This window comes from Schistocerca americana, chromosome 2, assembly GCF_021461395.2.
Source record: "Schistocerca americana isolate TAMUIC-IGC-003095 chromosome 2, iqSchAmer2.1, whole genome shotgun sequence".
Classification (NCBI taxonomy): domain Eukaryota; kingdom Metazoa; phylum Arthropoda; class Insecta; order Orthoptera; family Acrididae; genus Schistocerca; species Schistocerca americana.
Genome location: NC_060120.1, coordinates 268112087 through 268184175, shown reverse-complemented (window position 1 = coordinate 268184175; position 72089 = coordinate 268112087). Strand labels below are relative to the sequence as shown.

Genomic DNA, 72089 nt, shown 5'->3' with positions numbered 1-72089 from the left:
CGGCTTTGTGTAGATCCATTGCCATTCATAGCTCACGCATTTAGGAAAAAAAATCCCTTTTCTTTTATTGAAAATAAAGGACTCCCGTACTCAATCTGTCAGCACCTGTACATCTCCTTCCCCTTCCGCAGGAGCGAGGTTTTATGGTGAAAATTAGTTGTTGCTCGTTGATAAAAGAAAACAATTTGCTCCCTTGGTCGGGTGTGCTAATATTTGCAAAAATGGGCGTGGGGTGAATATAAGTTTTACAGAAACATCTATTTATACTGGAGTGATTTTACAACAACATAAAAAGAAAGTCCATTTAAAAAAAAAAAAAAGATATTATACAGGAAGATTGTTGATCAAAATCATAAAACATTTAGAGACATTGACCTTATCACATATAATTCAATATGATAATTTCCCATCATCATTACTGTATCAGAATGCAGATCTTAGCACTAAAAGTTAAAAGTATGTCAAAAGTTTCACAACATTGGAATGAAGTATCTGTTACTCATATATACTTCCAACGCTAAACTCGGAGTAGCAGAAGTGTAAATGCTGGCCGAACTGAATCAGCACTGATCGTTTGAAGGTTACAGGCGCCTCTAGAAATGTGTAATTGTTTGTGTTGTTTGGCAAACGTGAAACTCGTTGCTACATAGTGGAATCAGTTTCAGAATATAAACTAAAATGTGAATGTAGTAATTGTAACAAATTAGTTAATTCTACCAAATAAAAGTATTCAACTGACAAACGTAGTTAACATAAATAGAATGTGAAGATAGTAAATAATGAGATAAAACATTTAAATTCTCAAACTGTGAGGTAGTTTCTATGGTCAATAGTTTCAAAATAATAATTAAAGACTTATTGAAACACTGACAATCTAAAAGATTGCATCATATACAGATAATAGAAAGTTAAAACATGTTCATAATGTTACATAAAAGACATTTGCTTCTGTGTAGGGACACTGATTGCAGTTGGTTAAACACAAAGTTCTAACTGTTGATGGTATATCTTCCACATATAATACATACAATCATTGAAAAATAAACAGAGTTAGAATCTTTGGTTCAGATGCGGTGCTGTGATAGGGTGGCCCATGTGCCACTGACGGAGAGCGGGGCAGCACAGGGCGCCGTGCAGCGTTGGATACACTGTCGTTCCCTCAGGTGGGGACAGCGGCAAGGAGGGACATGGTGGAAGCTGCTTATTGTGTAGGCTGGTACTGAAACACTCCCTCCAGGGATTGTATCAGTAAAGTTTGCAGGGGTGGGCTTCAGTAGCAAATAGACTAAGGTTTACTACATTCAGTGGTCATCTCTAGTACCTTTACCCATAGTTTACATGATTAGATACATTGATACACTCCTGGAAATGGAAAAAAGAACACATTGACACCGGTGTGTCAGACCCACCATACTTGCTCCGGACACTGCGAGAGGGCTGTACAAGCAATGATCACACGCATGGCACAGCGGACACACCAGGAACCGCGGTGTTGGCCGTCGAATGGCGCTAGCTGCGCAGCATTTGTGCACCGCGGCCGTCAGTGTCAGCCAGTTTGCCGTGGCATATGGAGCTCCATCGCAGTCTTTAACACTGGTAGCATGCCGCGACAGCGTGGACGTGAATCGTATGTTCAGTTGACAGACTTTGAGCGAGGCCGTATAGTGGGCATGCGGGAGGCCGGGTGGACGTACCGCCGAATTGCTCAACACGTGGGGCGTGAGGTCTCCACAGTACATCGATGTTGTCACCAGTGGTCGGCGGAAGGTGCACGTGCCCGTCGACCTGGGACCGGACCGCAGCGACGCACGGATGCACGCCAAGACCGTAGGATCCTACGCAGTGCCGTAGGGGACCGCACCGCCACTTCCCAGCAAATTAGGGACACTGTTGCTCCTGGGGTATCGGCGAGGACCATTCGCAACCGTCTCCATGAAGCTGGGCTACGGTCCCGCACACCGTTAGGCCGTCTTCCACTCACGCCCCAACATCGTGCAGCCCGCCTCCAGTGGTGTCGCGACAGGCGTGAATGGAGGGACGAATGGAGACGTGTCGTCTTCAGCGATGAGAGTCGCTTCTATCTTAGTGCCAATGATGGTCGTATGCGTGTTTGGCGCCGTGCAGGTGAGCGCCACAATCAGGACTGCATACGACCGAGGCACACAGGGCCAACACCCGGCATCATGGTGTGGGGAGCGATCTCCTACGCTGGCCGTACACCACTGGTGATCGTCGAGGGGACACTGAATAGTGCATGGTACATCCAAACCGTCATCGAACCCATCGTTCTACCATTCCTAGACCGGCAAGGGAACTTGCTGTTCCAACAGGACAATGCACGTCCGCATGTATCCCGTGCCACCCAACGTGCTCTAGAAGGTGTAAGTCAACTACCCTGGCCAGCAAGATCTCTGGATCTGTCCCCCATTGAGCATGTTTGGGACTGGATGAAGCGTCGTCTCACGCGGTCTGCACGTCCAGCACGAACGCTGGTCCAACTGAGGCGCCAGGTGGAAATGGCATGGCAAGCCGTTCCACAGGACTACATCCAGCATCACTACGATCGTCTCCATGGGAGAACAGCAGCCTGCATTGCTGCGAAAGGTGGATATACACTGTACTAGTGCCGACATTGTGCAAGCTGTGTTGCCTGTGTCTATGTGCCTGTGGTTCTGTCAGTGCGATCATGTGATGTATCTGACCCCAGGAATGTGTCAATAAAGTTTCCCCTTCCTGGGACAATGAATTCACGGTGTTCTTATTTCAATTTCCAGGAGTGTACATGATAAAAATAAGAGTAAGTGAACATTAGACAATACAAACTTTATTTCAGTTAAAGAGTGTATTTCACAATGGTAGACCATGCCTGACATTACTCTTGCCGAAATTCACCCTCGGGCTGTGCCTCGGGGACAGTCGTTTGTGTTGACTTAATGTGTTTACAATATCCTTTCTTATACAGGCATCAGAGAACGGCTCCTCCGACAATCAGGATTGGAACAGTCAGGGCACTAGGCAGAGTAACCGTATACAATTGTTTCTGTGTCCGGCAGGTAGCTATGTGTGCAACAGCTCGATCCAGGGCGACTTGGCCCTTTTCGTGAGCTAGTAATTCGTCAATTGACTGAAGTAATCGAGCATCGGACTCGTTGGGTAGCCTGGGTACATTACTGGGTGATGGTGGTACCACTGGTACCTCAGGTAAATAAAGTAAAAGGGGTCCGAGGCTCAAATTTTTCACTTGTGTTAGGTGTGCTGACAGTTTGACAGTAGGTGTTATTAAATCACAGGTGGACATATTGAACAGTAATACACCGTTATCTAGTGCGAAAAGATACGTCCGAGACAAGAAAACATGGTCATATGATGTTAAAGCAATTGTAGATGTCTGAGGTACAAAATATAATAAACTATCCCCTACTGGTTTAAACCAAGGCTCACGCAAAGTCGATAACATACGAGGACAGGGGGGGGGGGTTTGTTTCCTCTAAAAACAAGGCCACCTCACAGTCCTTAGTTCCAGTATGAATGGATAAGTTTGAACACATATAGTAATTAGTGTGATGGCACTGATGGAGGTCAATCAGCTGCATGACAGAATGTCTTTGGTGATCTTTGCTACTAGCTAAGATATCATTAGTTTGCACAAGTCACTTGCTTTCGTAGGGCAACCCAAGTAACCGGAAAGGTGTGCAATCGGTAGCATTGAAACTCGCAGTTGGCGCATGTGATGGGTAGAGAAATCTGTGCCCACAGTCCTTGAGAAGTTCGCACAAGATGTACTGTAGCCGCCGCATAATAATGAGGTAGCGAAGATTCCCATACAAGGTCCCGTTGCATAACATTCCTAAATGTTTCGTACCGGTGTACAAGGTCAGTTGCCACGACACGAATTTGCCTAGTAGCAGCTAATAAACTGTCTTCAATATGGGTGAAGCGTAATTGCTGGTGGACCAGTACGTCCCGATTTTGGTTAGTAGTAAAAGTTACTTGGCGTAGGGTTTGGTCCCAGCGGTTAGCGTCAGCATGGTCGGGGGTACCAAAGATAGTTTTGAGTATCGCACCTCCGGCATTGAACCAGGCTCTCTTAACCCGAGTTAGGGGCACAGTGTCGAAGATGCTTCGTAATTCTTCTTGAGTGTTTAGCAGTGCTTGTTTTAAATCCCACAGAGTGCGTAACGTGGAAGTCTGCCCTGCTTGTTCGAGTAAAGGTTCACAGGCCAATAGGCTATTCATAAGTTGTTGTAAAGCTAGCTCTTCTCCCTTAATGGAGCTTAGTTGTACATCGACACGTATTACCGCTTGATGGGGGGTATATAGCAAGTTGTCCAAACGTTCAAACATGATGCCTGACGATGACGGATGATTACTAAAGGGTGGGAGACTGACAGCTCCAGTAAAAAGAATCAATAAAGCACAGCATCTCATGGTGTGATGTCTGGTCGATATTCTCCTGGTAGTTATTCAACAACTCCAATAGATGAGTGACACCGCCGAAGTGACCGGTGAAAGGACAGAGTGCATTCAGAAGAGAGAGAAGGCGTGAGAATATCTCTATGCGGCTGTATGTAGTAATGACGACAAAATAAATCACAGCAGTGCGTAATAGTGTTTGGTTAATATTTACCGTGCAACGGAGTCGGGGAGTAGTACGTTCCGATGAGGCGGATGCAACTTCACTGTTAATACTGAATTGGCCAGTAAGTGAGCGGTCACGGGTCTTTATACAATAGCAAGTAGCCAAAAGAGGGTTGTCAGCATCGCTGACAAGTACCCACAGTCAGCGATCACGTGTAGAAGACTGACACGGCAACTTCACAATCTGACTGAGTGAATTAGTCAGCGGAATAAACCCGCGGCTATGTAAGAAGTGTGGCTGAAAGGGGATCAGCAGCGCCTACGTGTTATTTGTGTGTGTTTTTGTTTCATATATTGATATTTATGGATCTTCACCCAGGATATTGGTGCGATATCAGTGAGAGTCCATTTGTTGAGGTGGAATGTTTCTTAGCCACTAGATGCAGATAAACTGTCAAGAGTGTTCATGGAAGTACTTGACCATGCGATAAAATACATGACTGCTTGTTTCCTTTACAGAGAAGGTTACACACAGGTAGAGAATGGCGGTAATTACATTTTGTAAGTGACAACAATTTTCAGAAAATTCCGTAGGCCTTTTATCTACGGAGTTTTTATTCCCGGGGTCACTGTTCAGATCGCTACAGCTACCCTAGACAACACATTGCGCACTATGTTGAAAAGCGTGTTCTGCGCGAACTGTAACAGGTTTTCGCGGTGAGAAATATCTAACGAATAATTTTCTCCAAATAAAGTGAGTAGATGCAAAAGCGATAACCAGATAGAGGGTTTAGCCGCCAGAAATGCAAACAAAACAAGTGCAGCTGAACCCTTTTAATACGTCTCCTGTAGTAGAGTTTATACTCTCCCTTTCAGGGGGTGGTGACTATGACTGTGTATACGTATCATGTGGATGAGGTGTCCGTGAATGTGTAAGGAACGTTGTGCGGGTGTTCATGAAGCGATAACATGTAGTTCATACACTATGTCTGACAATATGTGGCTATTCTTCGCTATGGGTTGCCAAAGCGAGATGGGACTTCATCATCATATATGCACCAGAGGTAGTGAGAGGAAAAACCGATGAGAGCGGCCGTAAAAGAGATTCTGTTGTACAAGGTTAGCGATTGCCAGATGGGCTAAGTAGTAACTAACTTGAAGAAGGACTTGTTACTGCTGTTATTCAGTGGTCGAGATTCGTGGATTAAGCAAACCAGTGCATATTTACGAGGATAACAAAATGTTTCCTGGTATCAGGTAAAAGTAAGGCAGAGCATGGCAGAAAAGGATGAAATAGCAAGCATTTGCGGAGACATGGTTACGTGAGAATCATTGGCAACAACCAAGGACCACACTCGTTATGATATCAAGGCATTAAGCAATTAACAGCAAGACTGAAGTGGTGACTACGCCCCAATTGCTTCAGGCAAATTGGGAACAGCAACTTAACAAGACAGATACTTCAGCTCTTTACTTCTATGAAAACTCGAGATTCGCTGACGTGACTGTTAGAGAAATGTGCCAACATCTGGCATAATACTCGGGTTCTAAGAAGGCAGCGAAATAACGCAGTATGTAATGACTGTAGTACAAGAAAGGCGGATCAACATTTTATTACTGTATAGCATTTTAAAGCTCAGAGTGACTTACTGTCCATTCTGTGGATAAAGATTCTGAGAGGTGAAGCGTAGTTGTACAGTAAAGTTTACCGGTTACAATACGTACGCGCGTGGCTGCTGATCAGGCAGCTCGTGCCCGTACGCACACGTGTGTTGCGTGCTGCACTGCTTCACAGTAGTACGCTCGGGGAATAAAACGTCCCTCTTACACGACCGAGTATTGGCGTACTTAGTTTAACGAGTTACGCTGAGAGATAATTTATGTTGGCACTAAGAACTGTGTGGTGGCTCTTCCAAGTACGTATCGTATCGTTGCTACGACGCAAATTACGCGTCGCACTTTTGTTTAGTGTCACGAAAAGTCACGAGCAGCAAGGAAAAGTGAAAATGCGAACACGATGATTCTATTTATGTTCTTTAAGGGAGGGATAAAGCTCTCCTTAGGAACAACCAAGTAAGCCCATGGTTACGTCTTTAAAATTTCCAACGCAGGTTTTCGCCTACTGTTGAAGGACACTGATTCTTCGCTTGGCTAGATAGCAGAGACACGATTCTCACTTCACTATAGATCGTCGGAGAATAGCTCAAACATGGACACTGCAACAAGGGAGGAGCGATACCTCGATGAGAAAAATGGCTGGAAAGACGGATAGGACCGGTATTGTTGGAGTAATTTACAGTACCACTGCATACTCATTAACAAAAGAAGAAAGACAGGATGGATCCGAGGGCTCGGCAGTAGAGTAAGTAATAAAAGGGGAGGGCTCCAAAAATTAACTGCAATCACAGGCGACTGCAGGTATCCACTGATTCGGCAGCACGGATACCAGCATGTCGTGAGTTGTCAGTAGCGTGAAAAAACCGAGCCAACGAAATAGTTGTCCCTATTAATCGTTGTCCATTGTGAGTGCGAATCTCTCTCTCGCTGAACTAACCAGTTGGGATTCAGGCCAACTCAGCAGGCGTTCCTTTACCCTTGGCCAATTACTACGTAGCGCTTGGGCCCATTCCTGAGTAGTTCCCATAATTTACTGAGTCCAACCTATCAATATGACACGTCAGTGACTGTCAGATAGTCTTCCATCGCTGCGGTGGCAGCGAAACATTCCCACAGACAAACAGGTGTATTAGTCTTTATCGTGGAGCCGCTCCTTGTTATGCAAGGTAGCGGAGTGACCGGCATGGCTTGGATACTATTTGATTCATAAAGGAAAGATAATAGTAAGTAACTATCTCATAATACAGTGAGGGGAGGGGGAGGGTTGAGACATGGCCCCGTGTTCCCTGCGTATAAAAACTGAAGGTATACAACATAAAACGACAAAAAAATGCACTTATACAACATAATAAACTCACATGAGGCATAATGCAATTAGCAGCACAATAAAATAATACAAAACAATAAAATGAAATACACAGCATAAATTAGCTTATGACTTAGATCGGTGAGCAAGCATTGCAAAGCGACTGGAAGGCAGTATAATCGTCTCAGGACTAACAGATGTGCAATCTCCTACGAGTTGGCATTAAGACATTTAATTCCGGACGAATTACGTCACTTGAAAGGAGACTGTCATGGTCCATGGCTATTAATACTAAGGACATCCATTACTGGGTGTGTGAGAACATAACTTGTAATGCAAGGTGGTGTGATCGGTACAAAGTGCGTAAATGACGGTAATAGCAAATAGGAGCGAGTGGGACTGTGGTGATGTGAGTCAAATGTAATTCATTGAGGTGTTAAATTGTAATAAAATCGTGGCAGTGAAATGATGAGATTCTCTCTCTTGTTTTTACCACCCATAACCCCTGCCACACTCTCTAATAAATGGTTCTTTCTTTAAATCTACTTACTCTGTTATGGTAAAGTATGCATATTTTATCTATAGCTACGCTATTCCATGCTGAATAACGACGGCTGTGAGGATACGTGAGCGTCTCGTCTTTTAATTAGTGGCGCACTTGAATGGATTGACGAGATACTCGCTTCCTATCCACTATCTAGCGGGACCACTGCTAAAGGAACAGACTGGAAAACGTTAGTGAAGAAAGAATACCCTATTGAGCTTGACTCGAAGTATAGACTTGCATGAGTAATTACACAGACCAGCTGTTATTAATTCTGCCTCTATTATGGTCAGTAGGTGTGTGTCTTTCTATCACGTATCTGCCTAGTCCTGGAGACTTACCTGAGCACGTACTGTAGCACCACAGCGACATCTCGACGATCCATGACTTACCTGTGGCGTCTGTTCGGTGAGCCGCTGTTGCGATCAGTAAGACATAATTTTATGGGTATCGTATGTAAACAGTGAATAATTGTCTGAGTTAGCCTTCTATAATGATCAATTGTATGATAGCTAATGTGTACTCTTGTTCATTAGCTAAGAAAAATGATTATCTGCATTGTAGAAGACCGCAAATGTGTATATGTGAGACGTATTTACACTAGTAGTGCAGAATCCGTTTCATGGCGTATCACGGTAGTTGTGTATCCTGTAATTCTCATACGTTCTTGTTGAACGCCCTAGGTTGCATTTAAGACAGCATAAGAGTGTGAATTAGTTACAAGGCTGTAGATAAGGTAGGAATAATTTCGTTTACCAGTGTGTTTTATGTAAATTGCGTTTGATTAGGTATAAGATACTTCGTGTAGAAGTGTAATTCATCAACTAGGACGTGTGTGGTTCATTAGATAACGTAACAAATGACAAAATGTGGCACAGTGATTCATTCGACGTAGTGTGTACTGGTGTGTGGGTGTGCGTGCGGCTGCGTGTCCAACGGAATGCGCTGCTCTGGCGCCTCCAGCAAGGACGCTCTATCAGTCAGCTGTGCGCTTCTTCGTACGCTTAGTTAGGTTTTATTTTTGCCTACGATGGCGTGGCCTGTTGTTTGTCACTATGTGGGTGAATGGCTTTAGTACACTAGTGTTTGACTATGCCAAACTAGTGAAGTTGCGCTACTCAATACTTCAACTCTAACTACGATTCAGATTCTATTCTTTTTAATGTAGTGCTCTCTATCGGGCGATTCCGAGCCCAGCTCCCTTCAGTACATAGCCAGGCTGGATACAGAAATGCACATCGTAGTGGCCGGCTACACTAAGTTATGTATATCCGCCAATTCCTGAATGTGTATGTCGAAGGAGTACGCCCGAAGACGCCCAAGAGCGGCACTACTTCCTTTAACTTGCAACCGCGGAACACAAAAACTTTTAATCCCTGTTTTCCAAGATAGCGGAGAAATATTATTGGACGCTATACTAACTGAGATGCATTACATTAGAAATGATTGAGTCCTCTACCAATTGCGTAGTAGTGCCAGTATAGACAACGATCTTTCTATGTGGACTTGGACTATATAAGTTACTTTTTCATCACATAGTATTCAAGAATTTACATTGAATATTCACTTGGTTTGTAACCTGGGAAAAGTTTTCACTAGCTTCTGCTAGGCAATCAATAAAAGTTCCTTTTAAAAGATAGCAATTTGTGTTGTGTACGTCGGCAGCCATCGTTATGAAAAGGTGTACTTTATTTGAGCATTAGACAAAATGATTTGTGGTTAATACCTATTGCAGCGATATTCAAAAGAGAAGTTACCAGTACTGTCGTATGGAGGATGACTGGCATAAATACTACAAGTGTAGTTCCCACAGCCAGGTACCATAACACAGATCACTCCTCTTCACAGAACACTTACCTTTCTACGTTCTTTGGCATACTCTCCAGCATTTCAGTGTAGGCATATGACGCGCTAAAACTTCGGTGCAGCTACCAACTCTCTTTCATTACATTGGCACTAGTAGGTGTATTTTGTCACTGATAGTCATACGTACATTGCATAGGTGTAGATGGACAGTGCAACGTGTGAAAAGAAATATCATTAAAATTGCTGTGGCCCTCCCGGCTGAATGTTGGGTTTGTACGTACTGTGTAATTATTTCTTTCGGTAATAAATGATTCCAAAACCTCACTATTCTCGTCCTGTTACCTTATTGATACATAAATTAAACTCTGGGGTAAAGTCCATAGTTCAATCATGGATTTGTACTCTCAGTGTGGGAAACAGAGAGAGAAATGTGGTGTGATATTTACGACGAGGCAGATGAATGTAGTATGAGAGTGACCCAGCGATTACAAGCATTGGGTCTGATATCCTCTAGTGTGATACACAGGAACTGCAGAAAATGTGGGCAGTTGTAATCATTCCGTAATCTTAAGCTCTCGAGAATTTAATTACATAGGAGATACAAACAGTGGCTATAACTGATCTAATATCCCAGGATTGAGTTTTAATCTCGTGTTAGTGTAGGAACATGATAGTCTCGTATTATTTGTCAATTACTTTTTCCATTCAGGAAGTGGTTAGGAGCCCTTGCGACAACTTATCGTACTATTTGAGCAGATATCTCCTCATCGAATAAAATTATACTGCCGTTCCAACCCATACTTCCAGCACTTTGCTTGCTCACTACTTACTCTACACTTTGCACTTGCATATTAGTAAGCTACACTTAAGGCTGCAGCAGCGCATGCAACTGAACAAGTATTACATGAAACTTCAAATAAATATGAGTTAACAGCTACGCTTGATACACTACAAAACAAGATACGAACTTAGTCTCTTGACCTCAATGCATAAGGATGCTTGTTTCTTAAGGAATATCTAGATCTGGCAAGTAATGGTTTTACCTTCTTTTTCTTTACTTTACTCACTGTAGGTCCTAGCATAGTTGATACACTACTAGGCGATGGATCAGGCAAAACTGTCGTAATGGAAGGTGCTTTTCCATAAAAGGGTTTCAGATGATCAAAATGTACTATCACTAACCGATCTGGCAACTGGATTTCAGCATTTACTGGAGAGGTTAACCGAATGATAGGATACGGTCCCTCATATTGAGGTGCAAACTTCTTTCTTCTTCCTCGTCTTACTGTTGGGTTGTGCAAGATTAAATCTCCAGGCTTGTAAAGGGGCATTACTGCATTCTTATTACTCCGCTGTAATTGTTTTTTGGTGGCTTTGGAATTATTGGTTTGAACTTGTTTCCAAATTGACTTAAAACGGCGAGCTAACCTCTTGACTTCAGTTATGTCCACACCTGGCGGCAGTTTGTCCAATTCAAAAGGTGAATTCATAGGTTTGCCAAAAACTATCTCATAAGGACTATAGCCTGTTGACTCATGGACACGGCTATTATAGGCTGAAGCGACTATATTGATATAACGGTCTCAATCTGAATGCGTTTTGTTTACATAGTAACTTAACATTTTCTTAATTGTCTTGTGGACACGTTCCAGGCGGCCATTTGCCTTTGGATGAAAGGGGGTGGTTCTCCACTTTTTGATTCCTAGAAGCTTGCACACTTGAACCAATAAAGCCGACATAAAGTTCGTCCCTTGGTCTGTTAGAACAGCGTCAGGGCTGCCGAAAGGCAAAACTAAGTGATTGACAAATTCTCTAGCAACTGTCTCTGCTGTCATATCAGCGAGAGGTACCAAAACAAGGTATCGAGAAACGTGGTCCATAATGGACAGGATATATTTACTGTTTTGATTGCTTTGTGGAAAAGGACCGACGAAATCGAGGGCAATATTCTGAAATGTTCTCGTCGCCTCTGGAAGGCTTTGCAAAGGTATTTTGGTCCTCGGAGGGGGTGCTCTTTGAGCGCAAGGTAAACAATTTTGAATATACTTTTGACATCTTTTTTTCTGTTTTTCCACCAATACCGTGCAACTATCCTTGCATTTGTTGCTCTTCGCCCATTATGGCATGCTTGCAAACTGTCATGGCATTGAGCTATTATTCTGGACTGCAGCTCCTTAGGAATTACAACTCTATTACCACCCACAGTCTTTCGGTATAAAATACCATCTTCAGTAATGAAATCTACACAGGTAATATACCTATGACACTCAACTTCTCGGCTTCGTGCCTCTTTCAGTTCCTCAATCAAAACATCATTTATTTGAACTACCCTTACTTTACGACTCATGGCGTCACCATTAGAATGCAGTCTACCAGGTTTATACTTAACCTCGTAGTGATATTCGGCAAGATTTAAAGCCTATCCAGTTAAACGACTCTCTAGGATCTTTCAAATTCAACATCCAAGTTAGTGCCGCGTGATCTGTAATTACTGTGAACTTTCTACCATACAAATAACATTTAAAATAGTTTACCTCGAACATAAGTGCAAGCAATTCCTTTTCAGTAGTACTATAATTTATTTCAGCCTGATTCATCTGGTGGGAAGCATACCCAACAGGTCTTTCCTCTCCGTTATATGCTTGGCTAAGGACTGCACCCAGAGCTAAATCTGAGGCATCGGTTGCAAGAATAAAACGTTTTTCAAAATATGGATAGACTAACAGAAGTGAGCATGTTAGTACTTCTTTAATCTTCTTTACCGCTACTTCACATTCCTGTGACCACTCGAAAACTGCACCTTTTTTCAACAACTTGGTTAGTGGTTTAACTATGGTGGCATAACCTTTCACAAACCGGCGATAGTAATTATATAGGCCAAGCAGTGACTGTAACTCTTTTACATTGGTTGGGGTGGGAAAATCTCTCACAGCCTCAGTCAACCGAGGATCTGGTTTGACACCTTCAGCACTAATGACATGTCCCAAGTACTGGACTTGTGACTGTGCAAATGAACATTTTTCTATCTTCAGACTTAAATGGGCACTCTGCAAACGTGACAGAACACACCTCAACCTTTCTGCATGTTTTTCAATAGTTCTAGAAAATACAATAATATCGTGTAAATAAACTAAACATGTAGTGGGCTTTAAACCGCGTAACAATGTATCAGCAAATCCTTGAAAGGTTGCAGGAGCATTCCTGAGACCAAATGACATGCGTAAAACCTCATACAAACCCGAAGTCACAATAAAGGCGGTTTTAGGTCTGTCCTTGGGAGCTATAGGAATCTGATGATACCCTGGTGAAATACTTGCAGTTTCCTAATTGATCTAGGGTTTCGTCAATACGAGGCAAAGGATAAGTATCAGGTGTTGTTACTTTATTCACCGCTCTCATATCAACACAGAGCCTATAACTCCTCTCGCCATTGATTGGTTTCTTACAAAACAGAACGATTCGGGACGACCAGGGGCTGGCAAACGGTTGAATAATCCCTGCTGCTAGCTGCTGTTGAACTGTGTCTTCCACTATTGGTTGTAAATGATAAGGGATCCTATATGCCTTTTGAGATATAGGTCTAGCATCCCCGGTGGGAATCTCGTGCTGTATGAAGTCAGTAGGAGGCAAATATTGCCTTTCCTCAAACAACCACGCAAATTCTTCCAATACGGGCCATATTAGCCTCTGCTCTGCTTTACTCAAATGCTCTAACGTTTCATTAAATTGCTTTTGCAAAGAGGGTATCAGGGTACGCACACTTCTAATAGGGAACTGCTTCCTATTTTGACTCATACCTTCATTTATCACTGAAAAATCATCTCCTATTTTGACCACTTGCTAAAACTGTTCCACGTGGAATCACTATCTTTCTCAAACCAAAATTATCGACACATACAGGTACACAAAACTTCTTTCCTTTTCTCTCTACAGCGCATAAATCTCTCTTCAGATGAACTTGTAACCTGTCCTACTCATCATTTTGACGGAGCGGATCCACAAAAACGATTGAACTGGTAGGCAGTGGAGCTTTGATATCAATCCATAGAACCTTGCCTGTCCCACTCTCACTGGTAACTGGGCGTAACGATTTAATGGGCCATGTACGCGGCTCTGTCGGATCCTGTGAGAGCGGCCGTCCCTCATAGTTTCCTTGCACGTTTTCGGTCCGAACGGCGCCGAAAACTTGAGTTTCCTCACCAAATCGGACGGTGTGCGTCCTATAATCGATTACCCCTTGGTACTCACTGAGGAAGTCATTGCCTAGAATGATATCAAAGTCGCTCCTACGTTTCCGTTCAACCTTCATATTAAAACCATATGTTTATTTACTTAACTTAAAACTAACGGAAGATGACCCGGCAGGAATGATCAGTCCCTCACCCAATCCAGCAATGTGATAGCGGGGCGGTTTCTACCTCCGCTTATCGTGATAGGGGACAAACAGCACGCTAGTTTGTGCTCCCGTATCTACTAACACTCTAATTGTTCTACCCCTGAGTTTACCCTCTAGCAAAACATTTCCCACCTCATTTTTCTGCTGTTTTTTATACACCGGTTTCATTACTTTTATCGGGGGCGAAAGTTGGTGGCTGAGCCTGCCCCCCGACCTTTTCCCTGTTGGTAACTACCCCGTTGCCTATTTGTCTGTGGAACATTTTGCTGCCTTTGTCTGGTTACATAGTTTTGGGGGCATGCAGCATTAGTGTGCCCAATCTTGTGGCATCTGCCACAATACGGTGCGCGGCAGCCCGCGGCAGTATGATTAAACTCCCCGCAACGCTGACATTTTGCATCATTAAGAAATACGCGCCGCGACTCGTTACTTCGCGATGGGTTACGAACAAACCTCCCTGCTTCCTCACGTAGCAGTGCAATTCGCACAGCCGGCCGCGGTGGTCTCGCGGTTCTAGGCACGCAGTCCGGAACCGTGCGACTGCTACGGTCGCAGGTTCGAATCCTGCCTCGGGCATGGATGTGTGTGATGTCCTTAGGTTAGTTAGGTTTAAGTAGTTCTAAGTTCTAGGGGACTGATGACCACTGCAGTTGAGTCCCATCGTGCTCAGAGCCATTTGAACCAGCAAAATCGCACAGCTTCGTGCAATGTAGTAGGGGAAGCCATTTTCACTTCTGTCCCGGTTTGCGGGTTAATCCCTCGAATGAACACATCTATAGCCCTTGCTTCTGCTCCCTCTATTAAAACTTCATTACGAGCCTGCCAGTTGCTAAGCACGTAAATGCGACACGATACCGTGCGTATTCGATCAGCAAATACTTCTAAATCTTCATTGGTTTTCTGTCGTAAGGTAGACAGCAAATCCCGATAATAACTGACACCTCTCTTATCGGAATAGCGCTCTGCTAACCCTTTAGCCAAGGCTTCAAAAGTGATAGCATCTCGCAGAGCGTCGACTGACTCGACATATGTTCGAGCGCCTCCTGCTAGTTTCAGCTTCAGCACACTCAAAAGGAAACTGTCAGGCCAGCCACAAGTCCTACCTACATCTTTGACACACTGCAAAAATGTCGTTACATTTTCGTTAGTTTTACCCGCGAAAGTCGGGATGAAATTTACGGCAGGGAAACTGCCAACAAGAGTGGACATAGGCGGAACTGTGCTAACTGCAGAGGCGCGACTAGCGCTTGCAGCTGCTTGTTCAATTGTAACTTTTTTGTTGCTTTCCGCCGCTAGCGCATTGCACTGCCCTTACAATTCCATCTTTTGCTCGGTTAACTGTCTTATCTGATCCTCTAACATAATGACAGGGTCTGCGCCAGGAATTTCGGCAGCAGCTCCTGCCTGCTTATTTGAACGGGTGTCAGGCATGTTTACAAAATGGCTTCACAAACAACTCAAGGAATTGCTACAAAGATAGCGAGGCCAGGCTACTGAAATTGCTCGCGACTTACACTACTTCATTATGCTGGAGGCGGCGACGTTGGCAGCGGCGGCGTAGGCGACGTTGGCGGCGGCTGCGAAGGCAGACGAAGCGCCAGCCGGGCGTTGACTGCAGGCTGCGCAGCGACGCTACAGCGGTGGTGAGAAGTGCTGCCCCGGCAGCATCTGATACAGTGGCATCCGGCTGACTGCGGCTCAGCTGGCGGCGTGATGGTCAACGCGCGGCGATGTCGCTGTATCGCGTGCGTTAATGCTGAAATAAAAGGGACCACCAGGGCCGACGCGAAGGCAACAGGGACAGCTGAATGTAATAATGCAGTGTCGTATCGGTGCTTCCAGCACCACAAGAAGTTAATTTACTGCATGGCCCCAGGTCAAAGAAAATGTCCCGGCATCTAGCCGTAATTTCAATACTTGTTAGACCGCATGGTGGGTCAGATTCCACTTCACTGACACCAGTTGTACATGTCAGGATGTGGCTGAGGTGGAAGTGGGGTCTTAAAAAGAACAAGAGTTAATATTTCAACTCCAGTCGGCAAACTGCCTCCCGTTTATTGAAAAAAAAAATTACTGATGACCTAGCTGGGGTACATTAATGTGAGTTTAGCGGCCCTAAGGCGCAAGCAGATTGAGCCGGGGCTCGAAAAGTGCACGGAGGCAACGGGCCAATGCGTCTCATCTCGTCGGGGGCCTGTCAGTAAAAAGAGAGCGATCCACACGCCTCGTTCGCGCAGCTCGGCGCGGTGGGCGCCCACACGTGATCTCCTGGACCTTTCTGATTGGCTGCTGTAGGGGCTCTGACTAGGCAAGCGACGCTTCCCTAAGCGTCACCCCGTCAGCTGAAAGGTTGTTTTTCGTCGAGCACGTGAACAAGCCGTGGGATAGCGGCACATACTGGAAAAAACTGATGTGTCGCCAAACCAGGGCCCGTGCACGGCTTTGTGAAGACCCATTGCCATCCATAGCTCACGCATTTAGGAAATAAAATCCCTTTTCTTTTATTGAAAATAAAGGACTCCCGTACTCAAACTGTCAGCACCTGTACAACGTGTTTATTTTGATAGACGTGTTTCCGTGGGCATTCGCCAGCAAGCAACCCTACCATAACAGAGAACGTTTGTAGCATTATGGGGAGGTCCCTCAAACCATTTAGGGATTTTGACGATGTAATGCACCAATTGGACAGAATTTAGTACGAAACGCCTCAGGAAAACATGCAGCAACTCTGTCAGTTAACGCTAAGCCGTAAACTTCTTCCATAATGCCAGAAGTGGACTAACACATTTTTGAATTGCTCAATTTGTGAAGCTCTTTCTCTAGAATAATTCACCCAAATCTCCTGATACTGTAATCATTCGTTTGTCTGTATATGTAATCACATCTACTGATTTCCGTCGCAGTCAGATAATTCCTTCCTCGCGCGATTTTTTGAGTGTGTTTCTGTGTTTGTATGTTTGTGTTTTTGTCTGTGTGTGCAATGGAATTTTTATGTTGTACAATGCTCAGGGACGTGGCAGATCCTGTGGTGCTGGTAAATTGGATTATTACTATTAAGGTAACACAGGAATACATATTTCTCGTATGTATCTAGTAACCTGAATGTACTCATCGTTATCTTCTGTTCTTTCCTGTTAGGGATTATTCATAACATTGTGGCGTTACACGAGTATGTGAACTATTCAGCTGCGAGAGGATGTAAGTAAAATTTATGCTCCTTTTTATCCTCTCAGATTGCAATGATCGTAACAGTGCTAAGCGTACCTTCTAAGAATAACACGGTTGATATTTGCTTCATATTTTATATTCACACATAGTCAGAGGTTCAACGGCTGTCCTCGGCGTGAAGTAATAAGGCAATTACTAACGAAAACAACAATGTTTCCACTACATAGACGCCACAGTTCGTTTTCCTTACCGTATTACGTCGGCAGTACCGGACTTTGTTCGACTTCGTTCATTTAGCCTTCCTATACATTGTCGGCACACATTCTATAGTCTCTATTTCATTTAACTCATCAACCAAGTCCTTTGACGTCACTGACAAAATTACTATCTCATCGATAAACGGCATACTTAATGGTGCTTAAGAATACAGGAATTTTGCGGTAACCAAATTTTATTTCCGCCTAATGTTTCAACTCTAAATCATCCAGCCATGTTCGGATTGAGCCGTAAAGACTAAAAGTAACGCATGTCCTATCATCATATGTGTCATGTCACTGTTTTAACATCACGTGAAGTCTACAGTTCTAACGCGTATAGACCGTTGAACGTATTTACTTACTGCAAAGTCGATAAAAAACACACAGACTACTTACTTCGAGAGTTGACCCAACTACTGAATGGTCGTCCTTACACAAGGATGCTGTAATCAGATTTGAAGCCCATGGCGCAATTTCGAGGACATTATGCTATGCCACATTATTCGGAATTTAGCACATTTCATCGATAAGGTGTGGACTTTGAGGCCCGATAGACTTCGGTATAAAAGGGTCCATAAAACTTCGAATTTACTAAGGCAATCAGTGCATCACATTAAGTTAATTAATTTTTAAACCAAAGACTTTATTTCATTGTTTTACGCTATTAATTAATTTCGCCCTCTTGCGATTTTCAGGTCACATGTGCTGTTGGTGTCACAGCGAAAAACTGTGGTGACATACAGTAGTATTTTACCTTCCACATGGGTGCGTGAAGGAAGCTCCATTTGATGGTGTCTTTCACATAAATCTCCTATGATCTAACACCATTGGTTTGACTAAAAAATTCATTAAAATTTTTCAACCAAACCATGACTATAAAAAACGATATATAGAAGTATCGGTGTTTTCATATCTTGTTAAAGGTGTTGATTTTTCTAACGATGTCAAATGTTTTTGACAGTTGTTAAAAAGTAAATGGAATAATAGAAATTGTTTAAAGAAGCTAAAGCCGTAACAATTATTGATTCCTATAATTATACAGACTGTAATATTCACACGTTATTTGAATATGTATCTTACTTTTGACAAAGCAAGTAAGAAAGTAGGGAATTCACTTTGTGTTTTCAGCTCATGGTTGTGTGGGTAACTTTGGCGCCAAGTGGCGGGGAAGGAGGAAAGAAATGAAAACACAGCAGTCGTAGGTTGCGTAGCCTGCTGAGTGCGACGTTTGGCGATGTCAGAATTTTGTGAGGGCTATAACTGTGTGTAATCGAGCGAAAGATTGAGTGGCAGCGGTGTTTGTGTTTTAAAGGCGTCGTCAGAAATGGCAGTTTGTGGGAGCCAAGGTGGAATTTGGAGCCGACGCAACGGTGGCGTGAAAACCCTAGCCATTATCTTTCTACGGTCTTCAACTGCTGCACCACGACAATCACGATAAACGTGGCAAGACTTTTTTTTACAACTAGGTAATCAGAAGTGTAACGAATATTACAGCCACAGACGTCACATCTTTTTGTTGTATCCATTAAGTTACTTAAACGTATCTGTTAAAGTGATTAAAGTCACAAACTGAATAATCGATTCCATATAATTGTTTGTTTAAATAATTTTGTGTAAACCTAAACCGTTAGATGTTCGTATAAATAGTATCAGAATCATGGCAATGAAATTTTGTCAAAAGTGCATTCAACTGGAAAGCGCAGTTTTAAAATTGTTTGTGTAGGAATAAAATAATGTGGTCAGATTGCTAATTCACTTAATACTTCAGATTTTCAGAGAGCTTTCACGTGATATTAAGTCATTCAGTGTTCATTAGTGCATCACTACGAATTTTAAAGGTAGCAGCCATTGAGTTACGACAATACCTCACAGCTTGTATACATCTTGGTTCTATGCAGAACATTGAAAATTAATTGTAACATTATAATTTCATTGCAGTGAAAGTTAAATAATATCTGAAAGAATGCAGTGAAACTGCTCTTTCAATGCTGGGGATGACAAATTTGCACATAATTAGTATCGTCGAACAGCAATATTACACCAGTCTACAATCCGTTCGCTACTGTGGTGAAGATAAAACTGCAACTGCCGGATGCTGTGGCCGAGCGGTTCTATGCGCTTCAGTCCGGAACCGCCATGCTGCTACGGTCGCAGGTTCGAATCCTTTCTCGGGCATGGATGTGTGTGATGTCTTCAGGTTAGTTAAGTTTATGTGGTTCTAAGTCTAAGGGGCTGAAGCCCTCAGATGTTATGTCCAATAGTGCTTAGAGCCATTAGAACTATTTTTTGAAAACTTTAAGCAAGGCAGAGAAGTGTTTATTTAATGTATTATCCGTTTTCGTCTGTCGAAATTATTGCAAATCGAACCACATTATACCCACAGCGCTTTGGAGATAGATCCGAAAGAAAAACAGGTGTCTAAAATGTACGATATTCCGTTAGGTTACACATTGTCAGTTCAGTAATTAAATATTGTTAGAATCAGAAAATAGCGACAGTTATATAGCGCAGATTAAATACAAACTGTCAGCTGAGCGAACATTAGGCTTTCGGTATCTGGGAACTGAGAGTGGCGATTAAGAGGGTGTTTTGTTACGATACGCAAGGCAGCAGTTACGTTGTGCGTTAACCGATCGTAAAACAAGACGATAGAGCGCTTGTTTTGCAGCAGCTCGTTAGGCATCAAAGAATTGTCTTTCCAGTAACTTAAAACGTTATTGTGTACCATGTTAAACGTCATAGAAAGCAAACACATGTAATATAACAGCTAAAATTGCTATTTTCGCAGTTAAAAAGAGAAACTATCAATGCTACAAAAACATTCCAATGTTCTTTGGCATGAGTTTGTTGTACTTTAAAAATAAAAGATTAATCGATCACACATGGAATCGGTGGATTCGGTTACTCGTGGTTACCGTGGCATGGTTTTTAAGACTTTTCTGTTGAAAAGGGGCTTGACTTCTAATATTCTAAATTTAAAAAAATTAAAGGCGAAATGCCAGGATAAAATACATGACGACAGCTAGTAAAGTAGTGGAATGATGGCAGTTCAGGATTTTACTTGGATAAATGTGAGACTGAAGTCATTGTATAGCGATATGAACAATACTGATGGCTGTAGAATCGCATACTCATTTCGCATTGTTAGAGGTGTCATTTGTGCTCAGGTAATTCATGTGAAAGAGTTTCCAACGTTATTACGGCCATACGACAGACTTTGATTGTGGAAGTATAATTGTAGCTAGACGCCTGTGACTTGTCGGATATCGTTAGGGGATTCAATACTTCAAATTGCTCAGTTTCAAGAAATTGTCAACAATTACAAATTTCAAGCACTACCTTTTACCATGGAAACGTTGTGGCCGACAGACTTCACTTAAGGCCCGAGAGTAACCGCGTTCGCGTAGAATTCTCAACCCTAACAGAAAAGCAATACTGCGTGAAATAACCGCAGAAGTCAATGTGGACTTACGACGAAGCTATCCGTTAGGGAAGAGCGGCGAAGTTTGACGTTAATGATCTATGGCAGCAGACGAGCGACGCAAGTGCCTTTGCTAACAGCACGACATCCTCTGCACCGCCTCTCCTACGTTCGTGACCATACCGTTTGTACCTTGGCGACTGGAAAAGCATAGCTTGATCACGTGAGTCCCCACTTCACTTGGTAAGAGCTGATGGCAGGGATTGTGCGTGGCGCAGACCCCACCAAGCCATGGACCCAAGTGGCATTGTGCAAGCTGGAGGTGCCTCCATAATTGTGTGGGCTACGTTTACGTGGAATGGACTGGGTCCTCTGGTCCATCTGAACCGATCTCCGACTGGAAATGATTATGTTTGGCCACTTAGAAACCATTTGTAGTACTCCTTATGCCGTGCAAGAATCAGAGCTATTGAGTAAAGAGGATAAATACAACGTCAAACCAAACAGGGAGGCTAGCATCCGACGGATTTCATAAAAAATTGTGAATACGTTCAACTATAGAGCGTGAGAGATCGGGAGAAGATTCATTTATCAGTTGGTGCTATGGCTGATAGTTCAAAAACATGGAGTTTGAACTTAGACTCGTCAAATTTGACGTTCTTGGAGTTGGAAGAGAAGTTTTTAGAGAATTTCTGGTCTGTGAAAAAACATGATAAGTTGTGGCAAGAGTTCGTCGCCGCAAAAATGCCAGATAGAGGAACAGAGATCAGAGGTCAGAGAGAATATGGTTCTCAAGAGCTGAAGGTGGAGCTTATTGTCGCGGATAGTATAAGAAGTGGATCAAATGGCTCTGAGCACTATGGTACTTAACACCTGAGGTCATTAGTCCCCTAGAACTTAGAACAACTTAAACCTAACTAACCTGAGGACAGCACAAACATCCATGCCCGACGTAGGATTCGAACCTGCGACCATAGCGCCTAGAACCGCTCGGTCACCCCGGCCGGCCAACTGGTATTAATGAAATCTAAAAAGAAGGGAAATAATGCCTGTAATATTATAAGTCATTTTGTCGATTCTGATAATATTCTGCGACAAATACTGTAAATATTTTCCATTAATCGCAAAGATAAACGATACTATATTTCAATATGTTCCATGAAAGCATGGAACTTGAAGTGTAATATACACACATCAAAAAGTTTCCATCATCCCGGTTCCCAGAACTCCTGAAGACACACGTTGACTATGGATATTGTATCACAGACACTGTCCCTTTGACTGTTCAGAGATGTCCATAACTCGCCCAAAGACGTAAAAAACCGCGCATGAGCACCGCCTATTAGACGGAGAGGGTCCGATAGCCGATCAGATCTAGTCATTCCACCAGGAAGGAGGTACACGGCTCGTGTTGTCTGTAGTTTTCCGTGCCTAGAGGGTCAATACCGCGTTCGATCGCGTCCGAATTGTTGCTTTGTGCCAGGAAGGGCTCTCAACAAGGGAAGTGTCAAGGCATCTCGGAGTGTACCAAAGCGATCTTGTTCGGACATGGAGGAGATACAGAGAGATAGGAACAGGCCGTCCAAGGGCTACTACTGCAGTGGATGATCGCAACCTATGGATTATGGCTCGGAGGAACCCTGGCAGCAACGCCACCATGTTGAATAATGTTTTCATGCAGCCACAGGACGTCGTGTTACGACTCATACTGTGTGCAATAGGCTGCATGATGCGCAACTTCACTCCCGATGTCCATAGCGAGGTCCATCTTTGCAACCACGTCACCATGCAGGGCGGTACAGATGGGCGCAACAACAGGATTTTCATCACGTTCTATTCACAGATGAGTTTCGAATATGCCTTCAACCAGGAAATTGTCGGAAAGGTGTTTGGAGGCAATCCGTTCAGGCTGAACGCCTTAGACACACTGTCCGGCGAGTGCAGCAAGGTGGAGGTTGCCTTTTATTTTGGGGTGGCATTATTTGGGGTCGACGTACGCCGCTGGTGATCATGGGAGTCGCCATAACGACTGTACGATACGTGAATGCCATCCTCCGACCGATAATGCAACGTTAGGGGCGGCATATTGGCCAGGCGTTCGTCTTCATGGAGGACAGTTCGCGTTCCAAAAAATGTTCAAATGTGTGTGAAATCGTATGGGACTTAACCGCTAAGTTCATAAGGTCATCAGTCCCTAACCTTACACACTAGTTAAATTATCCTAAAGACAAACACACACACAACTAAGCCCGAGGGAGGGATCGAACCTCCGCCGGGACCAGCTGCACAATCCATGAATGCAGCGCCCCAGACCGCTCGGCTAATCCCGCGCGGCCCTTCGCGCTCCGATAGTGCACTTCTTGTGAATGACATCCTTCAGGATAACTACATCGCTCGAGTAGTGTGATCAGCATGTTCTCCAGACATGAAGCCTATCGAACATGCCTGGAATAGATGGACGACGTGACCCACCAACCACTCTGAGGGATCTACGCCAAATCGCCGTTGGGGAGTGGGACACTCTGGACCAACAGTGCCTTGATGAACTCGTGGATAGTACGCCACGACCAGTACGTGCATCCATCAGTGCAAGAGGACGTGCTACTGGGTATTAGAGGCACTGGTGTGTACAGCAATCTGGACCACCAATTCTGAAGGTCTCGCTGTATGGTGGTACAACATGTAATGTGTGGTTTCCATGAGCAATAAAAAGGGCGGAAATGATGTTTATGTTGATCTCTATTCCAATTTTCTGTACACCTTCCGGTTCTCTCGGAACGGAGGTGATGCAAAACTTATTTTGATGTCTGTATGTACACAAGAGCCATGTTGCTCGCCCCTGTTTGGTGTCTGTTTATCGCCTGTTTGTTTTCTCTCTCCCGAGGATAGATGTATGTATAACTACTGTCTGAGCTTTAAGGTTATAATATATTGTTAACTGAAAGTATCTTACATTTCTTTTCTAAAATACCTCTCCCTCCATATGAAATTAATTTAAAGATAATAATAATAGTGCTGTCGGTTGTCCATCTGGCTTGACTGTTTAGGTGGCGTTGAGTCCACCATTATGTGTATTAAAATATATTTCAATGATTGCGAGCTTCACTTGCAAAGGAAAATAATTCTAACAGCTTTTATGAATTTTTACAGTCAGTTTTCAATATTAAAATTAGTTAATATTTTTGATTACGAAACCTATTCAGAATTGTGATACCGCAAGGCTTAGGTGAAGTTTCACCTTTGGTTTAAGATTGGATCAAATGGCTCTGAGCACTATGCGACTTAACTTCTGAGATCATCAGTCGCCTAGAAATTAGAACTAATTAAACCTAACGAACCTAAGGACTTCACACACATCCATGCCCGAATCAGGATTCGAATTTGAGACCTAGCGGTCGCTCGGTTCCAGACCACATGGCCACTCCGGCCGGCCACGGTTTAAGATATTTTCAGTTAACTGAAAGGATTAAAAGTTAACTCAATTCTTAGAGCGATAAAATTACAGAAATTCTTCGCAATTAATTTAAAAATACGCAGGTGTCTGTGCCATTCTTTCTTTCTGTGTAACATTAGATTAATTTGCCGGGAAAATAAATCATTTCATACTCTATATTATCCAGGGTTAGCTGCAGGTTACGTTATGTTATCATTAACTGAAAGAGAGGGTAATATTTCCATTAACAATAAATAACTTTTTGCCTGCGTATTGAGATTACGTCACGCTGCGTTTATTTAAGACGCATTTACTCGAGCTCAAAATGTACATGGTGTTCCAAAAGCAATATTCAGAATTTAAACTGCTACATTACGTTATAATCGCTGTAGGTTGTTACTGACGCCTGCGCGCGTATTTAAAACCGCATGTAACAATGTGCGCTGACTTATACGAAATAACTAAATTAATTTTAGACCACAACAGTTACCCAGAAAAGAGGTAACGGTAAACAACGCAGCTCCGTTACAGACGCCAATTTTGGGGGCTAAGTGTAACGCCACCACCCATCGGAACTTCACGAAACTGTAGGCGCTGAAGCAGTAATACTCCACGATGTCCCACAACAAATTCCGCACTTCTTTAGCTGAAACTGACGGATAAAAACATGGGTTGCATTACTTACTGCAAGCCCCTCCTAAATATTTATTATCTTCCTAGTGGGCCTGAAAATAGTTTCAACCCCTTACATACCAACACTTTCACAATGGGATCTGTAATCTTACTAACAAATAGAAGAACAAATTCCCCGTCGGGCGTTTTTCCGATTTTCCTCACTATGCGTGGCTTATGCACATACCTTAAAGCCCAACGTACCAGCCACTTGATTGATTATACACACATCCAAAAAATTACGTTGCCCGTTCTCTCGGTCCCCATAGTGAACTGGAATTTTAATAACAGTCAATTTACTTCTTGCCTATATATTCGGCGCTCCCTCGAATTCTGATGTAGTTCGCAGCTTCACCTTCGAGGACGTCTCCCGCAGGTGAAGACGAAACGTTAGGGGAATATTTTACATGTTGATCACGGCCTGTTAGAGGGTTTCAAGTGAAGTTAATACAGCCTTGAAAGCCTATACTGTATGATCAGAAAAACCACACTTTTTCTTTAAGAGCTGTCAGTTTCTCACTTATCAGTTCAATCCAGGGGAAAAGATTTTAGGCTAGATCTAAAACTTGCCATGTTACCTGTGAGATATTTTACGTCATCTGGAAGAAGATCGTAAATTTTAGTTCATGGGAACTGAAATGATGTGTGAGTCACTGACACCATTTATAGGACGACGAAGGTGGTTTTCTGTTAGTGCTGTACGTATGAAACTCACTATTCCTCTCAAAATGTGATGGACTACTTATGACTGTTTTCATTAGTGGCAAAACTCCTTGTAATCGCAGTAGCCCTCGCAGCGTAACAGTGCAGTGGCGCAGGTTTCATGACAGAGGCTGCTTCATACTGATACTGTGTTGCTTCGTCGAAATGTCACGTGTTAGAGGCTGCTTTGTATCTGCAATACATGGCACAGGGTCTTTCATAACAATGTTGTTTGTCCGAGGGTGCATTCTGGCGAATTTGTATTCCAGATGGTGCTTCATAGTACGTTGCATGGTGGCACAAGATGTTTCGTAACTCTTTCGCGTGGCTGAGAATGCTGTGGAACTAAATTACGTGGCAGAGGGTGCTTCGAACCAATGTTGCAAAGCAAAGAGTGCTTAATACCAGTGTTACACGGCAGACACTGCAGCTGCTTTGTACCGATATTGCATGGCAGAGGTTGTTCCTTACGGACGTTACATGGCAGAGGATGCTTTATAATGATGTTGCATGGCAGAAGGCGTTTCGTAAAAAGATTTTTGATTGGGAAATGCTGCTTTGTAACAACATTACGTGTGTTAGGGTGATTTTGAATGATTTTGAACGGCAGAGGTTGCATCGTAATGATGTAACATGGCGTGGGGTAATTTGTACTGATGTTGTCTGGCAGTGGGTGCTACAAAAAGACGTTGCTTTGCAGAGACTGCTTCGTGACGATGCTGTGTTGCAAGAAGACGCTACTTACGAATGTTGTGTGGTATACGGTTGTGCATACTGATGTTGCGTAGCACAGGACGTTGCTTATCAGAGGTAGCTCCAGAACTACGTTCCGTGGCATAGAGTAATTCGCAATGAAGTCGTGTGTGGGAGAGTGCTTTCTGAGGGGATAGGCAAAATAATGTTAGCACCTGTACTTACCTGCTAATAGTTTATTAACGAGGAGTTGGACCCCCTTTTGCTCATACAACTGCGATTCTTTTTGAAACACTGGCATATTGTAATTGTATAGTCTACAATGGAATGTTATGCCACTCTTCGATCAGAACCTATTCTCACTCCTGTATTGACGAGGGAGGCGAAAATATGCTCCGGAGTCTGCGCACCAATATCACCCACAAGGATTCGGTAATGTTCAGGTCTGGAGACTGTGTTGTCCAGGGAAGACGCTGCAGTTCAGTTGCATGCTCCTCATACCACCATTGTACTGTCCTGGCTGTGTGAATGGGTGCATTACCTTCCTGAAATATGGCGTAGTTCTTGGAGACTATCATTTTAATCGTGTGGTGCACCTGATCACCTAAAATGTTCATATAATCGTTGTCTGTAATACGGCTTTTGAGAGTAATGATGGTACCAGCAGAATACCATGGTATGGCTGCCCACACCATTACAGTTCCGCTTTCATGGCTAGCCGTTGAAATCAAGCAATCAGGATTGTAGACTTGTTTTGGCGTTCTCCAGACGTAAACCCGGCCCGATGTTGGAAATAACATAAACGTTAAGTCTTCGAACCATATGACGTGTTTACACTGATCAGCCGCCCAGGATTTATGCTCCTGACACCATGTCTTACGCTTCTTTGCATTGGTTGCCGTCACTAATGGTTAGGGTACAGCAGCTCGTCCACGAAGATTCTCGGACAGTGTCGATAGACACGTGGTCTCGAAGATGACTATTGACCTCTGCAGTTACTTTAGCCACCATAGTTTTGTGTTGTTTTGACACAATTCATGTTAGCGTAAGACGATTTCTGTCACTTAGTTTCGATTTGTGCCCACAATTACATTTGCGGGATGATGTCTTTCCATGTTATGTGTAGGGTGCAAGACTATTGGAATAGTTGCTCTTGAAACATTCAATAACTTGACAGAGTTGGTTACTGTTGCTCCAGCTAATCAGGCCCCCAGCTATCCGCCCTCTTTGGAACTCTGTTAGGCCTCAGAATCCAAATACGAAGTGCGCACTACTCTTAAACAACCTGCACTGATACGTAGTCCGTACTGAACATGCACAGTCCAAGGCGACACGTTGACTATCAAACACAACCACCCCATTACTACCATGTTCACATTATTTTGCGTATCCCCTGCATGTTACATAGAAAACAGTGCTTCGTAACCGTTGTACATGGCAGATGCTGCTTAGTGACGGCATTGTGGAGCTTAAAGTGCTACGTCACGTTATGTAACGATGTGCTTTTGACTGATATTACTTAGCGGAGTTTGATTTGTACCATCGTTGCATGGCAGAGTGTGCTGACCGCGCGTCGTACTGATTTTATGTGTCAGAGGGTGGTTAGTAACAATGGCACTAGCAGAGGGCACTTCATAACCCTGTTACGTGGCAGAAAATGCTTTGAAACGATATTGCGTGGTACAGACTGCTTCAAAACAATGTTGCATGGCTGAATGTGCTTCGTTATGATGTTTCAGGACAGAGGCGCTATATAGCAACACTGTGTACGATAGGATGTTTTGTAACGCTACTGTCTGGGGAGGGTGCTCCGCAAGAATGTTGCTTGCTAGTGTTATGCGTCAGGCGTTCCTTCTTACCGATATCATGTGGCAACATAAGTTTTGTACCAGTGTCACATAGCAGGGAACGCTTCGTAACAGTGTTGCTTGGCAGAGGGTGCTTGGTGAAAGTAATGACTGGCAGAAGCTGCGTCGACAAACTACCTGTTGGCTTCTGCGTCAGGTTCTGTAACCGGTGTTTGTTAGACGATTTTTCTCAAATTTAACCAGCACGAGTGGCTGTTATTGCGAATCCTTCACCCTCCATTGATGATGGAGAACTAGAGTCGAACTCGGTGCTGCAGATTATATGTGCCTTTCGTGCCAGCGTCCTAGGGCTTCCCTGTGGCGATTTCCGCTGTCGTTCAACTCTTGCTATCTGCATCGGTCGATCACTGCTGGACGGGAATCAAGGAACCATTCACCTTCAGGCTCTCCTCCTTCTTGTAGATGCTGATGTTATGTTTGTGAATCTCTAAGGCTTCACTGAACAAGTGGGTGTCTTAGCTCTTCTCCAGAGCAAGAAGTGGATCTAACGGAAACCTGCACAAACTGTCAAATCGTCACCCTATCCGGGAAACAAGGATGATTAGTATGGTCGTAAATCGTGCAAGACGAATGTCTGAGCCACAGCGAGATGCACCACCGGAGTAGACTTCTGAGGTGCGATGGGTACACCGCCAGTAACATAAGAACTGTGACGGGATCTGTCACTCACCGAAGTGACACATCAGATGAAGATGTGTTGGGTACAGACTCTGTGTGACAAATCCCCAGGGAGGTGGACAGAATCTGCCGTATGTTGCACAGACATTGCATAAAGAGTATATTTAAATCGATAGTGAAAGTCTGACACACATCCCCAGGAAGGTGGACAGAATCGACTGTATGTTGCGCAAAAACAGTTTCAAATGGGTAAAGTACAAAAAGAACCCACTCGCAATATCGAGAGTATACCACATTTCGTGTACATGAGGAAAAGTCTGTATTGGAATGGCAGGATGATCCATCATCACCAGAAGCGTCGACCATAAACGGCATTGCAGGATGGGACAGGTCGAGGAACTGATAGTTGCGGAGCACGCATTATGTGAGAAAGACTGAGAAATAAAATTCGCCTACACGCGTGTTCTTCCTACGGAGAGGAGTTGTCGGGTTTGCTTCTTCAGGGATCCACAAACATGACAACCAGTTCAACAAGAAAGTGGAAAATCTCAAGGTGAACGAATCCTGGATCCTCGTGCTGCAGCAAATAACAGTTGCAGGTAGCATGGGGAGAAGCACAGCTGGAATGACCCGGGAAATCCCTTCAGATGTTGGCTCGAAGTAATGTAATTTGCTGCCGCGAGCTCGACTCCAGTGCGCCATCAGCAATGAAGGGAGAGGCATTGGCTATGTCGGCCACTCGTGCTACCGTAACGTCAGAAAAATCATGATACAAACATCATACCAAGAAGCCAACCCGCAATTAGTCAACAAGTGGTCACGACAGCCTGAATGATGCAGATGCTGCTTTGTCGTTATTTATCGTCTCATAGCTTGATTTTCAACAGATTTTTTTTGTGTAAGTGGTGCTTCATAACTGAGTTACGTGCCAGACGGTTCTTTGTAACGATTTTGAGTGGCAGAGACTGCTTTGTGTCAATGTTGCACGTCCGAGGATCCTTTGAAACGATACTGCGTAGCAGAGAGTCCTTCATACTGATGTTGTATGGCATAGGATACTGCATATCGAAGTTGCGTAATATAGTATGTTTCACATGCAGGTTGTTTGTTCATAATGATATCGTGAGGCAGACAGTGTTTCATAGTGATAATGCATGACAAAGGGTGCTTGCTACCTATACTACGTGGCAGAGAGTGCTTCGTGACGACTTTACGTGCCAGGAGGGTACAGAGTGGGCTTTGTACAAATGTTACGTTGCAGAGGGCGCTGTGTACCGATTCTGAGTGTCGGAGAAAGTGCTTCATAACGACATAACGATGCTCCTTGGAAGAGGGTTCCTCCTAACTATGTTCATTGGCAGACGGTGCTGAGTAACGTTATCAAATTGCAGTACTGAATGGCAGAGAGTGCGTCGTGACAACGTCGCGTGCCAGATGTTGTATTGTAACGATGTTATGTGACAATGGGTAATTCGTAAATATGTTAGGTGTTAGTAGAAGCTCAGTACCAGTGTTACTTGGAAGAGATTGCTTCCTAACACTTTGCGTTGCAGAGTGTGCTTCGTGTAAATGCTGCATGGCAGACAGTGCTTTGTACCGATGTTACATGACACAGAGTGCATCGTGACTTTTTTGTAGTGGATGGTTCTTCGTGGCCATGTAGCGTGGTAGGGGTCAATCTTAACGAATTTGCACGTGGAGGGTGGTTTGTGATAATATTCCGTGTCAGTGAGTGTTCCCTACCAATGCTGTGCGACAGAAGGTACTTTGTACCTTCCTTGCATGGCAAAGGCTGCTTTGTAACGGTATTTTATGGCAGAGAGTGAAGATATATGGTGCGTGACGAATTGTATCGCAGTGGCTGCTTCCATAATGACGTTACCAGTCAGAGATTTCTATAAAACAGCGTTGCTTCGCAAATCATGTTTCATAACGATGTTACGTGGCAGAAAATGCAACATAACGTGATTGTGTGGCTGAGGATGCAGCGTACTAATTTTTGTTGATAGTGGCTTTCTGTATTGATGTTTCAGAGAATAGGATGTTTTGTAGATTTGTTATATGCGTAAATGTGCGAAAATATCACAGAGAAAATGTAGCTCTTGGTGGGCTGCCTCTGGACTCAAATACTGACAGCTGGTCGTCGTATATTGAGGAAAGCTCCACTGCACTCGGGCTGGCTACGTTGCACTGGTTCTGCAGGCTGGGGGCAAGCAAGTGTCCACAGCTGGCGTCGAACTGGCGCTAGAGTCAGGCGATCTAGGCTGTGCTGTAGCTGACAGCTTTGTAGTTGCCTTCATTGGCACGAGATGTAACTCTAAACGACAGTTAAACATGGGGCAGATAACTTTCCTGCTTCGTGAAGTACTTCTTGGCTTGTGCTGTTCGAATTGTTAAGTTATATGAAAGTGCAGGTATTCAATTAGATAACTTTCTTGAACCGCGTGACTGCTACGGTCGCATGTTCGAATCCTGCCCCGGGCATGGATGTGTGTGATGTTCTTAGGTTAGTTCGGTTTAAGTAGTTCTAATTCCTAGGGGACTGATGACCACAGATGTTAAGTCCCATAGTGCTCAGAGCCATTTGAACCATTTGATAACTTTCTTCTCCGAATTTAAATCGTATTTCCGTATAACGGGCTATAAACGTAATTACTGCCATGTCAGACGAATCGTCCGGTCGTAGATACACAGTGACACCTGTGTAAAGGGGTGAGGGGGCGGGGGGGGGGGGGGGGGGCGCTCATTAGTAGATATTTACAGTATGACTCGAAAGTACGTTAACATTTGAAAATTCAACACTTCACGGAACAGTGTAGCCAGAGAGGTAAAAATTGATTCACATGCTTGAAATGTCACATGGTTTTACTGAAACAAATATAAAAGTGTACAAAATGACCAACAGCTTGGGCACCATATGGTACAAAAATAATAGCATAACTACTGACTTTTAGCAAAGACGATGTTATTTATAACATATGCGCAACACGTAGTCCGTCATTCATGACAATCCCTGTAATCGAACAGCACTGTACAGCATTTGCTGGCGCGCATGTGTCCCTTTTCCATTGCACCTCATTTTATACACGATTCTCACGTGGCGCGACTAACATATTGCTGCCCAACGCCATCTGTAGACCATTTTATACACTTGTTTCTGCTTTCAGTGAATCCCTGTTTCACTTCGGGCACTTTTGTCAATTTTCAAACCTCTACCTACATTAGTATGTGAATAGTACATTTTCAAGTGTCAAGGGATTTTGGCGTCACCTTTAAGAGGCGCCTCATCGTCACTTCTGGTCAATCGATACCGCATTCGTACGTGACTGCGAGTTCTAGTGGTATCCTGACCTGTCACCATATCTGATCCATTCTTTAGCTTTGACAACACACGTTGACTAAAGGTACGAAACTATAGTCATGGATTTCCTCTCGAAAGTGATCGTTTAACGGTACTAGTTAGCATTCTCAGTGTTCTAGAGGTACACTCCCTGTCTTCCCTTTTCGTTTTGTCCCCTATTTTTGATTTGGAATTATCAGAGAAGAACACAACTGTCAAATCTCCCCTCCCCATCGCAAAACGAAACAGATCAACTGCGTAACACTAAGCAGTGGCTGAAACGGTGATAGGCTATAGCTTATAGGAAAGAACCATAATGCTCCCTTCCACAGGTGGAGACATGAAACTCCTCACAGTAACCTAAACCCTACAGGGACAGAACGTAATTTCCGTTCAGTGACACGGAATCTAACCTCTAATAATTTAACTTGTGCCACCTTTCCCAAATCTGGAATGTAAGGGGGGAGTTATGCCAAATTATGGCAACCCAGTCTTCTGTCGCCGTTGTGGTGCTGGAGAGGTGGATTTCAGAAACCCAGCTCCATGTTGTTTAAAACTTACATCGCCTACTATAAAAGCCATGCTACAACTGATGTGCCTGTATCTTTGGACACTTTCAGCAAGAAAATGTCCTGGAACACCGCCCGCCTGTGCTTTGGGGCAGCTATACCTGATAACTATTTAACCATAGATAGAGATACTCCTTATCACTACCTGATGAATCTATTGCAAAAGCTGCCACCAATCTTTCTCCTACACAAACATTATAGTAAATAAATTTTTTTCTCTGATTATAGCCTCATGTTCTCGTGTTAGTCGTCGTACTTAATGGTGTTTTACTGTTAACAAAAATCCACTGCAAAATTATTGATGTTGAACAAACATTGCGTCGTGTAACATCAGTACTGATAATGAAATAATTTTCAGCAACCTTTTGAATAACTGTTCCCTTTATAGAAAGCCAGATCCAGAATAATGACGTAATATATTTCCTTTTGTTGAAAATTAATGATCCAAAGAAAGTCGCAGCACAGCATCCCTAAAAAGTATTTCAGGGCTCTTTTTGTAGCATCATATTAATCTCATCCATTTATCAACATATTAGTTTTTACGCGAGAAATAAAAAAGAGAAAGCGAAAATGTTGTTACGTGGCTTCCGCTGGTTATCCTGTACACATCCCACCGGAAGTCAATTTCTTCCGAAACTCGCTGCAGCATTGCAGGTGTAACTTGCTCAGTGTCGGCGTAAATTCTTGCTGTAAGTTCAGTTAAGAGAAGCCGGCACAGGGGGTACAAACACGACATCCTTGATGAAGCCCCATAAAAAAGGCGAGTGGTGTCAGGTCTGGAGAACGTGGTGGGGCTATGCAATTGGCGCGTCACGGCCAATCCATTTACCTGGAAAGCGGTCACTGAGAAAATCCGGACGTGTCAGGTAGTGGGTGGTACACCATCATGCATGAAGTCTTTCGATCTTCGTCACCTTTATCACGAACATGTTGCGATGTTTAATGTGGATTTTCACTGCCCCAAATCCTACAGTTGTGTATGTTAACCTTGTCATTTAAGTCACAAATCGACTTGTCAGAAAAGATGATTTTGTCCAAGAATTGTTCATTTCCATGTAATAGATTTCATATATCCGCAAGGAACGTCTTGCGAGCAATTTTATAAGTGTCTTTTATTCCTTGTAGGATCGTCAATCTGTACGGTTTCAAATCCAAACGGTTTCTCAACTCGCGCCAAAGAGTCGTATGTAGGATTTGCAGTTCGCGAGATGCACGCCGAGTCGATAGTCGAGCAAAATGATGGGTGGGTTGCGCAGAAAGTGTCGCCGCTTTTTTCGCAAAGCTGGTCGTAGGTGATGCTCCAAACACGAACAATAACACTGTGCACTGACGATCTGCCGTGGAGGAACGTAATGCGTTAGGATAACACCATCACAGTCGTACACGAGAATCACCATAACTTTAGACCGCGCCATTCGCACCATCAGAAGAACAGACTCTGCTAACGGTATACTACGGCTTCCACATCGATGGCAACGGGTTCGTCACAGCGCTGGTGACTATTTTGAAGGACAGTAACAGGTGCAAACCTGTAACTCTTGTGTATCGGTTGTGAATAAATAGGAGCCACTACTTAAGTTCCAACCCTCGTATATGAATTTTCAAAGATTTAAAGTCCTATTTGAAACACCCTGTACAAGCCGTAATTGATTTCAAGACATTTAGAACTAGGACTCACTAGTTTACCGAAAACTTCAGCCATTGAAGGACCCCAAAGCAGAATATTCTCCTTTCCTTGTATCATACACCCAATTCACTCGGCTTCCCTGGGGAAGAGGAGACTGATGATCAAGAAATTAAATCACAATAAACCCATAATCATATTCATCTAACCCTTTGTGGAACAGGCTACATTTTCTCCATGACACAGATCGCATATGGTTCCTATGAAAGTAGTGCCGAGAAATGATGTAGTGTACATATGTCTACATTTCTTTTTAAGGAAGAATTATTTACACGGAAGTCTACAACCCAATAATAGGTTGATGCCCGTACATCTTATGTCTTCCTCAATATATGAAGACATGATGAAACGTACACTGAGATCACAAAAGTGGTAGTGTACATCCTATTATTGTTTCGGACATCATTTTGCCCCACGGAGTGCAGCGACTCCACGTGGCAGGGACTCAAAAAGTCATTATGAGTCCCCTTCAAAAGTTCTGAGCCATGCTGTCTGTATAGTAGTCGAAAATGGCGAAAGTGCTGCCCGTGCAGGATTTTGTGCATAAACTGACCTCTCAATTGCATCTCATAAATGTTCGAGGGGATTCATGTCGGGCTATCTAGGTGGCGAGATCATTCACTCGCACTGTCCAGAAAGTTCTTCAAACCAACGTGAACAGTTGTGGCCTGATAACATGGCGCATTGTCATCCAGAAAAGTTCCATCGCTGCTTGGGAATATCAAGTCTATGATTGATAGAAAACGGTTTCCAAGTAGCCAAACATGGTCATTTCCAGTCAATGGTCGGTGAAGTTGTACCAGAGGATTCATTTCCTTCCATGTAAGCGTAATCCATACCATTATGGAGCCACCACGACCAGCTTGCACAGTTCCCTGTGGACAACGTGGGCCCGTGGCTTCGCAGAATATGCGTCACAATAGAACCCTGCGCCAGCTCTTACCAACTGAAATCGGGAGTCATCTCACAAGGCCGCGGTTTTCCAGCTTCTAGGGTCCAAACGGTAATGTCACGAGGCCAGGAGCTATGCTGCAGATATTGTCGTGCTGTTAACCAAAGCACTCTGGTTGGTCGTTAGATGCCGTACCCCATAAACGGCACGTTTCGACGCACTGCCGTAACCAATACGTTCACCGTTCGTCCCACATTGATATCTGCGGTTATTACTTATAGAGTTGTTTGTCTGTTTGCACTGAGATGTCTATGCAAACGTCGCTGCTCACAATCGTTAAGTGAATGTCGTCGGCCATTGCGTTGTCCGCGGTGAGAGGTAATGACTGAAATATGGTATTATCGACACACTCCTGACGCCTGCGGATCTGGGAATACTGAATTCCCTAACGATTAGCGATACGGGATGTCCCATGTGTCTAGCTCCAGCTACCATTTAGAGTTCAAAGACTTATAATTCCCGTTGTGCGATCATAGTCACGTCGGAAATCCTTTCACATGAATCATCTGAGTACAAATGACAGCTCCACCAAGTCAACTGTGCTTTTATTCCTTGTGTAGCGATGCTACCGCCATCTGTATATTTGCATATTGCTATATCATGAATTTCGTCACCTCAGAGTAATGCCTCCGAATTTTTAAGGCTTTTTTAATAAGACAAATAGTCACGTCGGAAATCCTTTCACATGAATCATCTGAGTACAAATGACAGCTCCACCAAGTCAACTGTGCTTTTATTCCTTGTGTAGCGATGCTACCGCCATCTGTATATTTGCATATTGCTATATCATGAATTTCGTCACCTCAGAGTAATGCCTCCGAATTTTTAAGGCTTTTTTAATAAGACAAACTTTATTAACATTCTACACATTTATTCTTCATATCTAAGCGCTGTATATACTTTTAAATACAGTCATCTGGGCGAAGAACAGATTTCTTCCAATGAGAAGCTCTTGATTTCGTCACTGTAGAAGGTTTGACTTTGCTGACGGAGTCACAACGTCATCTCCTCTTGCACCACAACATCATCTCTGCTTCCACGGCTTCACCACTGTCAGAGTGAAGTCTTAAAAGGTGTACTTTAAGTTTTGGAAACATATGAAAATCGGAAGCGCCCAAGTCGGGATTGAATGGAGGATTATCGATAACACTGAACTGTGAGATATATCACAGCGTCGTGTGTGGTTTGGCGTTGTCATTCAGGAGAGGAGGCTCCATGTGTGAGCGAATTACTAGACTTCGAAACGCGGTTGAGGCACACGCCTATTCACGCAATCACGTAGGTACTTTACCCATCGCCACGTTACAAGTCAGAGCCCTCTACAGGCAGAGGGCTGCAAACATGTAGACATGAAGAATAAAGATGTAGAATGACAATAAGTCCTGCTTTATTTACAATCACTTTTCATCGGGCATTCTCTATTTGAACACCAACAGATTCCGTTCGGTCCATTGATATTGCAGTATTTCCTTTTAACTTCCAGCTATGATCGCTTGCTGCATTATTGCCGAGCAAATTACAAGATTCCGTGGAGAGCTGTAATTCGGACTCCAGAAAACGTAATGGGTCACTGAATGAATGTAGATAATGTCGTTAACTAACACTAGCAATGTGTTTTAAATAATGTGTAGATAAAATATAATGCCCAAGAATGTAAAACTCAAACTCTGACTGAACCTTGATTAAAACAAGAAACCCAGAAAGTAACAATCCAAAACAAAGAGAAAAATTAATTAATAAACGAAAGGTTTTTCATTTCTGTATTATGAGCTTTAGGAGCTTTTACAGAAAAAATTCGAAGAGATTACATTTTAGAACATCCTCATATGAATGAACTTAAAATATATTAAGTCATGGTATCATATCTAGAAAATCTACAGCATCTGTTCCATTTTAAAGCTGCGTATTACATAGAAACCTGATGTAAAATGTGTTTTATGGGGACTTAACGAAGATAATGTGACTTGTGAATGTAAAATACTAAGACAATATGTGAGCTACACAACTAAATATTTAAGCAGGGTAGAGCACCTCGTATATCCAGTGAATAAAAATGTAGAAAAATATCAAAAAGAAGGAGATAAACATCAGGACTTTATATAAAGTTCGATTTATTATCAACTCCTTAATTTTGAATAATATAAATGCCGTATGGCCAGCGAGTAATACAATAATTTGGAGAACACTGAGATTGGTGAGGAGCATGCTGGTAGAACACTAGCCAGAGTCGCGGTCATCTCTGAGGCACCCCTGACTGCTGGATGTCGAATAGCAGGAACGGTCTGCGGCCCAGGCAGATGAGAGCCTATCAGATTTCACACATTTAATGGGATTGAGCACCTCCTTGCCGGTCTGTGCTTTGAAACCCGGAAACGGAGGTGGTCCAATAACACGACGTTCCCTTAGCTTCACTTCTCGCTGCGAAGACTGTAGTGAAGTCGTGGGGGACCGGGACCCAAAAGCTCGGAAAGGGGGAGGCCCAGTAATGAGACAGCCTCTTAGTGAAGCTTCAGTAGGTATGGAGTGTTGCACATCCCTGGGAGCCCGAGCCCTAAACGCCGGAAATGGAGGGGGTCCAGTGACAAGACAGCCCCTCAACATTGCATCACTCTGTGAGACATTTGATATGTACCTGGCGTCCCCAGGGACTTGTGACCTGAAGGCGCCGAATGGTGGTGGCCCAGTAATGCAAAAGCCCCTTAAAGTTGCCTCCCTCTGAACGGCTTCTGGTATGGTCCAGGCAGCCTTACTTGGAAATGCAGGATACGGTGGGGGCCCAGTCAGGTCACGACCCCACAGATACATAAGACTCTGAAGATCGTCACTAGATTTTGATACCTTGTCCACTGGTTCATCAACCTGGTTGGAATGCAACATGTGATTCTGACTGTTTGCTTGGAGCTTACTTATTCGATCAGTTTCGACCTCTGAATATTGGCTCTCAACATTATCACCAAGGGATCGACTCACTATGATCTGTTCCTTCTCCTCATCCGAATCGGGTCTTGAAAACTTCCCATCATTTATTTCAAGCTCCTTCATCAGCTGGGGCACATCATTTAAGTGCATGCTTGGAGGCACATCGCCCACTGCTAAGAGTGCACTATGGCGCACACTTTTTTGATTTCTATCGAACTCTTCTGAGTAATTCTGAATAGAATGGAGGCTGCTTATCTCACTGATTTTATAGCCCTCCTCATTTAAATCGGGGCTTGCAATAGTTGCATTATTTGATTCAAGCTCCTTCATCAGCTGGGACACATCATTTAAGTGCACGCTTGGAGGCACATTGCCCACAGCTAAGAGAGCACTATGGCGCACACTTTTTTGATTTCTATCGAACTCTTCTGAGTATGTCTGAATAGCATGGAGGCTGCTTATCTCACTGATTTTATAGCCCTCCTCATTTAAATCGGGGCTTGCAATAGTTGCATTATTTGATTCAAGCTCCTTCATCAGCAGGGGCACATCATTTAAATGCACGCTTGGAGGCACATCGCCCACAGCTAAGAGCGCACTATGGCGCACACTTTTTTGATTTCTATCGAACTCTTCTGAGTAAATCTGAATAGCATGGAGACTGCTTATCTCACTGATTTTATAGCCCTCCTCATTTAAATCGGGGCTTGCAATAGTTGCATTATTTGATTCAAGCTCCTTCATCAGCTGGGGAACATCATTTATGTGCACGCTTGGAGGCACATCGCCCACAGCTAAGAGTGCACTATGGCGCACACTTTTTTGGTTTCTATCGAACTCTTCTGAGTAATTCTGAATAGCATGGAGGCTGCTTATCTCACTGATTTTATAGCCCTCCTCATTTAAATCGGGGCTTGCAATAGTTGCATTATTTGATTCAAGCTCCTTCATCAGCTGGGGCACATCATTTAAGTGCACGCTTGGAGGCACATCGCCCACAGCTAAGAGTGCACTATGGCGCACACTTTTTTGATTTCTATCGAACTCTTCTGAGTAATTCTGAATAGCATGGAGGCTGCTTATCTCACTGATTTTATAGCCCTCCTCATTTAAATCGGGGCTTGCAATAGTTGCATTATTTGATTCAAGCTCCTTCATCAGCTGGGGCACATCATTTAAGTGCACGCTTGGAGGCACATCGCCCACAGCTAAGAGTGCACTATGGCGCACACTTTTTTGATCTCTATCGAACTCTTCTGAGTAATTCTGAATAGCATGGGGGCTGCTTATCTCACTGATTTTATAGCCCTCCTCATTTAAATCGGCGCTTGCAATAGTTGCAATATTTGATTCAAGCTCCTTCAACAGCTGGGGCACATCATTTAAGTGCACGCTTGGAGGCACATCGCCCACAGCTAAGCGTGCACTATGGCGCACACTTTTTTGATTTCTATCGAACTCTTCTGAGTAACTCTGAATAGCATGGACGCTGCTTATCTCACTGATTTTATAGCCCTTCTCACTTAAGTCGGGGCTTGCAATAGTTGCATTATTTGATTCAAGCTCCTTCATCAGCTGGGGCACATCATTTAAGTGCACGCTTGGAGGCACATCGCCCACAGCTATGAGCGCACTACGGCGCACACTTTTTTGATTTCTATCGAACTCTTCTGAGTAATTCTGAATAGCATGGGGGCTGCTTACCTCACTGATTTTATAGCCCTCCTCATTTAAATCGGAGCTTGCAATAGTTGCATTATTTGATTCAAGCTCCTTCATCAGCTGGGGCACATCATTTAAGTGCACGCTTGGAGGCACATCGCCCACAGCTAAGAGTGCACTATGGCGCACACTTTTTTGATTTCTATCGAACTCTTCTGAGTAATTCTGAATAGCATGGGGGCTGCTTATCTCACTGATTTTATAGCCCTCCTCATTTAAATCGGGGCTTGCAATACTTGCATTATTTGATTCAAGCACATTCATCAGCTGGGGCACATCATTTAAGTGCACGGTTGGAGGCACATCGCCCACAGCTAAGAGTGCACTATGGCGCACACTTTTTTGATTTCTATCGAACTCTTCTGAGTAATTCTGAATAGCATGGAGACTGCTTATCTCACTGATTTTATAGCCCTCCTCATTTAAATCGGGGCTTGCAATAGTTGCATTATTTGATTCAAGCTCCTTCATCAGCTGGGGCACATCATTTAAGTGCACGCTTGGAGGCACATCGCCCACAGCTAAGAGTGCACTATGGCGCACACTTTTTTGATTTCTATCGATCTCTTCTGAGTAATTCTGAATAGCATGGGGGCTGCTTATCTCACTGATTTTATAGCCCTCCTCATTTAAATCGGGGCTTGCAATAGTTGCATTATTTGATTCAAGCTCCTTCATCAGCTGCGGCACATCATTTAAGTGCACGCTTGGAGGCACATCGCCCACAGCTACGATTGCCCTATGGCGCACACTTTTTTGATTTCTATCGAACTCTTCTGAGTGATTCTGAATAGCATGGGGGCTGCTTATCTCACTGATTTTATAGCCCTCCTCATTTAAATCGGGGCTTGCAATAGTTGCATTATTTGATTCAAGCTCCTTCATCAGCTGGGGCACATCATTTAAGTGCACGCTTGGAGGCACATCGCCCACAGCTAAGAGTGCACTATGGCGCACACTTTTTTGATTTCTATCGAACTCTTCTGAGTAATTCTGAATAGCATGGGGGCTGCTTATCTCACTGATTTTATAGCCCTCCTCATTTAAATCGGGGTTTGCAATAGTTGCATTATTTGATTCAAGCTCCTTCATCAGCTGGGGCACATCATTTAAGTGCACGCTTGGAGGCACATCGCCCACAGCTAAGAGTGCACTATGGCGCACACTTTTTTGATTTCTATCGAACTCTTCTGAGTAATTCTGAATAGCATGGAGGCTGCTTATCTCACTGATTTTATAGCCCTCCTCATTTAAATCGGGGCTTGCAATAGTTGCATTATTTGATTCAAGCTCCTTCATCAACTGGGGCACATCATTTAAGTGCAAGCTTGGCGGCACATCGCCCACAGCTACGAGTGCACTATGGAGCACACTTTTTTGATTTCTATCGAACTCTTCTGAGTAATTCTGAATAGCATGGAGCCTGCTTATCTCACTGATTTTATAGCCCTCCTCATTTAAGCCGGGGCTTGCAATAGTTGCATTATTTGATTCACGCTCCTTCATCAGCTGGGGCACATCATTTAAGTGCACGCTTGGAGGCACATCGCCCACAGCTAAGAGTGCACTATGGCGCACACTTTTTTGATTTCTATCGAACTCTTCTGAGTAATTCTGAATAGCATGGAGGCTGCTTATCTCACTGATTTTATAGCCCTCCTCATTTAAGTCGGGGCTTGCAATAGTTGCATTATTTGATTCAAGCTCCTTCATCAGCTGGGGCACATCATTTAAGTGCACGCTTGGAGGCACATCGCCCACAGCTAAGAGTGCACTATGGAGCACACTTTTTTGATTTCTATCGAACTCTTCTGAGTAATTCTGAATAGCATGGAGGCTGCTTATCTCACTGATTTTATAGCCCTCCTCATTTAAGTCGGGGCTTGCAATAGTTGCATTATTTGATTCAAGCTCCTTCATCAGCTGGGGCACATCATTTAGGTGCACGCTTGGAGGCACATCGCCCACAGCTAAGAGTGCACTATGGCGCACACTTTTTTGATTTCTATCGAACTCTTCTGAGTAATTCTGAATAGCATGGAGGCTGCTTATCTCACTGATTTTATAGCCCTCCTCATTTAAATCGGGGCTTGCAATAGTTGCATTATTTGATTCAAGCTCCTTCATCAGCTGGGGCACATCATTTAAGTGCAAGCTTGGAGGCACATCGCCCACAGCTTCGAGCGCACTACGGCGCACACTTTGTTGACTTCTATCGAACTCTTCTGAGTGCTTCTGAATAGCAGGGGGGCTGCTTATCTCACTGATTTTATAGCCCTCCTCATTTAAATCGGGGCTTGCAATCGCTGCATTATTTGATTCAAGCTCCTTCATCAGCTGTTGCACATCATTCAAGTGCACGCTTGGAGGCACATCGCCCACAGCTAAGAGTGCACTATGGCGCACACTTTTTTGATTTCTATCGAACTCTTCTGAGTGCTTCTGAATAGCATAGGGGCTGCTTATCTCACTGATTTTATAGCCCTCCTCATTTAAATCGGGGCTTGCAATAGTTGCATTATTTGATTCAAGCTCCTTCATCAGCTGGGGCACATCATTTAAGTGCACGCTTGGAGGCACATCGCCCACAGCTAAGAGTGCACTATGGCGCACACTTTTTTGATTTCTATCGAACTCTTCTGAGTGCTTCTGAATAGCATGGGGGCTGCTTATCTCACTGATTTTATAGCCCTCCTCATTTGAATCGGGGCTTGCAATAGTTGCATTGTTTGATTCAAGCTCTTTCATCAGCTGGGGCACATCATTTAAGTGCACGCTTGGAGGCACATCGCCCACAGCTAAGAGTGCACTATGGCGCACACTTTTTTGATTTCTATCGAACTCTTCTGAGTAACTCTGAATAGCATTGAGGCTGCTTATCTCACTGATTTTATAGCCCTCCTCATTTAAATTGGGGCTTGCAATAGTTGCATTATTTGATTGAAGCTCCTTCATCAGCTGGGGCACATCATTTAGGTACACGCTTGGAGGCACATCGCCCACAGCTATGAGCGCACTACGGCGCACACTTTGTTGATTTCTATCGAACTCTTCTGAGTGCTTCTGAATAGCATGGGGGCTGCTTATCTCACTGATTTTATAGCCCTCCTCATTTAAGTCGGGGCTTGCAATAGTTGCATTATTTGATTCAAGCTCCTTCATCAGCTGGGGCACATCATTTAGGTGCACGCTTGGAGGCACATCGCCCACAGCTAAGAGTGCACTATGGCGCACACTTTTTTGATTTCTATCGAACTCTTCTGAGTAATTCTGAATAGCATGGAGGCTGCTTATCTCACTGATTTTATAGCCCTCCTCATTTAAGTCGGGGCTTGCAATAGTTGCATTATTTGATTCAAGCTCCTTCATCAGCTGGGGCACATCATTTAGGTGCACGCTTGGAGGCACATCGCCCACAGCTAAGAGTGCACTATGGCGCACACTTTTTTGATTTCTATCGAACTCTTCTGAGTAATTCTGAATAGCATGGAGGCTGCTTATCTCACTGATTTTATAGCCCTCCTCATTTAAGTCGGGGCTTGCAATAGTTGCATTATTTGATTCAAGCTCCTTCATCAGCTGGGGCACATCATTTAGGTGCACGCTTGGAGGCACATCGCCCACAGCTAAGAGTGCACTATGGCGCACACTTTTTTGATTTCTATCGAACTCTTCTGAGTAATTCTGAATAGCATGGAGGCTGCTTATCTCACTGATTTTATAGCCCTCCTCATTTAAATCGGGGCTTGCAATAGTTGCATTATTTGATTCAAGCTCCTTCATCAGCTGGGGCACATCATTTAAGTGCACGCTTGGAGGCACATCGCCCACAGCTAAGAGTGCACTATGGCGCACACTTTTTTGATTTCTATCGAACTCTTCTGAGTGCTTCTGAATAGCATGGGGGCTGCTTATCTCACTGATTTTATAGCCCTCCTCATTTGAATCGGGGCTTGCAATAGTTGCATTGTTTGATTCAAGCTCTTTCATCAGCTGGGGCACATCATTTAAGTGCACGCTTGGAGGCACATCGCCCACAGCTAAGAGTGCACTATGGCGCACACTTTTTTGATTTCTATCGAACTCTTCTGAGTATGTCTGAATAGCATGGAGGCTGCTTATCTCACTGATTTTATAGCCCTCCTCATTTGAATCGGGGCTTGCAATAGTTGCATTATTTGATTCAAGCTCCTTCATCAGCTGGGGCACATCATTTAAGTGCACGCTTGGAGGCACACCGCCCACAGCTAAGAGTGCACTATGGCGCACACTTTTTTGATTTCTATCGAACTCTTCTGAGTAACTCTGAATAGCATTGAGGCTGCTTATCTCACTGATTTTATAGCCCTCCTCATTTAAATCGGGGCTTGCAATCGCTGCATTATTTGATTCAAGCTCCTTCATCAGCTGGGGCACATCATTCAAGTGCATGCTTGGAGGCACATCGCCCACAGCTAAGAGTGCACTATGGCGCACACTTTTTTGATTTCTATCGAACTCTTCTGAGTGCTTCTGAATAGCATGGAGGCTGCTTATCTCACTGATTTTATGGCCTTCCTCATTAGAATCGGGTCTTGCAAACTTTCTGTCATTTGATTCAAGCTCTTTCATCAGCAGGGGCACTTCATTGAAGTGTACTCTTTGAGGTTCATCGCCCACAGCTACGGGCGCACTATTGCGCGCAAATTCATGTCCAACCAAACTTTCTGAGTGCTTAGCAGTGAATTTGAGGCTGGTTGTCGGATTGATTTTATATATTTCGTTATCTGAATCGGAAATTGGATAGTTTACATCGTATGTTTCGATCCCCTTCATCTGCTGGGCAACTGTATTTAAGTGCTTGAGTTTAGGCTCATCACCAATAGATCTGAACTCACTTACTTTCGCTGATAGTTCTTTGAGATCTAATATTTGAACGTGTAATGCCTTAGGTTTCTCATCATTGCTCATGGGTGTTGGCTCTCTACAGTGTTTTCCGTCCCTAACGTGGGATGATACACTTATGTTCACGATGTTCAGCACTGGGGCCCCGTTGTTTTCGCTGCAAGATGTTACTGCTGCGTTCCGGTCTTCCCCAGACCTCTGTTGGGAGAAAAAACAAGGTATAAGGCTCTGCATGGAAAAATGAGAGTTTGTGTAGCGTTAGTCGATTATTCCTCAATACTATTTTGCGTTTCTTTATTATATGGTTCTGAGACTATTTTTCCATATATTTTTCTACTGTAAGCGGATTTTTGTGTAATTTCTTAGTTATGTCTAATCTCTAACACAATACTGCGCCAGACCCCAACTGTGTTACGATTTGTGTAATGAATGTTATGAGTTATGTCCTCATTTCTTTTATTACGTTTCTCTTCGACATTGGCCCGAACTGTGGAGATTGGTTGCAGCATATACCTGAAGTGAATAACTACTCAACTTCCAATAACCGTGATCAACTCAATAGCAGGACCCCATGATCTACATCTTGTGCATTGTTCCTACTGTATCTGTGCTAGGGCTGGTCTTACATCCTGTGGACATTAAATGACTTATTAATTCGTTGATTCGTCGCATTGAACATAACCTGTCGTCAGAGAGAATCATAGGATATTTGCTGTACACCACTGAACACAATGATGAAGAGACTCACCTATCAGCAACTACTTCTGTAGCATGTATTGTTACATTGTAGTGTTGTATTTCCGTTTAGGGACACACTGAAGGAAGTAGTTGCTAATTCCACTTCCTTGAAAATATAGTGCTTATGCAGCAATAATTATAAGTGGTTGCTGATTTTCGGGCACGGTTTGCTTTATAACTCAGATTGGTGCATAATTTCGGAACGTTTTTGTTTTGTGTGTTGGGCTTTGGTTGCTATGGGTTTATTCATCAATTGTCATTTCTTATTTGTACCTGACTGTACTGAGGTTACGCATTGTGATTTTGTCACCAGGAGGTAGTGAGAGGAGTTGTGGACGCCATTAAGCGGAGTGCCAAGTGAAGAAATCGAAATATTTCTCACATATTCTCCTGTTCCAGTTCATTAGAGATGTGACAGCAATGTAGGCAGCCAGAACGATTTGCGTCGTGTATGGTGACGTTTTAGGATGATAGGTATGACATTAGAGACACCCCACGTTCAGGAAGGGATTAATGAAGATGGTTTAAACGCATTAATCCTCAATAACCACATCAGGTTACTCGAGAATTGGGAAATTGAATGAACTGCGGATATTCCACCTTCGTGCGTCATTTGCATCCTGTGTTGAAGATTCAATAATCCGGTGTGTGGGTGTGCATGCTTTAGGCCAAAAGCACAAAACTCAGCGGATGGCCATAACTACATCTCTGCTTCCTCGTCATCAACGAGCTTGTGAACAATACCGAATATTCATATCCTATATTGTTACTGGTAATGACTAACTGCTTACGTAACAGAAAGAAAGGAATGGCTGAGCGAAAGAAATGAGCAACTTCTTCTAGAATGACTGCGAGCATTCACCAAAGGTAATGTTATTCATCTTCTGCAACAGCGACGATGTGGTGTACTATGAATTGCTTCCCGCAGATGTAATCATCATTGTTGACATTTATTGTCTTGCAGACGCATTTCGGGTACAACGACCAGCACGACTTTATGAAGTTTTGCTACTCCTCGGTAACGCACGCCGGCATCCTGCTGGACCGACGAAAAACACTATGCAGAAGTTGGTCTGGGAAGTCGTCACACACGCAACCTATTCACCTGATCTTGCGCCCTGGGACTTTTCACCTCTTCCGCCATCTGTCGAACAGCCTACGAGGAACTTCCTTTCCGGATGAAAGTGCGCTTGCCGTTCGGTTTGAGGCGTCACGTCACGGACTTGGCGGCTCCTCCTGCCGGAAGTTCGAGTCCCCCTCTGGCATGGGTGTGTGTGTAGTTCTTAGCATAAGTTACTTTAAGTTAGTTTAACTAGTGTATAAGTCTAGAGACCGATGACTTAAGCAGTTTGGTTCTTTAGGAATTAACACATTTGAACATTTTTTGAAAGAGCTCTCCGAAAATCGCTCGAAGAGTTCTTCACCTCAAAAACACGTGATTTCTGCAGTAGCAAAATCGACAAATTGCTCCAGCGTTGGCAGACTGTTGTAAATGATGAAGGAGAATATATTATGGATGACTAAGGTCTATGTTAAGTCTCAAGGTGCTCAGAGCCATTTGAACCTATTGACTAAGGTCTCTGCTATGCATATCTGTCGTGCTAACTGAACTTACGGAAAACGCTACGAATTTATGCACCTAACCAACATAAGATTATCAAATTTAAAAATGACTTGAGTTTCAGTTAAGGTGCAATATCCGTAATTATTCCGTAGAACGCCAGCGAATAAAGTTAGCAACGTCAATAAGCACACTTCCATTGAAGTCAGGTCAGGAAAACAGTACATTATTTCAAAGTGGCTTCTTCGCGAGTGTCTTAGCTAAGTGCACAAGTATTCGGCTGGCAGCGGTCGGTCGCCTTGGAGGGCTGCAGCCTGGAGTCGGTGCACAGAGATGGGTCGACATGGAACGCGAGACACAGGCTCACAAAAAGCTATCGTGTTTCGACCGGCCCATAGGCAAAACGTCCAATGAAGTATCTGGCTATGTAGCAATGGGAGCAATGAGGGAAGGGTTTCATAATGACTTTGGATGCAAAATTTTGCCAGACTATCAGAGTAAAACCCCTAAGTCGTTTTAGCCTTACGTAAAATCAGTAAGCTGATCCAAGTCACTTGTTGAGTCACTCAGGTACCATACTGGAGCAGAATCTGAATTCGACAGGGAGAAGGCCGAAATAATGACTTCAGCTCTCCGAAATTGTTTCAGGGCGATAGATCGTGATGCATCACGTCCTTTCAGTCATCCTACGGCAACTAAACGGAAGATTATGATATAAGTGATCGCGGAATTGTAAAGCAACTGCAATCGCGCAGTAGTGGAAAGGCATCAGCACCAAATCAGATACCTGCAAGAACGTACAGAGTCGATGCGGAAAAAACTTGCTCCTCTTCTAGCAGCAGTTTATCGTAGGTTTCTGAAGCAATGAAGTGCATCTAGTTACTGGAGAAAAGTGCCGGTCATTTCTGTTTGCAGGAAGGGTTGTAGAAAAACATCACACAATTATTGACCTGGTAGCGGAGTACCCTACTTTTCCCGAGTGTATAATTATTCCATTTCTTTTTATTAGCCCATCATCTCGATCCCTCTCTCTTTGTCCATCTCCTCCAAACTCCTCTCTGTCCGTATCATTCTCCTCCCACCACCCCTCGCCACTTCTGCCCACCTTCTCTACCAAGCACTCTCTGCCTGTCTCCTGCTTCCATCTCCAGAACTATGTCTTGTACAGTGATGTAATTTTGTAAGTACATTCAGTAATATAGGTGAATATTGTCCACAAAATTTGTCGTGAATACTGTAAGTAGTTAAATAGTAATAAATTAAAACTTCATTCATATCGCAGCAGGTTTCACGCATATAGGTGCTTATTACGTCATATATCCTGACCTGTGTGTTGTACAATGGTGTAATATTATAGGTACTTTGATCGGCGTATGCGGATAATGTCTGCGAAATTAGTGGCAAATAGAGATAGTAGCAGCTAAAATACATTTAGAAGTCACAAATGGTGCTGCAGTTTTACTGTATTATCAACGAAAATGTAGTAGGCGATAGTTTTTTCTGTATGATCAGCGAAAATAAGTAAGCGATAACCTTTTTTTCCTGTTGTCTATTTATGAGGGTCGTCACCGAGAAGAAGTTTCGTAAGGGCTTGAATTTATGTATAAAGTTTGTTGGAAGTCAGTAGGTTCTCTCATTCTCAGACACTGAATGAATCAAGTCTGTCACTCGTGTCGTGAGCTACACAACTTTTTCACTCGCACCCCTGCTCTTTCCCTTTCATAGGTATATTATTCTTGTCCCCACAGCCATTCTTTCCATACAGCAAGTTATATGTGTACCAAGTATGGCTGAAATCGGTTCAATGGATTAGGAGGACATGTGGAACATACATACATACTTACATATGTACATAAATAGATTCACAGGTACATCCAGTTTTATAAAATGTATGTATATTGCTGACCTCAGTCTGTTGCCGAATGATGGAACATATCTTATGATCACTTAGTATGACATTTTAGAGAGCAAAACTATCCTCTATAAAAATTAAAATGGATTATGCAAACAGAGCTCCTGCAAAAGTAAGGTCGTTCTTTTCCTCCATGAGATCCACAGTGGTGTGGATTCAGCACGATGTCTTCAGGAAAGCACTTCAGACGGTCCCGCTCTGCTGTATATCGGAAAAAATACGAGCTTACCAAGTATCGGACTAGATTTGGGACTGTATTCAAGACTTCCTAGCAGAGAGAGCTGAACATGTCACTCTTAACGGAGCGAAATCGACAGATGTAAAAGGAGCTCTTGCCGGAAATTACATAAGGCTATTCGTAGATGATGCGGTTCTCTACAGGAAGGTAGCAACGTTGTAAAAGAGTACCGATTTGCAGAAGGACCAGCAGACGGTTAATGAATGGCGCAGGCTCTAGCAGTTGTCCCTGAACGCAAATAAATGTCATGCTTGCAGCATACATGCAACAAGAAAACGAATGGTATACAACTCACCCATTTATGACATATTGCTGGGTACCACACTCACTGTAAAACCATCCAGAGCGACCACAGGTGGAGTGACCACATAAAACAAATTTTAGGAAAAGCAGATTGCAGGCTGAAAAAGGCAGGAATAATCTGAAGGAAATGTATGTCATCCATGAAACAAGTGGCTTGCAGCACACTTGTTCCACCGATCCTAGAGTGCTCTTCATCATCCTAAAACCTCATTAGCTAGGAGTGATAGAAGAAATAAGAAAACATCCAACAAAGAGCTGCGTATTTCGCCACTGAGTCATTTAGTCGGCTGGAGGGCTTTGGCAAACGCTACAAAAGAGGCATTGAGCATCATGTAGCAGTTTGCTGTTGAAATAGCGAGAGAGTAAGTTCCAGGTGAAGTCTGATGACTTGTTGCTTCGTACCTCAGATGTATCGTGCAGTGACAAATTAGAGCTAATATAGAGGCTCATGGACGATCATTTTTCTCTCAAGCCATTCACAACTGGAAAGGGAATGGGGTTGTAAGGTAGTGGTACCAGATGTGCCCTCCGCCAAACACCGCCAGTTGGTTCATGGAATATTCATGTGGGTGTAGGTGTATCAGTGCCAAATGCCCAATCCGTCTACAAGGAATGGACTGACATGGGGAAACGTGTGACGAATGGCGTACAAACAATGGGCGTAAGAAGATCCGTTCCTGCAGGGGATGGGGAAGAATGTGTCACGCATTCCCAATGACCACTGGTTTGTAACTGGACTGAAATGGCCGTTGCAATGAATGCAAGTCTGTATCAACGTCTTTCCAGTGATCACCAGAAGCGCTAGACATTAGGAGTCTGGAGCCTTGCAGAAGGCTGTTGCTTGCAGTTTCACATGAAGCTGTACATCTTCAGTGTGCCAAACAGCGAGCAAGTAGAACAATGGCTGAATGGAGGAGTACACTCTGGTTCGAGTGCCTAAAGTTTTCTCCTCTTTTCAAACAATGCAAGCCATCAGGAGTATTTGAAGGCCTGTGGATGTTTACGACTCTGTATGTGGAAGGTGTTTTCCAGGCCAGAACTGGTACTGTAATGTTCATTTCAACTTCTCGTGGTGTAATGAACCATCTATTAAATTTCAGGCATTCATCTGCACAAATAAAATTTGCTCCTGTGATATTTCGGCCGCGTATCGTCAGGCCATCCTTAGAGTGACAATGAGGTTAAATTTTACATTTGTTGTAATTTCGTGCTTCTGCCCCATATGGGCAGGGGAGGGCTGGCAGCAGCACAGTCCGTCGCTCTTCAGCCAAGTGGCTTTACAAAATATATAAAAAGAGTGAGAAAGGGGAATATAAAAACACTGTAAAGGAAGTTAAAATATACACCAACACGCGGACATTCACTGGGGGACAGTTAAAAACTCGACATAGAATTAAAAGAAAACAGCTGACAATTCATGTGGCACTTACAACACTGGAGTCAAACAAGTTAAAAGTCGGCCACTGTATAAGAAAACACAAAGAGTGAGAGGCACTTCAAAAACAACTGTAAACAACACAGCACACACGAAGAATAAAAACCGCTGATTGGCACCCGCTGAGGGATGGGAAGCCTGAGAGGAGGGAAAAAGATGGGTGGATGGTTTGGTGGGGGGCTGGGGAGGGGGATGAGAGAAAGAGGAAGAAAGGGGGCAGGGGGCGTACCAAGAGGCAAGACTTGGGTGAGGTGGGAGATGAAGAAGGAAGACAAGGCAGGAGGGAGCACAGACACACAGAAGGGGGAAACGTGAAAGGGAGGGGGCATGTAGGGGGTAGGAAACCACTCAGGGAAAGGGGAGGGGAGAGGGAGCCTTGAGGAGTAGGGGGGGGGGGGAGGTGGGATTAGAATTGGTAGGAGGGGTAGATGTCAGAGTGAAGCTCATCATCTGGGAGGGGTAGGTGCTGGGAGTTGCATTGGGAAAGGAGTCGGAGGATGTGGAGATGGAGAGAGGGTGGGACACAACGGTAAAGGTGCGGCAATAGGCTGGGAGTGGAAAGGAAGGTGGACACCTGAGGGTGGAGTGGATCGAGTCGGCGGACGAACAGACATTCGATTTGTTTATTCAGCAGGGAAATGTACATGCTATAGTGGAAACCAATTTCCAAGTTTGTTTCTTCGATCAATGTTTGGTGCTGCATCACCAGTAACGTGTTTATAAGTCCAGTCATTTGAGAAAAGCGAATGATGTGACTGAATGATTTTCATTTTTTGAAAAATTCGTTTGTTGAACACCTTGAAGACTTGGAACGCAACGTACTTGCAGCATGATGGAGCCCCTCGACATTATATTGAGGGAACACCTCAACCAGATACTCTAACCGCTGCTAGTGCAATGAATAGGTCACCAAGATCGCCAAACCTTAGCCATCAGTTTTTTTTGTAGGGTTAGATTAAGTCTGATGTGCAGAATCCCGAAGTGAGAAAGGCGAGATGAACTGCTTGGTCTCAGCATGGATGCTACTGCCTCATTAGGGGATTAACAGAGGCACTCAGGCGTTCAATACCACATGTATCAAGTGGAACTTTGAGCCCAGTTCCCGCCCTTGCAAAGAATTATAATGAATTAATATGGATCACGTTCTAGCAAGTACACAATTCTTATTTTCTTTAATACCCTAGATCGCTGCCGTAGTCGTTTTACCACAAATGTGGCCATCTCAATGTGCTGTTTTTGTCTTCTAGTTTCTTCTTTTTCTTCTTTTCAGAAAAATAAAAGAAAAAAGCCCACTCAGGATGCACAACTGCGGTGAAATATGTTTGGGTGTTATAAAAAATTATATACTTTTAAAAAGTATGAGTCATCCTTAATTCATTCCAACTCACGAGTGCAAAAATGCATTGATGTTGATATTGTGATACACAAATGCTTATTGTGAACTGCATGGAAGTTGAAATGTGACGTGTGCAAAAATGTTTAGAGATGAGTGTGCTAAAAGAGGTATTTTTCAATAGGTATTGTGTAAAACGCATATTGTTGTGTTTGCTGTCATACATTGTAGGACTCATAATGTATTGAATAATACAGAAAATAAATGAAAATGTATGTTAAATGTGTTCTATGTCGGAAACCATTCTGAGTAGGGAAACTGCCCATATGAAGCTTTTTACTTCAAACGATCGTTCCTGTGATATCCTTGAGTATTGATCATTGCTCTTGGAACCACCAGTATGTCTTGAGGCAGCGCAATCAGCCGCATGCAAATTTCCAGACTTCGAGAATAATACTGCCTTGCAGTAGATTTAGCACATAGCTGCAACGTTTATCAAACTTTTTGCCCATAACACCGCCCACAAAACAACGAAAGGAAACTAGTTTGTAGGGGGCTATATTTCGACCTCTATTCGCAGAGCATTTCGCAGACAATGTCCAAATATACCACTGAAAATACTTGCAAAAATGTATGATACTTAACGTGAAATATTTATCACATTATCTCATTAGTAAAGTAATCAGACTGATGACGCTGTTGTATATATAAGTGTGGTCTTAATTTAGAACAATGCACAAACACTTCCAACGAAAAGCTAAGTTTGAGGTTGTGACTGAGGTCTTGTGGTCAGCACAGTGGGTGTGGTAGACATGTGATATTTACATATACAGGAGAATCACGTAAGACGTAACAGCACTTTTATTACTCGAGTGGGTCAAGATAGCCCAACTAAGTTTCCAACAAACGTTGGTACACACTGGTGCATGTACTCGTATGTTCGATCCTTTTAAGTCTTAGACCAGCCAACACTGAAGTAAGTACACTACTGGCCATTAAAATTGCTACACCACGAAGATGACGTGCTACAGACGCGAAATTTACCCGACAGGAAGAAGATGCTGTGATATGCAAATGATCAGCTTTTCAGAGCATTCACACAAGGATGCGCCGGTGGCGACACCCACAACGTGCTAACATGAGGAACGGTTCCAACCGATTTCTCATACTCAAACAGCAGTTGACCGGCGTTTCCTGGTGAAACGTTGTTTTGCCGGCCAGAGTGGCCGTGCGGTTAAAGGCGCTTCAGTCTGGAACCGCGTGACCGCTACGGTCGCAGGTTCGAATGCTGCCTCGGGCATGGATGTGTGTGATGTCCTTAGGTTAGTTAGGTTTAAGTAGTTCTAAGTTCTAGGGGACTGATGACCAAGGAAGTTAAGTCCCATAGTGCTCAGAGCCATTTGAACCATTTTTGAAACGTTGTTGTGATGCCTCGTGTAAGGAGGAGAAATGCGTACCATCACGTTTCCGACTTTGATAAAGGTCTGATTGTGGCCTATCGCGATTATGGTTTATCGTATCGCGACATTGCTGCTCGCGTTGGTCGAGATCCAATGACTGTTAGCAGAATATGGAATCGGTGGGTTCTGGAGGGTCATACGGAACGCCGTGCTGGATCCTAACGGCCTCGTATCACTAGTGGTCTAGATGACAGGCATCTTATCCGCATGGCTGTAACGGATCGTGCAGCCACGTCTCGATCCCTGAGTCAACAGTTGCGGACGTTCGCAAGACAACAACCATCTGCGCGAACTATTCGACGACGTTTGCAGCAGAATGGACTATCAGCTCGTAAATCATGGCTCCGGTTACCCTTGACGCTGCATCACAGACAGGAGCGCCTGCGATGGTGTACTCAACGACGAACCTGGGTACACGAATGGCAAAACGTCATTTTTTTCCGATGAATCCAGGTTCTGTTTACAGCATCATGATGGTCGAATCTGTGTTTGGCGGCATCGCGGTGAACGCACATTGGAAGCGTGTATTCGTCATCACTGTACTGGCGTATCACCAGGCGTGATGGTATGGGGTGCCATTGGTTACACGCCTCAGTTACCTCTTGTTCGCATTGACGACACTTTGAACAGTGGACGTTACATTTCCTATGTGTTACGACCCGTGGCTCTACCCTTCATTCGATCCCTGCGAAACCCTACATTTCAGCAGGATAATGCACGACCGCATGTTGCAGGTCCTGTACAGGCGTTTCTGGTTACAGAAAATGTTCGACTGCTGCCCTGGTCAGCACGTTCTTCAGATCTCTCACCAATTGAAAACGTCTGGTCAATGATGGCCGAGCAACTGGCACGTCACAATACGCCAGTCACTACTCTTGATGAACTGTGATATCGTGTTGAAGCTGCATGGGCAGCTGTGCCTGTATACGCCATCTAAGCTCTGTTTGACTCAATGCCCAGGCATATCAAGGCCGTTATTACGGCCAGAGGTGGTTGTTCTGGGTACTGATTTTTTAGGATCTATGCACCCAAATTGCGTGAAAATGTAATCACATGTCAGTTGTAGTATAAAATACTTGTCCAGTGAATACCCGTTTATCATCTGCATTTGTTCTTGGTGTAGCAATTTTATTCGGCAGTAGTGTATGTTATTTCAAAGGAACGATATTCCCTAGAGATATGCCTAAGATCTTGAAAAGACTGGTACAGTGACGAAACGCCTGTTAATGCATCGACGAGAGAGGCATACGCTACTAAAACTAAACATATTTTTTTTTCGACGTGCAGCAGGTTGACTACAACTGGTACTTGCTAACGTCCAGCTTATCGGAAGGAACCAAATAAAATTATTTCTCATATGTGTACACTGCCTGTCAAAATCAGTGAAGCATCGAGAAGGGATGGAGCTAATGAAATGTATGTTCATAAGTCAAGGGAATACGTTACTTCATTTTAGTGATTGAGATAACGAATACAGTTTACAAAGACATTGACACTATGAGCCCACCTGCCAGGTCCCGGTTGTAGCCCCTTGTGGTCTGGTAGCATGCACTGATACGGTTCGGAGAAGGTATCATAAAGCCGTTGTATACCGTCCTGAGGGAAGCTGGTCCACAGCTCTGGAAATATATCTTGGATATCTCGGACACTGGCACTCGGACGGAGCTGATGTGCGTGTTAATCACTCGCATATTCTATTGGGGTCAGATCTTGGGAGCTAACAGGCCACGAGAGTACCTCACCATCAGGCAGACCTGTGCACTGAGTGGACGAGCCGTGCTGTGTTGGAAAATGGTGCCACGATACTGTCGCACGAATGGTATCGCATAACAACGCATGACATTCGTGAAAACCGTTGTGCAGCCAAGTGTTCTCTCAGTCAGTACTAACCGTGACCTGTGACAACCAATGGCTCCCAACACCAAGATGCGAGGAGTATCGCCAAGGTGTGGCTCTCCTAAATATTGGCATAGTGACAGACAACACTAGATCGTCGCCATAGTGATTACTGATTGTCATCAGCAGTCCGTGCCCCCTCCCCCCTCCCCCCTCTCGGCGAAACTGCAAACGCAGACACTTGCGTTGTTATGTTAACAGCAACCTAGCCGTGATACGGCAGTTACCTACAGCGACTCCTGTAAGTCTCCGACCGACGGTGCGGGGTGACACAGAGAGGGGCAGGGAGTCTATTACTATTCTCGGATGACAGATAGGGATGTGTAGTGGCTACAGTGTGCATGGTGCACCACACAGCTGTCGTTCCTTGTGTTAGTCAGACGAGAACAACCGGAATCTTGACGACAAGCATGATTACTCTCACAATCCCGATAAACGCAAGATATCTGAATGCCCCACAATCGTGGCTGTGGTACTTTTCGGCCAGCCAGCCAAATGAAAACACAGAATAAAGAACCATTCGAACTCTCGGGAGCTGATAACTCTGTCTCACATGCATTCACAGAAACTGAGTGCCTTGCACGATGGTTACTCAACAAGTGGTACTCTTCACGCCATTTGCATAACCCACTAGGTCTGGTAGCAATTCTAAACACAAACAGCACTGACTGACTCTGGACACTGTTCTAGTCTTTCACCTACCTAAGATGGTTTCTACGTTCACGTGGTTACACTGACATCCGATCACGTCTTCTGGGTGCTTCACCTTTATTGACAACCAATGTACATTTAACTGAAATTATTTTGTGGGAACAATTAAATTGTCGAAATGCTTGATACAACGACGGAACATGCTATGAGATTTCACCTGGCATTGCTTAAAACCCAATAGTCGATGTTGTTACGTCTTAGGCGACGCTCCCCGCAAAGCTGCTGCTCTTATCGGTACTCACCTGCTGAGCCGTCTGGTTCTCCATCGGCAGCTTTCTGCGTCTCCGCTTCTGCTTCTTGCAGGCAATGAACGGACGACACGCTTCACATAAACGCAGCATCTTCTGCAGACAAAAGCGCGTGTCACTTGTTACCCACTGATTTACGGTATGATATTAGCTGTTTCAGACCGCGCTGGAGGAGTTACCTCTACCCTATTAGGTAAAATGTTTTCTCATTGAGAATTTGCGGGAGAGGTGCAAAAGGATGCGACAGCCGTCATCACCAAACTGGTATATCCTAACGCCTAATCTGGTTCTGCAGTGGGCACCTTAGGCCAGTACCTCATACGGCAAAAAATTTACACTGAAGAGCCAAAGAAACTGGTACACCTGCCTAATGTCATGTAGGGCGTCTGCGATCGTGCAGAAGTGACGCAACACGACGTGGCGCTGACTCGAGTAATGTCTGAAGTATTGCTGGATGCAACAGAATCTATGAATCTTGCATCGCTTTTCATACATCCGTAAGAGTATGAAGGGGTGGAGGTCTCTTCTGAACATTACGTTCGAAGGCATCCAAGATATTCTCAGTAATGGTCATGTATGCGGAGTTTGGTGGCCAGCGGAAGTGTTTCAACTCAGAAGAGTGTTTCCGGAGCCACTCTGTAACAATTGTGGACGTCTAGCATGTCACATTGTTGGACACAGTTCATCACAAAGATGCTTATGTACGTCCACCTGTCCGAGTCGTATCTAGACGTATCAGCGGTCCCATATCACTCCAACTGGACACGTGCCACCCCATTACAGTGACTCCACCAGCTAGAACAGTCTCCTTCTGACATGCAGGGTCCATGGATTCATGAAGTTGTCTTCATACCCGTACACGTCTATCCACTCGATGCAATTTAAAACGAGACTCGTCCGACAAGGCATCATGTTTCCAGTCGTCAACAGTCCAATGTCGTTGTTGACGGGCGTAGGCGTGGCGTAATGCTTTGTGTCGTGCAGTCATCAAGGGCACACGAGTGGGCCTTCGGCTCAGAAAGTCCAAATCGATTATCTTTCATTGAATGGTTCTCACGCTGACACTTGTTGATGACCTAGCATTGAAATCTGCAGCAATTTGCGGAACGGTTGCACTTCTGTCACGTTGAACGATTCTCTTCAGTCATCGTTGGTCCCGTTCTTGCAGGATCGTTTTCCGCGCTCATCGATGTCGGACATTTGATGGTTTAACGGATTCCTAATATTCTCGGTACACTAGTGAAACCCCACTTCATCGCTACGTCGGAGATGCTGTGTCCCATCGCTCGTGCGCTACTATAAAACCACGTTCAAACTCACCTAAATCTTGATAACCTACCGTTGTAGCAACAGTAACCGATCTAACAGCTGCGGCAGACACTTGTTGTCTTAGACAGGCATTGCCGACTGCAGCGCCGTATTTCTGCCTGTTTATATATCTCTGTATTTCAATACACATGCCTACACCAGTTTCTGTGGCGCTTCAGTGTATTACGAGATACGCGGCTTGTTGCTGTGTCCTGGATGTGAACTGGGCGCCTGACAGGCGTTTTCAAGTTGTCGCTATTTCATTGTCACTGATCAACTCGTCCACTACCATCAGCGCGTTCTCTTCACGCCAAATACGAATAACGACATGAATTAGCAAGTACACTGGCGACATTTTAAAGGCTTCCATCTCAGCTGTTGTTAACCATTATTGACTTTTTTGAAGCTCACACGAAAGCCCAGTTTCGTTCCTATAGGCCGTTCAAAAGTGCAGTCTACAAAAACAGAGCAAAGGTACAGCAACTTTACGTTTAGCATATTGACAAGCAACAAATTTTTTTTACATAAGCCAGCATAAAAATTATACTTACAGGTGCCAATATATTGTCCGATTACTGAATGACTGCATAGCAGATACGAGATCGCTCACACAACGTGCAAGAGTCAGAAAATTAAAAGCAGGAAATTTACTGAGCGCTGTAACAGTCATCCTCAAAACTGAAGCCACATTTTAAATCACTGCATGCGCTGATTTGCGTCATTGAGCTCCAGTTATGACTTCTGTTCCCGCGGGAAACAGATACAGCAAAGACCCAACAGTATAAATTAGTGTGACCCTGGATCCACAGATCTATTAGAGGTATAGCGTGCTATATTTTATTATACCCGTGTACTGGATAGTCGAAATTTTATCAAACAAGACCAGTTGGAACAGTTGCGCGGTTCCCTCCGTCCCTTTTACCGTCACCTACCTGTGAAATCGTCGCAGCAGGCCGCCGGTAGGAAAGTCGAGCAGAAACCTACCGAACTGCGACTCGTACCAGACTGCATACAACGTAACAATTCTAAAAATCTGGAAAAGGTCTTAATTTTGAATGAAAGGTGAAAGTACTGGCAAAACTTCGGTTTATCCTGAAGTCGAAAATTACACGTTCACTGTTAAGCCCGTGCTGATCTTAACACAGTCATGCACAAACAGTTTCGTTCACTTTAGCAAGTTTATGGCAACGGACTTCCCGAAATCTGAACAGCTACTAAGCACGGATTCTTCTTAAATGAAAACGCTCGCCACTCTATTAAGTTTATCGGTGTGTAGTGCACTCAAGTTTTTTAGTCACCGATCTGCTCAATATGCCACGCAGAATTACTGTCTTTTCTCATACACAAAATTACTTTAAAATCCGTACTTTCTAAAAAACACACACACCGGCATAAATATGCCTTCACTTTAAAGCACTTTTGAGGTATGTAGCACAACTAAAACCGGCAAACTATGACTTCCTTCGGAACTCATGCTACACACGACCTTAGCATTGAAAGGCTGGGATCGACCACTTAGACAGCTGTATGCAATGTATATCTCCAAGAGAAAAGACGCGCGAAGAATATTCCGTGATGATTGGTTAGTTTTTTTAAGGTCAACAGAAAAACATTATTCTCCCACGTTAGTCCGCGCTTTTCATGACTAACCAATCAATAAATTACACACTTTCAAATTGCACTTTTTCCGAAATAAATATTTAACATTTTGATATTTTGTTTATACTTTACGTTATTAACTGGCCGAGCGGTTCTAGCCGCAGGTTCGAATTCTGCCTCGGGCATGGATGTGTGTGATGTCCTTAGGTTAGTCAGGTTTAATTAGTTCTATGTTCTAGGGGACTGATGACCACAGATGTTAAGTTCCATAGTGCTCAGAGCCATTTGAACCATTTTGAACGTTATTAACTATTTTCATTGGTACTCGAATTGGGTTTTCTTTTACCACAAACTTAATAAACATACTATGATACAAAATTCCCCGTCGTTCGCATTCACACTGTCTTAAAAATTTCTCACTGTATTTCGTACAGCGTTTGTCAGTATAGCAATGATCTGCGTATTTACTTTAGATCACATTCATACATCATTCACAATACTAGAAACATATACAAAACTGTAGAAACATAAATAAAGAAGCCCTCAAGAAGTTAACACAACAATTCACAAAAACGTTCTCTTGACCTGTTTGTTGAATATCATGTGGCCGCTACTGTCCTCTAGCAGATGAAAACTAGAACTACGCACTCGACTGAGCCCGCTTCAAACCATCTGTCACTGTACACGCATGAGTCATTCTCCCCATACACAGGCTCCAGACAGGAGCGATATCAGGCGCCACGCTTCACAGTCTGCCATATCATATTGCATTTTGTAAATAAAATAATGAAAAATATAAGGCTGCAAGATGGTATGTCATAAGATAAAAGCCGCGCGGGATAGCCACGGGCATGGGGGTGTGTGTTGTCCTTAGCGTAAGTTAGTATATGTTACATGAAGTAGTGTGTAAGCTTAGGGGCTGATGACCTCAGCAGCTTGGTCCCATAAAATCTTACCACAAATTTCCAAATTTCCGTAAGATAAGATAGGTGCCTATTGTAAGATGGTAAAGTGAGGATTTTATTTCGGGCAGGAAACACTATTAAGAATACCATTAGGAACACAATTAACAGGACACATCAACTAACAACATGAAGTATATATGAATTAAATAGCGACAGTTGTGGAGCTATGCATTTAGGACAGACTGGGTTTGACGAACACACAAAAACATGGTGAAAACAATCCGTCCACTGCCGCGTCAGACCTCAGGAACAATCAACACCCCGCTTCAGATATTTATAAATCTCTAAAATTTCTACATCATGAAAAGAAAGGGAAGAAGATGAATGTGTCAAAAGAGGTTGTGACACGAGGGCGTGCTCAAAAATAAAGTCTATGAATATTTTATGTGGGAAAATCTTTAAGGCTTTTTAAGCAAAACAAAGTTTATTAACGTTTTACATCATTATTATTCTTGTCTACGTATTTGCAGACCTTTCCCACCAGAGAGTTCCGAATTGTAGCGTGTAACTTTGCGGTATGTAAGGTAACTTTGTCGGTCTCAGACAAACAGCGTACTGTTACCGCGTTTCGAATTCGTAAAGTTCATCCACATGGAGTATCCTCTCCTTCGGCATGGCAACGCCACAACACGCCCGAGCGCCGCGACGTCTCAGCAATCCGTCACCGTGGGTTCCCTGTCAACGACCTTCCCCCATACAGTCCCGACTTCGCCCCATTGGACTGTCACCTGATTTTACAACGTAAAGAACACCTTCTAGGACTTCGCGTTGATAATGCTGAAGCGGTGCAGGCAGAGATGAGGTTTTGGCCAAAAAAGTCAAACATTTTACAGCGGCGGTATCAACAGACCTGTATGTCGTTGGGAGAAATGTAGTTGTCACCAGCGTGACTGCAATTGAAAGATAAATAGAGTATGTAGACATGAATAACAAATATTTAACATGTTAATAAAGTGTGTTTTGTTTAAAAAATTTTAAGAATTTTCAAATGCAAAATTAAAGTCATTAGTACTTTTCAGTACGTCCTCGAATCTCAATCTCCTATAACATATTTATCTTCGTATCCTTTTCAAGGTGTGGAAGTTTTAGAAATAGTTGAATAACTGAAGCGTCTGTTTATTAGTCCTGAGGTGTGACATGGAAGTGGATTGATTGTTTTCGCTTTGTTTTGTGTGTTCGTTGAATCAGTTCTGAAAGTCCTCCCAGTCTGTCCTCTCTACATTTCTTCACAACTGTTGCTATTTAGCTCATATATCCCACATTTCGTTAGCGGATCTATCTTGTTAACTGTTTGCCTGATGGCATACTCAGCAGTGTCTCCCGTCCGAAATGCAAGCCTGACTTTAATTACAACGAATAGGCTTCTATTTTGTTTCATCTTACGACATACCGTCTAGCAGAGTTACATTTTTACAGCAGAATTGCAGTAAAGACTGCCATTTTCCTTTTCGATGGCACAACATTTTGCAATGCATTTTACGGTTCTGCACACTGTTCGTACTGTTCTTGTTTCATAGAATTTCGACTTTCCCGAATGTGGCCATAATAAGCTATACTCTGTTATGTCTGTGATAGATTTATAGATTTATGGACACTCTAACGGTTTCGGCGACAAGAGAAACGGTGCAAAACTAGATTGCAAACTTCGTGCTTCCCTTACTACTGTTGGCTTACTTGAAACGTTTAGCCGATCCTCTTGTCTTGATACACGGCTGTGTCGATCTCCACAACTTCTCCTCCGAAGAAATAATGCTGGTTAGAAAAAATAAAAAAGACTTTCTCTCTGTCTTGAAATAACTCTGTGCCCTCATAACACTTTCAGTTCAATTCAGATATATCAGATATATCTTGCAAGTCAACGGCATCGTTAACCATTAGATACTATTAAATACAATTACGATGTGGTGGGTTTAATAACCACCAGAAGTTCAAAGACAGGTCATGCTTCTAACAACTCTAACACCAAGATTAAGTCAGAGTCTCTACACAAATCATGTTTCAATTGTCTATAACAATTACAATTCTCCGACCAGCAAGGAATAATTGCTCCTTGTACTTTCCATACAGGTTCTATGGCGTGATCGGCAAACACTTGTCAGCATCGCTCGTCTAACGCAGCTCCTGTCCTCCTATGACCAACGTCCATCCTGCACACACAGACATCTGTTGCGTAGTAAATAGGGTCTGTCTCACACTTATATTTAAAACATCGTATGTTCGAGGTGGCAGAAGGTCGAGTGGTTCCAGAATTAATGTGGAAATTCTCGAATCATTACCACAGATTGATTTAAACTGATGTGTCTCTGCAGTATTTGTTTCCCGTGGCATGAACAGAAGTGACAGCTGGTGTTCAATAACTAATGCGAACACATGCAGTTATTTAACACGTGGATTCAGCTTCGAGATTGACTTTTACTGTCCTCAGTAATTATTCGACTTTTAATTTTCTGAATCTTTCACGTTATGTTGTAAGGCGTACACATTTTTCAGACCTTATTGAGCTTCATAATTACGGTACAGTATAAAATCCCCAGAAAATGACTCTATATTGTTTACAGGAAGCAATTGTAATAATCTCATATATAGAATAACAAAACAATATGTATCCTTATAACGACAGGAGCATGCGTAAATGAGATAAAGTGAACGCAGTTTGGAGGTAGACTGTGGATATGGTTAATGGCATTTGGAAACCCCAACTAACATTAACAAAAGAAGAACCAGCTGCAGCACAGAAAGAAATAAGGTGACAACAGTGAAATACCTTTTAAATAAACACAGCCGAGACAATGGGTAAGTGGCAAGACAGCATTAACAAGGCTAGCGGCGACCTGCCAAGAAAAATTAAAATTCACCTATACGAAGGAATCTGTTGGCTGAAGCCATACTGTGTGATATACAAGAGATGTGGTGAGAAGAGTCACGTCATATAAAAGCATTTTTGAGAACTAAATTAACAGAGCTCTCTCGTCTCGCAACAGGCCACACCTATGTGTGGAAAAATAGCGAAGACATTGAGACCTTTGCGTCTGCGAAGTGAGGGCGGTGCGCTTCATGTATCATGGAGGCAGATGTCAAGCGGTAGTTCATATTCCTGCGAGAATTTTTGGGGGCAGAGCATTACGAACATCGCTCCATTCCTTAGCGACTGTGCAATAGCCTTTATTTCGACTAGGAAAAATTTAACGTTCTACGGAACGCAGAAAAGTTGAGACTGAGTGGTTCAGTCAAGGCCAGAGTAGAGTATTAGCGTTTCAGATCAGGCACGGAGACAACACCGCCACAGTTCCCGATTGCTAATGTACGAACGCGCATTACAAATGGCAACGAATTAACAGCATATTGATAGTCTGACAGGATAGAAATCTGACAGATTGAGAGTAAACAAGAAACTGATGCAAAATGGAGAAAAATAAAATCTATAAAAGTGAATGTGACTCATATGTTTAGTAGTAAGTAAATAAGTAAGTAAGTAAGTCTAGATAGAGATGTATTCACTGTATGTTTAATTGCTGGTGCAATATATTGTTGAATTGGGTTCTGTTGAGCTCTGTCTTAACTCCAGTAACGAAAAACGCTAAAAGAAAGGCGAGGAAACGGATTGAATATAGGACTGTGTGAATCATATTTTGCGGTTGAGTCAAGTCTTATGATCTGATGTTAACACATAGTCAAGTTCGAAAATTTCACGAACAGCAATGCTTAGAGGAACGCTCATAAATGACAGAAAACAATAGGTAAAGGCAGAGCGATGTAATGGCAGATCTTCATAGGATCGAGTGGGACATGCATCAGCTATATCAGCGTGAACATTACGAAACAGAGGATGTAGAAATACCGAATGAGACGGATAATGCAAAACGTGGTGTTCAATCTGGTCAAAAGAATGGATACGAGAACAGCGTTGCAAATGATTCAGATTTAGAATCCGTTGGCAGTGATTTACAGTATGTAGAACCGAACGTGATCATAATGATTCAGACCGGTTGGCAATCACATGAAAGAACTAGTGTTAGTTCTACCACACTATGTTCGGAAGAGAAAGAAACGGTTCACGAAAATCTAGATAGGGAGCGGTTTCATCAGATGGCAACAGGCGATAATGGTGTAGGAGTAGAAAACGCCAACATATTAGGAATGTTGCAGCGGTTATTACAACAATCTCAGGAATCAGAGAAGCGTTTAGAAGGGCACATGACACAAGGGCAAAAAGAGTTAACATTGGGGCTGAGAGAAACTAATAGGGAAATACAAAAAAGACGTGATAATATACAAGGACAATTAGATCAAATCCGAGCTCAAGAAGCATAAATTATGCTTCAAACGCTTGTTACAGGACACACACAAATGAGAACAGACATTGACACTGTCCAAGCAGACATGAATACGTAACGCGAAGTTACGGAACAAAGTGTCAAAAAAGTTAAACAACAGGTCGAAGCTTTTGCCATCAGAGCGGCGACGAAAGCGAGACATGTAATTGCTGAGACGATTTCCTACAAAAGAACAACCAAAGCTGCATTGAAGAAATTCGATGTTCGTATTTTAAATACAAGAGAAAACCGAACATCAATTTCAGCAGATCGGAAGTTTTGCGTTCAACAGAAACTCGAGGAGACGCATAAAGCGTTAGTGAGGAATCGCAAACGACGACAGAATCCACGTTAATGTCGGTAGATAATACTGTGAACACGGCAAAGTCAACAGTCGCCAATAACATGACAGAAAGAGAACGCGAAAGTATGTGTGACGTAAGACGGAGAGCACATGTGAATGTCAGTCCAGAAACGCAAACAGAGAGCAGGAAATTAGTCCAAAACAAAATATCCCAGAACAGTCCGGCAACAGTAGGGGACAGAGTGGACCACTTGTTGACGAAAGAATAACAGGTCAGCCGGTAATAAGCGTGTGTGGTTTGCAGCAAGATTCCGCACGTCAAGCACAAAGCGTCGCATACAGAGATCACAACGTATAAGACGAATATCGATGGGTTACTATACGGTATGTAACGAGCCAGAGTTGCTTACACGACAAGATACAGAACTGGTAGCGGGTGTTATGGGCGCATATTGCCCAATGTAATAGTACGTAAATATGGATTGGGGCTATGAATTGAAAGAGAAAGCCGCTTGATAGAATTTTGCACAGAGCACAACTTAATCATAGCTAACGCTTGGTTCAAGAATCATAAAAGAAGGTTGTATACATGGAAAAAGCCTGGAGACACTGACAGGTTTCAGATATATTATATAATGTTAAGACAGAGATTTAGGAACCAGGTTTTAAATTGCAAGACATTTCCAGGGGCAGATGTGGACTCTGACCACAATCTGTTGGTTATGAACAGTAGATTAAAACTGAAGAAACTGAAAAAAGGTGGGAATTTAAGGAGTTGGGACCTGGATAAACTGACTAAACCAGAGGTTGTACAGAGTTTCAAGGAGAGCATAAGGAACAATTGACAGGAATGGAGGGAAGAGATACAGTACAAGAAGAATAGGCAGCTTTGAGGAATGAAGTAGTGAATGCAGCAGGGGATGAAGTAGGTAAAAAGACGAGGGCTAGTAGAAATCCTTGGGTTACAGAAGAAATATTGAATTTAATTGATGAAAGGAGAAAATAGAAAAACGCAGTAAATGAAGCAGGCAAAAAGAAATACAAACGTCTCAAAAATGAGATCGACAGGATGCGCAAAATGGCTAAGCAGGGATGGCTAGAGGAGAAATGTAACGATGTAGAGGCTTATCTCACTAGGGGTAAGATAGATACTGCCTACAGGAAAATTAAAAAGACCTTTGGAGAAAAGAGAACCACTTATATGAATATCAAGAGCTCAGATGGGAACCTAGTTCTAAGCAAAGAAGGGAAAGCAGAAAGGTGGAAGGAGTATATAGAGGGTCTATACAAGGGCGATGTACTTGAGGGCAATGTTATAGAAATGGAAGAGGATGTAGATGAAGATGAAATGGGAGATATGATACTGCGTGAAGAGTTTGATGGAGCACTGAAAGACCTGAGTCGAAAGAAGGCCCCGGGAGTAGACAACTTTCCATCAGAACTACTGACAGCCTCGGGAGAGCCAGTCCTGACAAAACTCTACCATCTGGTGAGCAAAATGTATGAGACAGGCGAAATACCCTCAGACTTTGAGAAGAATATAATAATTCCAATCCCAAAGAAAGCAGACGTTGACAGATGTGAAAATTACCGAACTATCAGTTTAATAAGTCACGGCTGCAAAATACTAACGCGAATTCTTTACAGACGAATGGAAAAGCTGGTAGAAGCCGACATTGGGGAAGATCAGTTTGGCTTCCGTAGAAATATTGGAACACGTGGGGCAATACTGACCCTATGAGTTACCATAGAAGCTGGATTAAGGGAAGGCAAACCTACGTTTGTAGCATTTGTAGACTTAGAGAAAGCTTCTGACAATGTTCACTGGAATACTCTCTTTCAAATTCTGAAGGTGGCAGGGGTAAAATAAAGGGAGCGAAAGGCTATTTACAATTTGTACAGATACCAGATGGCAGTTATAAGAGTTAAGGGGCATGAAAGGAAAGCAGTGGTTGGAAAGGAAGTGAGACAGGGTTATAGCCTATCCCCGATGTTATTCAATCTATATACTGAGCAAGCAGTGAAGGAAACAAAAGAAAAATTCGGAGTACGTATTAAAATCCACGGAGAAGAAATAAAAGCTTTCAGGTTCGCTGATGACTGTAATTCTGTCAGAGACAGCAAAGGACTTGGAACAGCAGTTGAATGGGATGGACTGTGTCATGAAAGGAGGGTATAAGATGAATATCAACAGAAGCAATACAAGGATAATTGAATGTAGTCGAATTAAGTCAGGTGATGCTGAAGGAATTTGATTAGGAAATGAGACACTTAAAGTAGTAAAGGACTTTTGCTGTTTGGGGAGAAAAATAGCTGATGATGGTCAAAGTAGAGAGGATATAAAATGTAGACTGGCAATGGCTAGGAAAGCGTTTCTGAAGAAGAGAAGTTTGTTAACATCGAGTATAGAATTAAGTGTCAGGAAGTAGTTTCTGAAAGTATTTGTATGGAGTGCAGCCATGTATGGAAGTGAAACACAGACGATAACTAGTTTGGGGAAGAAGAGAATAGAATTTTCGTAATGTGGTGCTACAGAAGAATGCTGAAGATTAGATGGGTAGATCATAGAACTAATGAGGAGGTATAGAATAGGACTGGGGAGAAGAGAAGTTTGTGGCACAACTTGACTAGAGGAAGAGATCGGTTGGTAGGACATGTTCTGAGACATCGAGGGATCACCAATTTAGTATTGGAGGGCAGCGTGGAGGGTAACAACCGCAGAGGGAGACTAAGAGATGAATACATTAAACAGATTCAGAAGGATGTAGGTTGCAGTAGGTACTGGGAGATGAAGAAGCTTGCACAGGATAGAGTAGCATAGACAGCTGCATCAAACCAGTCTCAGGACTGAAGACCACAACAACAACAACATTGAGCAATGAAACCTGCAAGTGATTCTGCGGCACAAATGTCACAGAATGAGCCAAATTATACACGTTTGGGTAGATCTGATACAAACCTGGGACAGAATTCCAGTTTCCAAAACACAGACGATATACTCCAGAGTGAAGCGAGAAGTATTGATGGTAACCATTTTCTGACATTGCGCAAATACTAGCACTATATGGAAGATGCAAATAGTCTTTATCCTCGCACATTTATTGGTCAATTCGAAGTAGGTATACCAGCTTATTGGCCTTTGAAACATAAATTAGATTTCATTTGTGCACACATGGAAGGAAGTATTGCTGGAGCGATGCAGAAGATAGCGGAAACTTGGGATTCGTATGATTCGTGTCGTGCAGCCTTCATAGCCAGATATTGGTCACCTGAGGCGCAAATGAGAATAAAGTATGGTTTATTACAAAAGTCTCATTTGAAAATTCGCGAGAGAAAACAGCAATCAAATTCTTTGAGAATATGGCTAAAAGGAACCAATATTTAGAAAGCCCGTATAGTGACGGAGAATTGATAAAGATATGCAAAACGAAACTACCGATGAAATATCAACAAGCATTGATAGGACGAGGGGGCGATAATGTAGAAACCTTCAAAGGAGTTTTGCGAGAAGTCGATTTCATGTATGAAAACTACGCTCGAAGAAGTCGTGATTCAGGACACCAAAACTTTGAAAGAACAAATAATAATAAGGGCAATAACAGTGAAGGTAGCAATGGTAGGCCGGTATTGGGAATGAATTCGGGACCAAACGGAGATAGTTACGTAAATGGGAATAATGGAAACACGGGACCACAACGTAATGGATATGGCTTTAATAATAATAATGGAACAGGACAAATAGGGACGAAAATAGGAATGGAAACTGGAGAACTCGGGAAAACCGACAAACTGATTTTAATCAGTGATCGCCAGGTCAATGGAGAGGAAGCATATGGGGAGGTGGTGCAGGAATGCAGCAACAGCCAAATACTTCAGGTACTTAGCGGAGAAATAAACCACAGAGTGAAGTTGAATTACGACCATCAAATCCCAATAAGCGTGTGGAATAACAGACGTTAGGTATTGTAAGGGCTCAAGCAGATAATACACTTTCTGCAGAGACGGATAACAAAGTAACCGCAGCGAGAAATAGGTTAGGACAGCAATCGGAAGTGGAAATAGGAACGTGAGAAGGATCGTCGAAAGTATCCGTACAGATACCGCAGATAGGCAGGAAATCATAACTGAAGTGTTGGGACGAGATAAATTGGGCGATACTAACTATGAGGACAAACTGCTAGCTTTACGTAATAATGAAATATGTAATAACGAGGAAGAAATGATGTATATGGTGCAGATGTTTGATTCTGCACAGACGACAGATGATTTTCTGCAGGATAATACATATCCTAACGTAATCAGTCACAGTACGATTGATCCAGGCGACAAGAGTAACCAACAAAATACGACTAATATAGGTCAGAAAAAAAGTATCTGAACAGGCAGATAAATCAGAGTCTAATGTATACAATTGTGGTACATATGAGAACATAGTACGGCAGTATTACCGAGTCCACGTACTCATCAAACCAGATACAGCAAACAGCGTCGTAATAAATGAAGTCGAAGCTGAAAGTCTGCATCTGCAACCCTCAGTGGCAGACAACAATGATGAAAACGATGTGAATCAGGCTGCGAGTACAGATACTCCTAATGTAGAATCTGACGAATCCCCAGAATCTAAACGTGAGGTACTATCACATTTAAAGAATACGTACCATGTTTTAAAATCCAAATGAAATTCACGTGGATGTGTGACGACACATCTACAAGAGAGAGCAGGGTGTCAAAATGAGCCTTTAAAATCTAGATTGGTTACGGTAGAAGCTGCTCTAAAAGCGGCAAGAATGCAGTTAGACAGTTTAAGAGGAAATACGTCTCCCCAAAATATCGAACCAACACAAATAAAAACGAGGGTACTTCTGAGATAAGTCCGATACTGCGTGTAATAGTAAAGAGTACTGTTGTTAACGAAGTAATAGATAGTGAGAGTGAGTTAATGCCGATACCAGAGCCGTTATTTAATCGTTGCTATAGTAACCGTGATTTGTTAGTGTTCGAAACACGAAAGGTTAAAATACACGGACTAAATACGGGACGTTTGTCGAACGCCAAAAGGCAGACAAGACTTGCGTATGACCACCAGCGTCATATAATATAAATGAATTTTGTCGTAGTACCAAAGATGTCAGTCGATATGATTATTGGAGCTGATTTTCTTAGTCAACATAAAGCTGTGTTAGATAGGGGAAGAGGAAGTGTCACTTTCTGAGAAATCAATTTAAAATTCGAAGTCCACCTGAGTCATGAAGAAATATGCGGAAATTATACACAGTTACTGAAGCTAGTTGACGGAGATATTGCGTGTCAGGATAATCCGCGATGTCTAACGATGAACGAATCAGGGCCTATGAATGTAGAAATACTTGAAGCCGTTCATGCAGAGATCGAGAAAAAAATACAAAGTCTAGAGGGGTTAACAGATCAGCAAAAGTTGGATTTAGATGGAGTATTACGCAAGCATGCGATGGTATTTGAACCGAGACCCGGAGCAATTAAAAATTTGCAATACAGATTCGAGGTTAAGGACCACAAACCTTTAAGAGTAGCTCGATATAACATTCCATTGAGTTACCGACGAGCTGTATTCTTGGAGTTAAATAAGATGGAACAAGAGGGTGTTATTGAACAGGTACCATCAACTTATAACAGCCCGTTGCGTGTTGTAGAATAGAAGGATGGAACAATATGTTTAATGTTAGATTCCAGACAAATTAACACAATCATAATTCTAGTAACAGATCGTCCCGAGAGACTAGAAGATTTACTACAAAAATTTCATAATGTGGAGGTATTCTCATCACTCGATTTACGAAGTAGTTTTTGGCAAATTGAACTATCGGCAGAATGCAGGAAATATACTGCATTTACTGCTTTTGGAAGGTGTTATAGATTTAAAAGATTCCCTTTCGGATTGATCTTTTCAACCGCAACTTTTATTCAAGGTCTACGAAGTATGTTACCTAATGAATTACAGGAACGATTGACATGTTATGTTGATGACATCCTCATACCGAGCGAGGTGGCGCAGTGGCTAGCACACTGGACTCGCATTCGCGAGGACGACGGTTCAATCCCGCGTCCGGCCATCCTGATTTGGGTTTTCCGGGATGGTTCCTTCGAAAGGGCACGGCCGACTTCCTTCTCCATCCTTCCCTAATCCGATGAGACCGATGTCCTCGCTGTTTGGTCTCTTCCCCCAAACCAACCAACATCCTCATAGCAGAGTCATCATGGGAGAAACATAATGAAATTTTGGATACGTTACTGAAAACACTTAAAGAACATGTGGTAACGGTAAATTTGGAAAAATCCCCATTTGGAACACAGCAGATAAACTTTCTAGGACATGTTATATCTGCATAAGGAATAAAGCTGAATCCAGAGAAACTGGAGGCAATAAGAAACTTTGTAACACCATATAATAGGAAGACACTCAGAGGGTTCCTGGGACTAGTAACGTTCTTTAAAAGGTTCATCAGTATAGACACTATAGCTACACCCCTAATATGCAGTTTAACTGGTAAAAACACTCCATGGATATGGGATGATACGGCAGAACAAGAAATTCAGAAGTAGGTTCAAATGGTTCAAATGGCTATGAGCACTATGGGAT

The 72089-nt window shown here is 43.2% G+C and overlaps 1 protein-coding gene across 1 annotated transcript; it reads right to left on the bottom strand.

Moving 5' to 3' along the window:
- Positions 1–37841: 37841 nt before the first annotated feature.
- Positions 37842–45215, bottom strand: LOC124593952. Its single transcript, XM_047132300.1, has one exon. It carries the CDS (start codon positions 45213–45215, stop codon positions 37842–37844), a length of 7374 nt encoding a protein of 2457 aa, XP_046988256.1.
- Between the last annotated feature and the right edge of the window lie 26874 nt (positions 45216–72089).

What these genes read in the sequence shown, in the direction of transcription:
- LOC124593952 (XM_047132300.1), bottom strand. Translation starts at nt 45,215, where the DNA reads ATGAGCAATGATGAGAAACCTAAGGCATTACACGTTCAAATATTAGAT.